Source organism: Vulpes vulpes, chromosome 12 (assembly GCF_048418805.1).
Source record: "Vulpes vulpes isolate BD-2025 chromosome 12, VulVul3, whole genome shotgun sequence".
Taxonomy (NCBI): Eukaryota; Metazoa; Chordata; class Mammalia; order Carnivora; family Canidae; genus Vulpes; species Vulpes vulpes.
In genome coordinates, this window is record NC_132791.1 from 73,088,529 (window position 1) to 73,160,218 (window position 71,690).

The 71,690-nt window shown below is 47.5% G+C and overlaps 2 protein-coding genes across 2 annotated transcripts; one reads left to right on the forward strand and one right to left on the reverse strand.

Moving 5' to 3' along the window:
* Nucleotides 1–2,215: 2,215 nt before the first annotated feature.
* On the forward strand, nt 2,216–8,694 carry LOC140594602 (uncharacterized). Its single transcript, XM_072728846.1, has 2 exons — nt 2,216–6,628; nt 7,312–8,694. The coding sequence occupies exon 1, from the start codon at nt 4,038–4,040 to the stop codon at nt 5,229–5,231; it is 1,194 nt and encodes a 397-aa protein (XP_072584947.1). The 5' UTR covers nt 2,216–4,037; the 3' UTR covers nt 5,232–6,628; nt 7,312–8,694.
* Nucleotides 8,695–19,119: 10,425 nt separating this feature from the next.
* LOC140594836 (uncharacterized) lies at nt 19,120–31,019 on the reverse strand. Its single transcript, XM_072731923.1, has 7 exons — nt 30,950–31,019; nt 29,211–29,345; nt 27,521–27,661; nt 25,058–25,171; nt 22,605–22,739; nt 21,370–21,483; nt 19,120–20,134 (listed from the first exon to the last, which is right to left on the reverse strand). Exons 1-7 carry the CDS (start codon nt 31,017–31,019, stop codon nt 19,818–19,820), a joined length of 1,026 nt encoding a protein of 341 aa, XP_072588024.1. The 3' UTR covers nt 19,120–19,817.
* Between the last annotated feature and the right edge of the window lie 40,671 nt (nt 31,020–71,690).

Below are 71,690 nucleotides of genomic sequence, written 5' to 3' on the forward strand. Positions count from 1 at the left end.
ATGTCTGCTGACATCATTCCTTGGCTTTGGCAATTGTCCCTTGTTATACTTTCTTAGTGTAATAATGTTCACAGCTAGCTACAATAGGATACGTATGATATTACACACACACATACACACAGAATAAAGCAAGATGTTAATATAGATACCTGTGAACTCAACTCCCAGATTAGGAACTGGAATGTTACTTATATCACTGGATATTCCCACAAGCTTCACCCCATATCCTGTCTCTACATCTCTTCTCAGATGTACATACAGATCCTTTGAATTTTGTGTTTAAAGTTTTTGTTTTGCTTTCTTTAGTTATTGTCATAGGTGTGTGTTTCCTCAGACATTATATCATTGAGTTTTGCTTCCTTGGGTGCTTTAGAAAAATGATACGATTTTCTGTCCCATCTTCTGTTAGCTGCTTTACATTTACAATCATATCTATCACGTGTGTTTTCCATTTTGCAAAGATAGCATATACAATCTATCTATTCCCTGCCAATGGAATTTGGGATTGGGGTTCTTCACAGTTGTTTCTTTCTCTTCAACACAGTTCTGCTAAAAACATCTTACACGTGTTTCTGGTACACCTGTGTAGAACCTTCTCTAGAAGTGTGTGGAATTTCTGGGTGATAGCATATGGATTCTTACACATTGCATGAAAGAAAGACAAGGCACTGCTTACCAAACAGCCTGGAATCTCTCATCATTCAGACATTTTCTGTATTTCTATTACTTCTCAATTGGTCAGTTGAGAAGGATCTGCCTACCCTTATATCTCAAATGTAGAGTCCACTTGTGACTTGGTGCCTGTGACCACCCATTTCTCTCTGGAGGAGGCTACATGGTATCAGATCACATCTGCATCTGTAGCAGCTTCCTGAGTCATGTCCTTTAAGCTCTGGAGGAGCTGCTGGCTATTCTTCTGGGTCTTCCTCTGAACAGACTTTGCCACAGGTGCTGGGATTGTCTGACACACCCACACGGTTCTCTAGTCCAGCTCTAACATCGCACAAGGAGTACTGCTACAAAATATAATATTTTAGACATAGGTTTCACGCTGAACTAAATAAACTAAATAAAGTCTAACCCACAAGTTTGTGTTTTTGGGCCCTAGCCCCCATTACAATTGTATTTATAGGACATTCTTGAAGGGGATAATGAACATTAGCTGAGGTCAGAGACACATACACAGAGAAAGTCCATATGAGGACACAGCAGAAGGTGGCCATCTCTGCAAGCCAAGGAAAGAGGCTTCAGGAGAAGCAAAACCTACTGGCGCCTTGATTTAAGACTTCCAGCCTCCAGAAGAGTGAGAAAATAAGTTTCTGTTGTTTAAGCCCCCCAGGCCATGGTATTTTGCTATAGCAGCCCTAGAAAACAAACCTCTTGAAAGTAGGAGCAGTTTCCTGGATACAGACTGATTCTCAGTAGGTTTTCCTTTTTTTTTTTTTTTTAAGATTTTTTAAATTTTATATATTCATGATAGACATGATTTATATATTCATGATAGACAAAGAGAGAGAGGGAGAGAGAGAGAGAGAGACAGAGACACAGGCATTGGGAGAAGCAGGCTCCATGCCAGGATCCCAAGAGAGAAGAGAGAGAGAGAGAGAGGCAGAGACACAGGCATTGGGAGAAGCAGGCTCCATGCCAGGATCCCGATGCCGGACTCGATTCTGGGACTCCAGGACCACGCCCTGGCCCAAAGGCAGGTGCTAAAGCGCTGAGCCACCCAGGGATCCCCTATTCTCAGTAGGTTTTTATTCCAATTCAGTACCTCAGCTTCTCTCCGTTTGATTGGCAGTGTTTTTTTTTTTAAGATTTTCTTTCTTTCTTCTTTCTTTTCTTTTCTTTTCTTTTCTTTCTTTCTTTCTTTCTTTCTTTCTTTCTTTTTCTTTCTTTCTTTCTTTCTTTCTTTCTTTCTTTCTTTCTTTCTTTCTATTTATGAGAGACACACACTAACACACAGGGAGAGGCAGAGACACAGGCAGAGGGAGAAGCAGGCCCCCCACAAGGCAATGGACGTGGGACTCGATCCCGGATCTCCAGGATCACGCCCTGGGATGAAGGTGGTGCTAAACCGCTGAGCCACCCGGGCTGCCCCTGATTGGCAGTGTTTGAGGAGGACTCCAAAGAGCCAGACCCCCATTCACTGAATTGTCAGTTTCATTCAGTTTCATTGTCATTGAAACTTTGAAAATTCTCCTTTTCTTCCTGCCAGCACCATGGCCCGTCCTGGGGAGCTGCTACCTGGATGCATGGGCCCAAGAGGCTCCTGGCCGGCCTCCACCCAATCTCCCACAGAGGCTCTACCATCATCCCTTCATCATCACCACACAACACTGGTTGGAGTCCAGTGTGTGACAGAGCCAGAGTGGCCCACTGAGACCCTCAGTGTGCTCTGAGTCCTGAGGCCCAAGGCTGGGTTCATGTCCCAGGCCTTCCCCTGGGAGCACAGCCAGGGCAGGAGAGCAGCAGGGCAGCAGGACTGCAGGCCTTGAAGGGCAGCAGGGCATCAGGCCTCGCAGGGCAGGAGGGCTGCAGGCTTCGCAGGGCAGGAGGGCAGCAGGGCAGCAGGACTGCAGGCCTCGCAGGGCAGCAGGGCAGCAGGGCAGCAGGCCTCGCAGGGCTGCAGGCTTCCCAGGGCAGTAGGGCAACAGGCCTCCCAGGGCTGCAGGGCTGGCAGGGCAGGAGGGCAGGCCCTCGGGGAAGCAGGCCACCCGCCCCCTCAGCCTTGGGAGGCTCCTGAGCTCGCCCCGCAGGGCTTCCCCAGGGAAGGGCTGGCCACGCACACCCTAGGGGCTGAGTGCCCCGGGCCCACGCCGCGCCCCTCCCCCTCGCCTGGGGCCTCCATGCTGGTGCCTCTGCAGCAGGAAGGTGGGCCCCCCCCCTTCCGCCCTCTCCCCACTGCTGGGCGGGGCTGCACGGGACCGCGTGGGCGGCTTTGTGATGCGTTAGCACGTGGGTGCACCGCTCAGAGGCTCCCTGTGTGCTTGACCTGGAGAGGAGTCAGACGCCTTGGAGACCCTCTCCAAGGTCTTACGCTCCCACCCCCGACCCTGCGCACAGCTAGCCCTACATGGGCCATTTATTTTCTAAGTTCCTTCGCCCTCCCCGCCGCCGGCCCCTGCCCCGCCCTCGCCCGCTGGTCACTCCTGCCTGTGACACCGCCCATCCGGGCCGCCACCACCCTGCCGCCCCTGCACCTGCCCCCTGCTCTGAGCGCAGGGCATCCCAGCGGATCGCAGGCCTGTACCAGCTCGCTGCCACGCGGAGCCCAGGAGGCGGTACCCGCTCCCCCAGGCCGGTGCCCCCTCTGGGCCTCCTCCCCGCGGTGAGCTGGGGGAACCCCCCCGGGTGGACGTGTGCTGTCTGCGCGCAGTTCCCTGATGTTCCGGCCCTCGGGGACTGTGAGGATCCCTCCTCCGTGCGCAGGTTCGCTCTCCTGCCTTCACTACCTGCACAGGTAGCCAGGGCTGCGAGTCAGGTACCATCCCCTCCCCTCCCCCTTTCGAGCCCACAGGGCACGGAGGAGGAGGTCCCAGAGCACCCCGGAGGAGAGACGGAGGCTCCTGTAGAGACCAAAGGGCCGGATGGTGGGAGTGGCCGCCCCCAGAGCCGAGGGGATACACAGTTGTCATCGGAGCCCCCGGAGACCAGTGGCATTCTCAGCCCCCACCAGCCAGCCCTGCAACTCTGCACCACGTCCTGTCCCCTCAGGAGAGCGCCCGTGGGACAGCACCCAGATGTCTCTGATGTCCTCCTCTGAAGGCCGCGTGGCCACCTCTTCATGCGGTCCCCTGGGAGATGTCCTCGGGAAGCCCGACAGGGACGCGGCGGTGCTCTCGGCCCCAACCCCACGCTGCCCCTTGCCGCAGGACACATCCGCGGAGGAGGCGGAGACTGAAAAGCATCAGCCCGTCCAGAGCGTGCGGGACGCCTGGAGGAAGGACGTATAGGCTGGGGAGCCCTCAGGCGTCTCATCCCGGGGCCGGCTCCCAGCAGCATCTGCCAGCAGCGGGCACCGCCAGAGGAAACTAGGCATGGCCCTAGCCTGCCGCTGCCGCCGCCGCTACCACTGCTGTGGGGTCGCGGGGACTTGCCCCCACCCCCTAAGCTTCCTTGCGTTGCCACCGACAAGGACCTGGGCCCCTTGCAGAACACCGAGTGTCCGGGGGACGACACCTGGAAGGACAGAGCACAGACCCTGGCCGACCGCGGGCCGCTCAGCCTGCCCCTTCCTCCCCACTGGCCTCGGGGACGCAGGCTCTCCGCCTCCGGCCGCTCACGCTTCCCACGTCCGGGTGCCTCCCACCGACGGGGCTGACCCTCCTGCCAGGCCCGGATCCTATCTGTGCCTCCGTGTTCCCCAACACAGCGTGGTGGTCGGGAACCAGGACGTGTCCTTCCTCAATCTCCTCCTCTTGCTGTTCCTGCTGATTCTCTTCCTCCCCTTAGTTCCAGAGCCATCGGGGAAACTCCGCTTCAGGGAGCTCCTCTTCCACCAGGCCGCCCAGGACAGCTCCCTCTGGCCGCCCCACACCTCCTACCACCTCGGCCTCCTTACACCCGCCTCCTGCACAAAAGCATCCCCAAGCCCTGTGTGTGTAGACTCTGCCCCGCTCTTCCTGACAACCCCTCTTCCAGGCCACTCCACAGAGGGCTCCGTCGTCGGAGTCCAGCCTGGCCCCTCTAAGCCGACTTCTACCATGGCAGCAAAGTCATCTACTCTGACCCCCAAGCCGATTTCACATCCTGCTGTCGTGGACGTGGACACTGCGCCTCCTTCCCGGGCTGTCCTCAGCGCGCCCCCACACCGCAGGATGAGCTGTCCTCCCTGTTCCCGGGGCCGCGGCAGTGTGACGCAGAGGTGCCCTGCGAAAGTCGCAGCATGCACCAGTGCACCGACATCGGTGGCCCCGGCCCCACCCCACGTCATCAAGTCTTCGGCCTCCACATCACCCCTCAGCCCACACAGGGGACTCTTGCTGGGAGGCAGCAAACAGCTTTTCTTCCCGGTGCTCCTATTGCCACTGGCTTGCCCAACCTCAGTTCTGGAGCCACCACCACCCCAGCAGGCAGCACCTGTGCAAACCCCAACGCTCACTGGGACCCCGATGCCGTGGATACCACATCTCCCTCCTGGGCTGTCATCTTCCAGACCCCCCCAGGTCCCGGAAGAACCATTTGTCATTTTACAAGGCACTTCCAGGTTCTGGCAACGCACCACCCAGTAGCAGCACTGCCTTGGCCCACGGCTCTACCAGTTTACCTCAAAAGTCAGCCAGCATCCAGGCCCCCGGTTCTAAGCACCCTAACGCAGGAATCGCCTCTCAGCCCACAATTGGACGTCACAGTGGGCAACAGCCTAACAATTCCTACGTGTTGGGAACAACAGTAGCCCCAACACAGGCTGTCGGCCTGGCCACTCCATTAACTCACCCCCCCGGAGGCAGCACAATGCAGGCAGCTTTCCCGGGCTCTGCTTTTGGCACCACTGGCAACAAGCAGACGGCCTTGGGTAGCCACCAGGTATTCTCCACACTCCTCATTCTACCACGAGTGGCTTTGGAGGTCTGACTGGGAACACCAGCTCATCACTCACAGCTGCTACTACGGGCCCACAGGCCTTGGTGGGGCTCACAGTCCCCAGTGACCCACCCCTCATGGCTACCACTACAGGCCCACAGACCTTTGTGGGGCCTGCGGTCCCCAGTGACCCACCCCTCATGGCTAACACTACAGGCCCACAGGCCTTTGTGGGGCCTTCGGTCCCCAGTGGCCCACCCTTCATGGCTAACACAACAGGCCCACAGGCCTTTGTGGGGCCTTCAGTCCCCAGTGGCCCACCCCTCACGGCTAACACTGCAGGCCCACAGACCGTTTTGGGGCCTCGGTCCCCCGTGGTCCACCACTCTCGTCTACCACTACATGCCACAGACCATTGTGAAACCTGCGGTTCCCAGTGGCCCACCCATCATGGCTAACACTACAGGCCTACGGGTCTTTGTGGGGCCTTCAGTCCACAGTGGCACACCACTCACGGCTAACACTGGAGGCCCACAGACCTTTGTAGGGTCTGCAGTCCCCAGTTTCCCACCACTCATGGCTAACACTACATGCCCACAGGCCTTTGTGGGGTCAGCGGTCCCCAGTGGCCCACCCTTCATGGCTAACACTACAGACCCACAGGCCTTTGTGTGGTATGCAGTACCCAGCGGCCCACCACTCATGGCTAACACTGGAGGCCCACAGACCTTTGTCGGTCCTGGGGTCCCCATTGGCCCACCACTCATGGATACCACTAAAGGCCCACAGACCTTTGTGGGGCCTGCAGTCCCTGCTACCACTACAACCCCACAGACCTTTGTGGGGTCTGCAGTCCCTGCTACCACTGCAGGTCCACAGACGTCTGTGGGGCCTGCTGTCCCCAGTGGCCCACCACTCCTGGCTACCGCTACAGGCCCACAAGCCTTTGTGGGGTCTGCCGTCCTTGCTACCACTACAGGCCCACAGACGGTTTGGGGGCCTGCAGTCCCCAGTTACCCACCACTCACGGCTAACACTCCTGGCCCACAGACCTTTGTCGGGCCTGGAGTCCCCAGTGGCCCACCCCTCATGGATACCACTACAGGCCCACAGACCTTTGTGGGGCCTGCAGTCCCTGCTACCACTATAGGCCCACAGACCTTTGTGGGGCCTGCAGTGCCTGCTACCACTTACAGTCCCACAGACTTTGTGGGGTCTGCAGTCCCTGCTACCACTACAGGCCCTCAGACGTCTATGGGGCCTGCAGTCCCCAGTGGCTCACCACTGACGGCTACCACTACATGCCCACAGATCTTTGTGGGGCCTGCAATCCCCATGGATAGGGTTAATGCATCCATACCAGGTTGCATTTGCTAACAGGCATCTGGAGCAGTCAACCCTGGGGCAGGACGGAAGGGGACATCCAGCACCAATTCTGCTCTTCCTCTTGGTCAAATAGCCTCTAATCCATCTCATGGCAGCAGGGCAGGAGGGCTGCAGGCCTCGCAGGGCAGCAGGGCTGAGGCCTCACAAGACACAGGGCAACAGGGCTGCAAGCCTCGCAGGGCACTAGGACACCAGGCGTTTCAGTACAGCAAGGCTGCAGGCCTCACAGGGCAGCCGGGCATCAGGCGTCTCAGGTCAGTCGGGGAGCAAGCCTTGTAGGGCAGCAGGACAGCAGGCCTCTCAGGGCAGCAAGGCTGCAGGCCTCGCAGGGCAGCAGGGCAACAGGGCCACAAGCCTTGCAGGACAGCAGGCAGCAGGCCTCACATGGCAGCAGGGCTGCAGGCCTCACAGGGTAGCAGGGCAGCAGGCGTCTCAGGGCAGCAGGCCTGCAAGCATCACATGGCAGCCCGGTAACAGGGCTGCAGGCCTTGTAGGACAACCAGGCAGAGTCTTCACATGGCAGCAGTGCTACAGGCATCGCAGGGAAGCAGGGCCGGAGGCGTCTCAGGTCAGCCAGGAAGCAGGCCTTGCAGGGCAGCACGGCAGCAGGGCTGCAGACGTCTCAGGGCAGCAGTGTAGCAGGCCTCACATGCCAGCAGGGCAGGAGGGCTGCAGGCCTCGCAGGGCATCAGGGCAGAGGCCTCACATAAAAGCAAGAGGCCTCACATAAAAACAAGGCAGCAGGCCTCACATGGTAGCAGGGCAGCATGGCTAAGGGCTCGCAGAGCTGCAGGGTATCATCGTCTCAGGGCAGCAAGGCTGCAGGCCTTGCAGGGCAGCAGGGCAGCAGGCCTCTCCGGGCAACAGGGCTGCAGGGCTTGTAGGACAGCCAAGCAGAGGCCTCACACGGCAGCAGTGCTGTAGCCATTGCAGGGCAGCAGGGCAGGAGGCATCTCAGGTTAATAATGCAGCAGGCCTTGCAAGGCACAGGGTTGCAGGCCTTGCATGGCAGCATGGCAGAGGCCTCACATGGCATCAGGTCAGCAGGTCTCTCAGGGCAGCAGGGCTGCAGGCTTTGTAGGATAGCAGTCCAGAGGCCTCACAGGGCAGCAGGGCAACATGGCTACAGGCTTCGCAGGGCTGTAGGGCTGCAGGTTTATCAGGTAAGGGGCTGCATGCCTCGCAGGGTAGTAGGACAGCAGGATCACATGGCAGCACGCAGAACGGCTACAAGCCTCGCAGGGCAGCAGGGCAGAGGCCCCATATGGCAGCAGGGCAGCAGGTCTCTCAGGGCAGCATGGCAACAGGCCTCACAGGGCAGCAGGGCAGCAGGCAAATCAGGTCAGCCACGTAGCAGGCCTTGCAGGGCAGCAGGGCAGCAGGCTTCGCAGGGCAGCAGGCTTGGAGGCTTTGCAGAGCAGTAGGCCAGCAGGCCTCCCAGGCCTGCAGGGTTAGCAGGGCAGCAGGTGCAGCTGGCGTCTCAGGTCAGCGGGGCTTCAGGCCTCGCAGGGCAACAGCGCAGCAGGGCTGAGGCCTAGCAGGGCAGCAAGGCATCAGGCTTCTCAGGTCAGCAGAGACTCCAGGCCTCGCAGGGCAGTAAAAACAAAAATTAGATACTATTTTACATGTACCACATTGGTAAAAGTTAGGTCAAACTATACACATGATTATAAGGATACGGGTTTAAAAAAAAAACGAATCTTCATGATCTAAAATGTCTTCTGCAACCATGCTGAAGAACAATTAGTCAACATATTATAAATTAAATAAGCATATAAGCCATGATCCTATAATCTCATTCTTTAAGGGGACCATTGCAAGACTGATACTTATACCATTATTTATACTAGCAGGGAGCTGTCATTTTCGTTTAGTTTCCACTTCAGAGGAATGGGGAAGCAAAGCGTGGTAGGAACATAGGACAGAATTCATTGCCAGGGATAGAAGTCAAGCCGCTTCCAATACACGCCTACAGAGCAGAGCACCAGGAAGGGACTGGCAATCAGAGATTAAAACAAAACAAAACAAAACAATCAATGAAATAACCACAAATATTTCCTTGACCAGACTAGTGACTAAGGAGATTCATGAAATTAAGAGTGAATACATTTAGGAAGAAAAAAAAAAAAGAAAGAAAGAATTCCACCCAAAAGTAAAATGGCTCAGATTATGTCCAGATCTAAGGAAGAATTGTTCTAAACATCCTTTACTTTGTTAATTCCCTATGTCTGCTACAGTAAAGTAGAAGAAATTAGTGGCTTAAAATCAAAATTTATTATCTCACATGCAGTTTCAGAGGCCAGAAGACTGATATGGTTCCATCGCACATCGCTATTCTATTTTTTTCTTAACTCCCCTCTGCTAAGGATTCTTTTTATTATATCAGCCCCACACAGGCAATCCAGAATAATATTTCTCTCTCAAAATCCTTAACTTACTCCCTTCTGTGAAGGCTCTTTTGACACTTAAAGTAACATATTCAGAGGCTCTAGGGATTGGGGGAGTGGACATCTTCTTCCAGAGGCAGGGAGAGTGAATATTTCACCTACCACAGCAAGACAAAAGCAAAGCATGTCAGAGTAAATTCACACCCAGAATGAAATATGGTGAGGTAAGAATACAAATTCCAAATTGAATAAGAGTAATGGGGCGGGGGAGGGGAGGGGTGAGGCCCATTAACTATATTAACACACGGAGTAAAACAAAACAGGACAGAATAAAGGAAAAACCCCCAGTTTGAAATTAAACGTAACCCAAGGAACAGAAGAACAATGGCATGAGAGTTCTTCATGCCATAGGTTTTAAGCAACTATATTCCCCAAAACAAGAGCTTGAGGACACGATGACAAGTCAATGCAAAGTTACGAAAATGGATAACTGAGAGCGGAGGGAAAAACAAAGACTCTAAATAAGGTCAAAATGGGACAAATATACAAGTTAGAACCCGAAAGGAGAAAGATTTCAAAGTGAAAAACTGGCATATTGATTTGAGGTAAATGTAAAGGGAAGAGATATATAATTAATTAGGAGACAATGAGTAAAAAAAGAAAAGCTACATGCTGATACATAACAAAGAGGTTAACAAATAAATCAATTATTCGAGATATAATATCCATAGAATACAGGAAGAACTGAAACCACAAAGAAAAGGGTACATATTTTTTCAGGAAACAAATGAGATTACAACTTACAGAAATTTATAAATCCCAGTTTTATATATTTCCGAAGAGAAACAAAATTCTTCAGGTACCCTAGGAGAAGGAGCAGGTCCCTTGTAAGGGCTTAACATTACGCTGGCCTCACCAATCCATAAAGCAAAATCTATTGCTTGAAATTAGTATAGTAGTATCTGCAGGTATTGAAAGAAAGAAGGTGTGAACCTGAGATATTCTTTGTAGCCAAGTTGTTTTCAAGTTCAAAAGCACCTGGCAGACATTGTCAAATGTGTGTCAAATGTTTTTTCAGGGAACACGTGTGTTCTAAAAGAGCCATTGCTGAGAAAGTCAACTTTGTGATAAAGCCAACTCAAAAATGCTATGAAGAAAAGACAAGTGTGATACTCCATGCCAAAAGACAGTGGGATTTCTTTTTTTAAGATTTATTCATTTATTCATGAGAGAGAGGGGGGGGGCAGAGACATAGGCAGGGGGAGACGCCCTGAGCCAAAGGGAGACACTAAACCGCCCAGCCACCCAGGCATCCCAAGACAGTGAGATTTTGAACCACACAGCAGAGTGTGATGGTAGGAGTGGAGTAGGAATTGACTGACATAGTTTTATTATAGTGTTCCCACAAGCAAAGTTTGGGTTTCAGGGCCTTCAAGGGCCAGGCCATGTCTCTTTCTCTGACTTTCTGTGATCCTGTTTTATCTTACCACGTGCTCCCACAATGTCAAAACTCTGATAGTACCTCTGCATGATTGTTTCCCATCTCTGTACTTTTGCCCAAACTCTTCCTCTTCTGAGAACTCATACAAAATCTGGGGCTTAACTGTCATTGTACGATAGATGGTTGGCTGGTCAACTTTCAAGTTTTCCAGGGCAGGAATTTCAGTATGTACATCTCTGTCTTACAGGGTAGTGAGTGCTCCGGGTATCCTCTCAGAAATAAAAAACAAGACAAAAAACAAACAAACAAACAAACAAACATAGGTAATTAGAAAATTTTAAAAGCAAACAGAATTCTCAGAAATACATCATCCATGAGCCTTAATTGAGAAGGCATACAAAAGGGGTACCTGGGTGGCTCAGTTGGTTAAGTCTGCCTTTGGCTCAGGTCATGATTCTCACTCATCCTGGCTTGGGTCCTGGAGTTGAACCACCCACCTGTACCTTGGCTCTCTGCTCAGCGGGGAGTCTGCTTCTTCCTCTTCCTCTGCCCATCCTCCCCACTTATATTCTCTACTCTCTCAAATAGACAAATAAAATCTTGAAAAGAAAATAAAAGGCATACAAAAAAAAAAAACCCAACAATATGACGATGAAATCCAGCCAACTCAGAGATGACTTTTTAAAAACTCCTTAAATACTATGAATATTGTAAAATGAATGGGGAAGAGCAGTGAATCCATCTAAATACAAAAAAAAATAAAATAAAATAGATTATGATTACAGAAGAGAATGCATGTTTACAAAATAGAAAAAGGTACAAAATCTGAAAGAGAAGAGGTGAGTACAAATGCTTTACTTTCATCTTAAATGGCAGGATTCAATTGATACTATCTAAGAATGAAATTTAAAATTTTAGCTATCTCAATATGTTTTAACCTTTATTCTTAATCACAGGAGTATTTTAAGTATTAGTAAATGTGTATTGATGAAACATTGAAAGTCCAACACTGTCAGCTTAATTCCTATTTCATTTTTTGATGAGTTCAGGTATAGTTACATTTAATATTTACTTAATTGTAGCGTAATTCAATTTGTTCCTCTTTCCATCCACCATTTATTTATGTATCTATCCATCCATTTATCCATCCAGGTGTATACAGGCATAAATGAAGGTATTCTACTAGCTTGACATTCACAGTTGTTGAAAATGATTACACTTCAGTAATTTGGAGTAATTTTTAAGAACTTTTGAATTCCCATTTTAACATGCAGTACTCATGCAAAAACACTGAATTCATCCTAAAAGTTAAAATAATGTAAATCTGGGGGAAATGGTTTGCAAACTTGGGAAAGTTAGTTTAAGATTCCTTTCTCTGAGTACTTCCTCTTTTTAAAGTACTTTTGCTTAGTAATATGTAGTCGCATTCTTCAAAGTTTCCAAGTTTTAAAGGAGTGTAACAGCCTTGATAAACCTTTTTCTGTGACTGTCCTCTTATAAACAAACATGGAATTTATGTGATAATGGATTAAATTGATATCTCACATATATCATCTAAAAATAATCAATGAAAGCAGAGCAACATCTTCAATAACATTACTAATCTAATTAATCTGGTACATGATCCAATGACAGTGAAATGCATATGAATATAATTATGTAACTAACTGCCTCATGGGGCACTCTGTCCCGAGGACGTTCTCACAGGTCAACACTACTTATTTACTTATTAATTTTTACGTAGGCCCTCTAACATTTAATAGTAATTTGCAAATCCGTCTAAATGGACAGCTACAGTTATACATAGAACTAGGTGAGTCGATAATAAATTGCCTCATACTGACTGTTTAAAAGGAAAAAAAATCCTCAAGAAATAAACGTCCATCAAAATGTAAACCCTAGAAGAAAGAGGTGGATCTATGAGCTACCTTGTTAAGTGCTGTAACTCTATTATCAGTGATAGTAGTAGACATTTGAACAAAAATATATCTAAATCAGGGATGCCTGGGTGGTTCAGCAGTTGAGCGTCTGCCTTCAGCTGAGGGCACGATCCCGGGATCCAGGATCGAGTCCCACATCGGGCTCCTTGCGGGGAGCCTGCTTCTCCCTCTGCCTATGTCTCAGCCTCTCTCTGGGCCTCTCATTAATAAGCAAATAAAATCATACACACACACACACACACACACACACACACACACAAGTTTGTTTCTAGTGACGTCTTTCTTAAAATTTTAAAGAAATTTTTAAAATTTTTTTTAGTTTAAATTCAATTAGCCAACATATAATAATACATCATTAGTTTCAGATATAGTGTTCAATAATTTACCAGTTGCATATAACAGTGCTCATCACATCATATGTCTTTATTAGTTTTAATTTCTTTAACTGATTAGGCTAGATAGGTTAAAATGGCTAAGAGCAAAATCTCAGGTCAATGGAATTTCCTGGAATCTGTCTTAATTTACAATTGAATGAGAGTGTAGGTATTTGGCAGGTGGCCCATTAATGTTAAAAGGCTCAACTGAAGTAGATAGTGTTATATTTTCTTCTCTTGGTTCCTCTTTTTGGTGTCACCTCGAATGGACAAGCATTTATCTCCACACCTCTTTCACGGCCAGAACTAGTATGAGGCACCTCAGACACACAAGTCAAGGAGAATTGGACTTGCCAAGATTCCCAAATGAAGCAGCTCTTTGGATTTTGTGGCCTGGGAGTCTCTTTCTCTCACCATCTTCTCGGCCCTCTCATTTCCTGCTGATCTCTTCTCTGACAGTGTATGGAGAGAAGGACTGGCAGTTTCTCTCTACAAGGCAGTTTTACTTCAGAGAAGAAACGTGACAGTGGTACCGTAGAGTATTAATAATACTTTAGTCGGGATATTTTGCAATTAAAACATTCAGATTGTGAGAATTAAGCAGATATAGATATAATGTATAGTTCAGATAATATTCCCCTGGCTATGTGACATAGGTTAGCAAACAATCAATGGTTTCCTCAGAAAGATCTCACCATAGGCGGAATCTCCTCATCTTACACATGTAATCACAGAGCTCTAGCCAGGCTTTCTATGATGCTCTCTATTCCCTGTTTTTATTCAAATGCCTCTTCAATTTCATATTCTTATTTCCTTCTCTTAACTTTTATTCTTCTTCCTATTTAATATACTGTATACACTGAAGAGAAAGGGCAGAAGGGAAAAAACATTTAGTGAACTTTCTGCTGGGTGAGCCCCGGGTTAGATATTGTCCATCTGATAATCTCATATATTTACTTATTATATTTATAAGATGTCATAATTTATTTTTTTCTATGAAAAGAATTCGTAAGAAGGTCCTAGAGTTCATGGCTCACAAAAAAAAAGGCTTAATTTCTCCCTCTTGCACAGATTTCAATAACAAAGGCTTTTTTAAAAATAGTTATATACGTATAGGTATAAAACCTACACGTCCCTGAGCAAATCTGGCGTTGATTTCATCTAGCTTTAGCTCAAGAATAATAAGACTCTCTCTTTTTGTCCTTAGGACATAAACACAGGTTTCTTACTGAAGTCAAAGATATAGGCATCTCTATAGATAGAAATAGGTAAATAGTCCATCGCTAGGGTAAATAAGGTGCAAACCACTTAAGTACAGCATCTATGTTACAGCCACAATTATTCATTTTGGCTGAAAATGATTGATCTGAGATGAACCAAAGCAAGAACAGACTGCATCATCGCTGAGTAGGTCACATGACAGTCAGTTTACTTTGTACACATTTACCCTGCAAGAGAAATCATTGAATGTTTTCTCATGTGTATGTCAGGATAACCCAGTAGTGAATGAATGAATGAATGAATGAATGAATGAATGAATGAATTCCCTTCCCATTGTAGGCCAGAGAGGCCAAGGGCATAGCAAGTAGTAAAACAGCTTTAAACTCAACCCTATTTGACTCCAAAGATCATTCTTAACTCCAGCTATACCATTCAGGAGGTTCACTACATGTGTTTATTTTCAGGGCTCCTCAACTGAAAAAAAAGTTCAATAAAATACATATCATATAAAATTTCCCATCTTAGGGGGCAGGGCAAGCTAGCCCAATGTACCTAGATAACTTTCAAATCGTCCTGAAAACCTGAGATTTAAAGAGAGAAGAGCTGGAACGCTGCAGAGAGAAGAGTTTGGGCTTCTAACAAGGTAGGAAGGTGGAAAAAATAAAAGAACAAAGAATCGAGTGGGGGAGGGGCCCCGCGCAGAGCTGGGCTAAGCGGGCAGCGAAAGCCTCCGGGACAGGGGAGCCCAGCCCCGGAGAAGCAGGAACTTGGACAATGTGCATCGGAGTGTTCTCCGAGGGAAAGGACCTCGGCAAGAAACTTGGGCAGAGCCGCAGGTGGGGCAGTGGAGCCCCCAGGTCCCCGGGTCACTGACAGAGGAGGGGGCCCTGGGGAGAGCACCCGCACACTGTGGGCCGGTCTTGGTGAAGGGCCGGGGCGCGTGCCCGGCGGGGCCTCGGGAGCAGCTCAGGTGGTGGCTCCAGGTGGAGGGGCTGCGCCCTGCTGCCTTCCGGAGCCACGGCCCTGGGGTGCGGTTCCAGTGGCGCAGGCCCCAGATCCCAGGGCTCTGAACAGACACAGCCCAGGATCCGCGCTCCCCCCGGGACAGGCGGAGGCGGAGAGGGCACAGGACAGCGAGGACGCTCCTGTCACCCGGCGCCCCCGAGCTGGGCAGGTCCGCGCCCCCCACCCCTGGAGCATCCAGGCCGGTGCGGACTGGGAGCCTGCGGTAGTTCCCGGGGGAGCTGACTCCAGAGCAGGACAGCTGGCAGTGGCCAGTGTTGTTGTCCCTCCTGGCGTTACCCTATGCCTGGGACAGGGCAGGGCCGCCAGGGAACAAAGGCCTCACAGGATAAATAGCTCCCACTGAGCCCCGCACCTGGCAGGAGGCGGAGTGTCTCCAGCAGGTGCACACACCTGACAATCAGCACAGTAGGCTCCTCCCCCAGAAGACCAGCTGGAAGGACAGAGGAAGAGTAAGTTCTTGGCCAAGCAGCTCTGGAAAGCTTCATGGGGAGTTGAGGGATTTGCAGTATATAGAACCAGAAGATACCCCTGCTTGTATTTTGTTTTGTTTTTTCTTCCTTTTTCCAGTACAACTCGTTTTTCGCCACTCTGCACTGAGCAAAAGGACTAGAAAGAAGAACTCACCACAAACGAAAGAATCAGAAACAGTACTCTCTGCCACAGAGTTACAGAATAAGGATTACAATTCTATGTCAGAAAACCAAATTTGAAGTTAGAAAAATATAAATTCAACCTGTAAAAAGAAAAAAATGCTAAAAGAACGAACAGAGTCTCTAACAATTGTGGCATAATATCAATAGCTCTAACATTCATGCCAATGACATCCCAGAAGGAGAGAAGAGGTTAGTGCAATATATATATATCTTAAGAAATAATGCCCAAAGATTTTTCAAATTTTGTGAAAGACAATTTTACAGATTCAAGAAGTTTGTGCATCCTATAAAACACGCATAGGATCTGTCTAATGAAAAGTACAAGTACTGATAGAAAGTAAGACCTAAACGCGATAAGCGTAAATGGAGAAACATACATAGTATTCATGGTCTGGAATGCCCAGCGTGTTAAAGATGTCAGTTCCTTGATCTACAGATTCAATGTAAGCCCGATTAAAATCCCAAGAAGATTTTGATGTACATGTTTACAAGTTTATGTTAAAATGTATGTGGAAACACAAAGGACTTAAAATGGTTAAAAAAAATGAGAAAAGATACATCGAATTGGATGAAAGATACTATCCATTTTTAAGGCTTATCGATACCTACAGCAATCAATACAATAGCAAGTCAATATCCAGACACACAGACCAATGGAACTTGAAATAGGGAACCTGGAAATAGACCCATACAAATGTGATTAGCTGATTTTGATCAAAGTTACAAAAGCAATTCAGTGGAAGAATAGCCCTTAAAAAAAAAAAAAAGATTTTGAGAGTGAGCATGCCTGCGTGGTCACATGGACAAGTGGGGGAAGGGAAGGCAGATGGGGACTTCATCCCAGGACCTCAAGATCATGACCTGATACTTATGTCTATACTGATAATACATTATACTCATACATACAGGAACAGTCAGGCATTTACACTAGGGGGAAGGAAAGTAATGTCCACACAAAACCTTGGCACTATTGCCACTGAAGCTTTGAAAGCACCAACGACTTGGGACGCCTGGGTGGCTCAGTGGTTGAGCATCTGCCTTCCACTCAGGGCATGATCCCAGGTCGGGGAATGAGTCCCACATTGGGCTCCCCGCAGAGAACCTGCTTCTCCCTCTACCTATGTCTCTGCCTCTCTGTATCTCTCATGAATAAAGAAAAGCTTCAAGAAAATCATCAAAAACTTGAAAGTTTCTAAAAATTATTTTAAATATCAGACATAGAAATCAAGACGTTCATTAAAATATATATAGACACACTCGTATGTATACATATATACGTATATATGTCCCAAAAGTCAGCCAGCAGTTTCAAGCTTTAATGACTTCAGAAGTGCTAAGCTAAAAATGACAGACCACCATTTGAAAGTTGAACTATTTCAATGTCCTTTCTCTTATATAGTTTTGTGAACTATAAAGAACATTTTAATTTTTTTGTTTCTGTCCCTCCAGTTGAAGACAAGCAAAGTGACAAAGAAAAATTAAAATTAATCTTTGAAAATACACAATTAAAGTGTAAGTTATAGGCAAATAATTCAACATGCAAATTTTATTTTTAAAAACTTTTTTATTTTTTATGTTTCTAAAATTATTAAGGTTAAAACTGGATTATGACTTTGGGGCACCCTTGTGGACACACACACATTTGATCATCCCTGATGAGGGTGTTCCATCCTCTCTCCTATGACTGTATATCAAGTGTTTGTAAACATACATGTGTCCAGAAAAGCCAAGCAGGGTATTTTCTTTGCTTTTGTTTCATTTGTGCAGTAGCTTTTCCTCTCTCAGTAATAAGAATGTCTGTCCCCCAGTCAAATAACCAGGCAGGTGAACGTATTAGAGAACGATACAGAGAAAGATATATGTGCATATAAAGAAAAGGATATAGAAAAATAAGTAAAACTGTTAACAAAGACTACACTGGCGGAAACTTGTGGGTGCGAGTACAGGGGAGGAAGGGTATGCATTACAATCTACCACAAACTCAGAGTCTTCAGGCACATATTCATGGATTTAAGATGTCGAGGAGGGAAATAAGTTAGATGGGGTGAAAAATCTATAGCCAGGCTGGAGAGTAAGACCATGAGCCAGGTGTTCACACCTGCAGTAAAAGCAAGGGATTTGAGAAGCCGCAAGCAGAACTCAAACTAGATTCTTTGTCAAGTTAGCAGTCTCCTCCCCTGAATCCTGCCAAGCTGTCATCAATCTTCTGCTCCACTGGTGAAAGCTCTAGGTAGGAGAAATGTGTTTTCCACAGGACTAACATCTCTACCAATACCGCCCTCTTCCCCACAAGGCAATAGTGCAGGGATTTTCAGCGGTGCCTGACTTCTGGCAGGGTGGGGGAGAGTCAGCAGGAGCAGGGACTCTTTCCTCTCAGGGCTCCTGAGGGCCTGGTATTCCCCGCATTCCTTGGGCTTCTCTCGACTCTCTGTGGATATTTTCTCCAGAGCTGGGCACCACATTTCACCAGGTAAGTGGGAGCAGCTGCAGAGGATCAGGTACATCCACCTTTAGCCAGTCCTCCCTTGATGCTATGGGACTCATGAAAACGTCTGTACTCCCATCAGACTGCAGGAATGTGCTGGATACTGTTGTTTGAAATCTTTGGGGTGATGGGTCTGTGTTGCTGTGAGAAAACCAAAGCAGAGAAGAGGATCCATTCAATGAGGAAGGCAGCTTTTCTTATTTTTATGATAAATGTTCATTCGCTCTACACGATTCAAAAGATTCAGGACAATTCCCAGGCTCCAATCTAACTGACTTTTGGACCCCAGAAGATGAGCCCTTCCTATATCCCATTGACTAAAAAGCCATACTCTCTCACTCATTTTGCAACGTCTTTGCAGCTTCGTCTACGTTTAACCCCTCTACTGACCTCTAAGAATAAGGCACTTGCTGCTGTAGCGAGAATAAAGAACAAGATATGGGAATTGTGAAACTTCATAAAAGAATATGGGGATCTTCCAGGAAGCAACACATTAAAAGTTGCCAGGAATCAGGGTGCCCGGGTGCCTCAATTAAGCATCCGACTTGATTTTGGCTCAGGTCATGATTTAGGGGTTATGAGTATAAGCCCCGTGTCAGGTTCCTTGCTGGGGGGAGCCTGCTTAAGATTTTCTCTCTCCCTTCACCTCCACCCCCTCCACCCCCACCAACCCCGGTTGCTCTAAAAAAAAAAAAAAAAAAAAAAAAAAAAAAGCAAGCCAGAAATGCCAGAAATGGTCCATAGCAGAAGAGTAGCTTCTTTTTCTCCAGTTGCATCTGACACTTTAAAGGAAGTGCACGGTGAGACCCACCTTCTCCCTCCTTCTTGGGAGAGCAGTGGGTAGAATGGAAAGGGGTCCTCTGCTCCTGTTGCTGGCTGGTGCACTGGTAGTGGCGGGGTGGTAGATGTGTATAAATAGAGGTGGTACTAGGGTTGTTTAGAGAAGATAAAGAAAGCCCCTTGGTAGAGTCTGGTTTACTCTACTTTCTCTCTCTCAGGGGCTGAAGAGAGTCTGTTTATTTGCATGAAGACATGTTCATGCCCGAATGATGTTCTTTCTGGCCTCGGTGTGTTCTCTTCCTGGTATTCTCCCCCCTTCTCTTCTTTGCCCTGTTCTTCTTGCTCTTCAGCCAAGCTAAGGCCAGATGGAACTTATGGCAGCTAAAGCCCTCAGTGACCCCATGCTGGACGTGCTCCTGTAGGGCTTCTAAGCTGGGGAAGACCCGGCAGCAGCCCATGCACCTGAAGCCACTATCCAGGGCCACAAGCCATTCGGGGGTCTTGGCCCTGGGACATTCCTCCACAGCTGGAGTCTCTGCTGGGCTGTCAGCCTCCTCCTTTTCCTCTTGAGCTTCACTGTTCCAGCTGGACTCACTGCCAGTTAGGAGTTCCTTCGTACACACATGAGACGGGGTGTATGGACCTTTTCAGGAACAGCCATTTCTTCTAGTCTTGCCTTCTTTGAGGGAGGCTCCTGCTCTTCCTCTGGATCACTTAAGACAGCCACCCCCCTTTTCATTTGGACATGCATGTAGTAAATTTTCATGAGCCTTTCCTTCTGTGGCTGTACTGAGGGCTCAGAGGGCTTAGTACTACTGACCAGATGGAATGGAAATGAGACATATGGAAAGGGCGAAGAAGTCTCATGTTGCTCAGATTGTCCAGGATGAGAAACATCTTGGTGTTTTTGATGGCTTCCTACGAAAGAAAATTTCAAACGTAAGACAAATAGAGTCTGTATGTGACGTCTGGAGGTGTCAAGGTGGCCATGAGAATATTCCCATGCAGATGTGTGGAGCAGAAGTTTGTACACATGTGGTATGTCGGCATTCTATGAGTGGTGTGTTTTATTTGAGGTGTGTACATGCTAGAACTCTGCGGGAATGTGGGTGTAGTGTGTCTTGTGGACTTGCATGTGTGTTTTGGGACACATCTGATTGAACGCTTCCTTTAAGATTTTATTTATTTATTTGAGAGAGAGAGACAGAGAGAGACAGAGAGAGAAGAAGCAGAGGGAAAGGGACAAGCAGACTTCTTGCTGAGCGTGGAGTCTGACATGGGGCTGGATCTCACTAATTTGAGATCACGACCCGAGCTGAAACCAAGAGTCGGATGCTCAAATGACTGAGCCACCCAGGCACCCCTGGTGACTGTTTCTGATGTTAGTAAATGGTGACAGTGAATGAGTGTGTGCATGTGTTACATAGTGTGACAGAGCATGTGAACAAGTGCAGGAATAATGCTGTTTCCTGTTGACACTGTAACTTAGAATGCCAGCAGAAGTGACCTGAGCTACTGAAATACGCCGCTCTGCGAAGTGCCCAAGTCTTCATGAGTGAAGTGGCATGTGGATGAGAAAGGCTGTACCTGAAAGTCCATCCTCCTCAGGGTATATCCATTTTCTGCCGTTTGGCTTAGTGTGAGGGATTTAAAACAGGTGATCTGTACAAGGGGTTGTAAAGGACTTAAGGTACTAGTGTGTAAGTGGATGAGTGTGACTGTGTGAAGGAATGAAGGGACAAGGGTGTACCTATGCCATGCCACCAGGGACTGGGAAAAGTTAATGAGGAAGGAAGGCAAGGAGAAATGGGACCAGAACTGGTAGGAAGGAATACAGATGCAGGAGTGTGGGTGAGGATGAGTTCATGCACCTCTGAGGGGGAAGGGCGTGATGAAATGTCCACACCACTGCGGCGCTCTACTTGACCTGAAGCTACAACGGTAACTGGGTCCTCCCCCTGAAGGTAGACTCCCTTTCTGTTCCTCTGCAGGGGCTGCAGTCCTAGTGCCTCTGCCCTGTGCCCTCTTCTGCTTTCAAGGGGAGAATAAGATAAGTCAGGCTTGGGCTGAGCAGCTCAGTTGTACCTGCTATCTCTGCTCAGACTCTACCTGTGTATTTCCCTTACCATCCTCTTTAGCAAGGGTAAACTTACCAGAAGGGGAGATGCAGACGTATTCTGAGGAAGAAGTCTTTGCTCCTGCAATCTCACTGCCAGAAGAGACCACAGACTCAGGCTGAGGCACATTCTCTTGGTTCTTCGAGAATTCTGTGTAAAGGAATAAAAACAAAACCAAACACTGAGATGTGGCATCTTCTCAAAAGAGCTACACTGAATGGATATTATAAGTTAGACACCATTACCACACATGAGACTTAACTCTCATAGAACCTAAGGTGACTTTCTCCATTGAAATGCTACGATTTTCAGGTGACTTTATCTTTTAACTTCACTTACTCCAAAATATAATTAAATAATAATTAGTAAAACTGTGTTTATACTGAATGATCGTACTATTATCTCGTGAGATTTCTGGACATGTGTAGAGAATATTGGACACTTAGAACCATGCCTGTAAAACAGTATGCAGTCACTAAAGTTGGATATTCTCAGCTTGAGTTTCCTTATAGGACACTGTGCAATGAGGGGGCATGGGGTACAATTTTATGAAGAATTCTGCATGTGTATCTATCTACGTATGTACTGATATCTGGTATCTATCTATACACCCATACAAACACACAGAGGATGGATGGATGGATGGATGGATGGATGGATAGATAGATAGATAGATAGATAGATAGATAGATAGATGGCAGCCCCGGGGCTCAGCGGTTTAGCGCCACCTTCAGCTGGGAGTGTGATCCTGGAGACCCGGGATCGAGTCCCACGACAGGCTCCCTAAATGGAGCCTGCTTCTCCCTCTGCCTGTCTCTCTCCCTCTCTCTCTCTCGCTCTCTCTCTTTCCCTCTGTGTGTGTCTCTCATAAATAAATAAATAAAATCTTTAAAAAAGATAGATAAATAATGTACAGATGCAGGTAAAATGAATTTTCAAGGTTCCTGGGGAACCCTGGTGCTGGAAATGTTCAAATTAAGACTTCACAGTCATGGCCCAAACTTCTGTTCTGAAAATATATTTCCACATTTCTCTTAGATATTTTATCTTCTCATTCAGATCTTTTAAGAGCTTCTTCCAAACAAGACAGGGATGCCTCCCTGGTACATTTCTGCGTATTAATTAGGAATGCAGACCTTGGACAGTCCTGGTGAGAAGGGGTCATTTATGGCATTGCTGGGCATAGGCACTAAATTCTAATTTTTGGCTAACATGCTGCCTCACCTCCCTGCCTGATTTCCCCCCAGCCCCTCCCACTCCCACCATATTACCTCTGTCAAAGAGCTTGTCTGCAGAAGCGATACAGGAAATATATTCTGAGTCTGAAACTTCTGCCCTCTGGCTGTGGCCTTGGGCCAACCCAGAGGGTCCAGGAAGTACAATGTCTTCATCTGTGTTTAAGACTTCTGGGAAAGAGAAGGACAATCAGATAGATGATATCTTTGCCCCCATTAAACATTCGAGATATACCATGTATAATGACACACACAGCACTTGTTCCCATGAAGATGATAGTCTGGCTTCTATCCAAAGTTCTAAAATCTAGGTACCTAAAAATATTTGCTGGAATGAAATGTCTGGTTACCTATGAGAGCATGAGAGCCCTAGGTTGTTTTCTGCAGTTGATCAGAGGCTCAAATTCTTGCCTGGCACATGGTAAGGTGCCCAAATTATTTGTTATTACTACTCCATTTCCCACAAGAATAAATTCAGAGCAGGTATGTCAGAACAGGTCTTCAGTCTGCCACCTGTGGTTTATGATACTGAGGTCCTGTTGCCTCCGGGCAGGGCTAGGATTTACAGGAGAGAAATGACAGACTGCTATCTGTTGGCCTCCTCTTCCACCTATCTGCTCCTGTGGGACCTCACCTGAGGGCTCTGCTGCACAGCTCTGCAGGACTGGAGACTCCAGGAGGATCCCCGAAGCTGACTCCAGACGACACTTCCCAGCAATGGGCACAGCCCCCCTGTTAGGAGCTACTGACTGGCGAAATGGCTCAGCTGTCACTTGGCCTAGTTAGTGGTGTCATCTTCCTCATGTTCCCCACACATTGTTCTGATCAGTTTTTGCCTCTATACTGACCATACTCATAAGCCTACCACTAAACTTTCCCAATTAACAGCTAAATTCTAACTTCAGAAGATGCACCTACTTTGTCTCTTAGGTCTTGGAGAGTATCTGGTTGGTCTTGTTATAGGCATGAGACAGGTCAGTGGGGGGTGGATTAATTTTTAGAGACGTAGTATGTGCACCTAGTTCGGTGAATACTGTCTCATGTGTGTACGTGTCTGTCATGTTTCTTCAACAATTTTATGTAGAAGGCGTATGGGTGCCATGGCCATTCCACGTAAAGGTAGCATGAGCATCATATATTAGAGGATGGTACAGCATATTCCTGTATATGTGAAGGTGGTATGAGTGATTTGGGTGTCATGTACTACAGTGGTTCAAGTTGTACATACTCTACTTGATTTATGAGAGTGATATGCACATGGGTAATTTTGTGAGATCTGTTGAGATTGTGAAAGTGCTAGGAGAGAGGCAAGGATAGAGGCAAGACTTCACGCGAGGTCCTAGATTGTGGAATTACATGAGGGGCCTAAGCGACTTGGGACAGAGGAGTTTTACACGATGTTATCTGATTGTGTTGGCTTTGTTCACTGTTAATGTGAAATATGAAGTTCCACAAGAGTGAGATTATTTGTGTGAGTTTGAGATGACAGTATCTAAGGAATGACATTAGAGAAGGCAAACTTGAGGAATACATATGCTGCAAAATGAGATGTGAAGGTTCAAGATATGAGGATCTGAATTTATGAGTCTGTCTGAGAGTATAAGGAAATGGGAGCAGAGGGATGCCTGGGTGGCTCAGTGGTTGAGCACCTGCCTTTGGCTCGGGGCATGAGCCGGGCTTCCTGGGATTGAGTCCAACGTTGGGCTCCCTGAGGGAGCCTGCTCCTCCCTCTGCCTATGTCTCTGCCTCTCTCTATATGTGTTTCTCGTGAATATATGATTAAGATCCTTAGAAAAAATAAAGAAAGAAAGAAAGAAACGAAATGCATGGGAACAGAGAATGGGACATGAAGAGACAAGTGTCAATAGGGGTAACTGTGAGAGGACTTTGTGCTAAGCCTAGTAGAGTATGTGATGGAATAAATATTCCTGTGTGCTCATGAGGGTTAGGAGGTTGTTGGAGAAAAACCTAAGGGTCTCTTTCAAATCTCTGCCCCTTCTTCCCCCATGAAAGGACATATGCTAAGGAGTTCAGTCCTCTCTTAGAGAAAAAAGCCAAATCTACTGGTTCCTCCTGGGATGCCCTATCTGTTCTTTGCTGGCCCATTTCACACCAGCTGTCAGAGATTTGCCCACATTATGACCAACAGAATTCATCTTCTCAGGTTCAGACTGAGTTGATATTTCCATTTCTCAGAGAGATCTGACATTTCTTTAGACTCCATCTTTGCAAACATGGCCCTGCACTTATGGATATTTGTCCTTTCTGAGATTCCCCTTGAATCTCCAGGCTTTGTTTTATATACATGCAATGAACGTCTCCTGGAGAGAAAAAAGACCTTGTGTTATCCCTCTAATCTGGACATGGGCTTGGATCACTTTACATCTCTCATCTATGAGTCTGTAAATAGAAATGCTCAGCTGGACCCTCAGCCACGCTTACATCTCCCTTTGCCACTCCCCACCTCCAGTTCAGACATCTCTACTTACCAGTATTCTGATTGTCAGAGGCACAGGGGAGGTCACTTGAGACGACGGCATTGTTTTCTTCCTGTGAGGTACTCTCACCAGGCTGTGTAGTATCCTTTTGCTTCTTTAAGATTTCTGTGAATTGAATTAAAATTAAAAAGATACATCTAGTGTTTCATATATTCAGGGCACTTGGATTGCTTACTCTGTGTCAGACACTCATGGATATGATAGTCTCTTTTCTGGCCAAAGCTCCAAAATAGAAGTATTCGACCATGTTTACTTTTTCCCAAGTGCTCCTGGCTAGCTGGATATAATATATGTCCATTGTCTTTATTGAGACCCCTGCGGTGTGTCTCGAAATTGTGTCATCACAGTGTACAGTCAATATATTTTAGTCTTTGTTTACCTGACTATACATACGTCACTGTGTCTCACGCATTTCATCAAAAGATGCCCATATCCTACCTCCAGAGTCCATAATGTTACCTTTAAGGCCCAAGGGACTTTGTAGATATTATTAGATTAAGGACCCCGAGATGGGAACATTATTTGGGATTAGATGAGGGGTCCACATGCCATATTATAGACTTCTGACCTCTAGAAACATAAGAGAATACATTTTTGTTGTCTTTAATCCACTGTTTGTGGCAAATTGTTAAAGCCTTCGGTAGATGATAACAAATGCTCCACATACTCTGGACTGACTAGGGGCTTTACAAATGGGCAGGCTCTATTTACCTGATTTCCTTTCCTTTCTGAGAGTAGAGTTGTTTATTTGAGTCAATGGTGCCACCCATTCTTTGTGCAAAATGAGGAGCTTAGAATACTTGAGCTCCCAGTCATGTTGTATGTGACTGTCATCCAGTCCTTCAGTTACATCTGTTTGGTTCATTATCTGTGAATCAGTGATTACTGGTTTGGGTGTGGAAATCATCAAAACCTACTTGCATTAAGTCACAGACTTCTCAGCTCACCTTCCGTTCCTGGGTTCCATTTCATCTTTCCAAATACGTTCTGTGTTTTCAAATTTTTTATCTTTATTTTTTCTACCTTTTTATCTGACACATGTCCTTTTTTCACCCTTCTTTTCTTTATGATGGGACTGTTCTTTTCATCCAGCACATTATCTTATATTGTTATTAGATAATTGCTGTGGATACGGTCACTGTCTGACAGATCACCATTCTTTTGAAAGACTGTGTGCCTCTCCCCACTTGCTTTAACATCTTTGTTACTGAGGTTGTGAATATTGGCTTTGGTGTATTTAGTTTAGTGTAGATTTATTTTTGCCATTTCTGTAACGAGCTTCCTAATAATGTTTCCTGATTCTAAGGGTATGTGTCTTCCAGACTTCTGACAAAAATCCTTGGCAGTTACTTCTTTATCTGTCTTACGTTCTCTGTTACATTCTAAACAATCATTAGTTTGATATGTCATACTTTCACAATTTATCCTCATTATCTTAATCCTTTTTTTATATTTCCAATGTATTGATCCCTCTGATTTATATCTGTAAGTAATTCCCTGGCTCTATCCTTCAGGTCACAGATGTTCTTTTCCTCTGACAAATGTGATGTTTAACTCATCCACATTTTTATGATTTCTAGAACATTATTTCTCATTTCTAAAACTTGGTTCTTTAAATCTTTTTATTGATAGTGTTATATGTTTTACATATAAACATTCTTATTTACCATTCCTATTGTTCAATTAAATGATTTTCTTTGAAGCTAAATGTTAGTGTTCATTGTGTTTGCAGAATCTACTTTAGACTATGTGTTTTGTAGTTTTACATGGGAGCTCATGTTCAGTAAGTCATTACCTATAAGACTCTTTTACATGGATGACTAATGTTTCAGAGCTCTCTTACATTTCTTCACTCAGAAATTACTAGAGTACTGCAATCTTTGGTTTAATTTTACATTAATTCTTTGCTTGTTGGTTTAACTGACATCACAGCAGTTTTGAATACATCCCTCAATAAATGATATTTTCCCCAAAATGAATGCACAGTTTCCCTCTATCGTCTGATAGTGAAAACTGTTTGGTTTTTTTGTTTTTGTTTTTGTTTTTTTAGATTATTTACTTATTTATTCATGACAGACATAGAGAGAGAGAGAGAGAGAGGGCAGAGAGAGTAGCAGGCTCCATGCAGGAAGCCCAACATGGCACTGGATCCCAGGTCTCCTGGATCAGGCCCCAGGCTGAAGGCGGCGCTAAATCGCTGAGCCACCTGCGCTGCCCCATGAAAACTGTGTGTATTCAGTTCCAAGTTCCAAGTGAGGATACAAGAAGAAGAGACTCGGATTCCCAAATAAAAGAGGAGGATAAAATTATAACTGGGTCTGATGTGTACCTTTCTCCCACTCGCTGAGAGATGCTGAGCTGGATGTCTCCCAGTCTGTTCAGGCTCCTAATCTGCCCAGACTTTCCCCTTACCAGCAGAAGACAGGCCCTAATCTGCCCAGACTTTCCCCTTACCAGCAGAAGACAGATGACTCAAGGAGGAATAACAGGAGAAGTTTTTTGATTCAGAGGATTCACCTTTTGCCTCTGGGACCGGAGTATTGTCTTCCAAAGAGGGGCCAGGTGGTGAATCACATTTGCTTGATTTTGAGATTCCTAAAAAATTGAATATTAGACAGAAAAACAGCTGGTTCCATTCTGTTCCCCCTCCTATACTCTTCTCCCTAACCTACTCTTCCCATTGACTTCTATGGAAATACTTACTTTGTTCTGAACAGTAATCTTTAGTTTGGGCGGAGAATTGGTATCTTTCAGCATCCTATTCTTCTCTTTGGATCCTGCTACTATGGGTCCTCATATTCATTCATCTTGGTTAGAATTTTCAGTACCATTTGCCTTCCTTTATATTTGTTACATTTTTATCCTCTGCATTCTACCTCCTAGAGATTTACAGCCTCAAACGAGACAAAATCTTAACTTTTGAAGAACACATTCTTTATTTTTATGTCAATGTCTCTCTTTCCATGCTAACCAAGCTCGTTGCTCATTAGTTAATTGCTAAATATCATCATCACCTCCTATGGATATGTCTGATATGTGCATTACATACCTACTGTGGCAAAACGGTGTGATGGGTGCAACGTGCTTTGTGTCTATATGTTCCTAACATGTTGGTTTAAGCAGAGCTAGGGCTTAAAGTGTAATTGATTTGGTGCTTGTGAATGTGAATATGAGATGAATTTTGTGTAAGTGATAATGGTATGTGCGCTTTCTGTGTTTCAGTTTAGCACATATCCTGTGTACAGATCCTGAGTCCTATGTCTACGGATTTCAATGTTTATATTTTGTTATAGGAGTTAATATCCTCTTTGAGACTAGAATTGGCGTATTTGTGAAAAATAAGAGAAGAATGAAATGACATTAGAGGATGTGAAAATCAAAGGTTTTAAGAGAAAGAATAAATGAACTTCGAGACTATATTTATATTAATACATATGCATAGATATAATCTATATTTATATATAAATTAGTTATATTAGATAAATTTCACAAATGTAATGGTGAGTGAAAGAAACCAGACAAAAACTATACATTGTATGCTTGTATGACATTTAAAAACAGGGATAACTCAGCCTGGGTCTTAGAAGTCAGAAAAATTATCTGTGTTGTGTAGCAGGGACAAAAACATGGCATCGAGAATTGAGATGCATATGGAACTTATAAAGAAAGGAATGATGAGAATAAGGAGTGCAGGGAGTCTGCACCGGGATAAGGCCACAACACTGGCTATCAAAATACATGAAAGAGATGGGTCTTGGACTGGATGACTTGAGGATCTGACCACTTCTGGCCTGTTTCAAGCTCTTAGTACTTTCACACCTTCCTGATAACATATGTGCTTTTGCTGGTTGATACTGACCTACCCTTCCATGTTTCTCTGGTAATATTCTCATACCCAGACCCTCTCCCACCATTTCCTCAAATAAAACACTGCTCTCTGCTGATCTTTTTGGGATTACTCCACTCCTTTTAAGTATTTTTCCCTTGCAATTGATGATTTCTACCACTGGTCAGAGAAGAAGACAGAGATACAGTTGGAGTTCCTTTCTGTTTTGGTCAGCCTTTTATCACCTGATGATCAGAATCACTCAGTTCATCGCTCGCTTCTGCCTAGATTCCATTTTATTCAATAAATTCTCCTTACCAGCACCAGTGAGCTTTTCTTGGGAGGAGGTGCAGAAGCTTTCTGAAGAGGAAGAAGAGTCCTCTGCTGTCTGGCCTGAAGTTGAGGCCGCTGCGCTTTGTTCTTGCTGTAGAACTTCTTGCAAATTAGTACTTGCTGAGAAATCACACAAAAATAATAAAGATGTGGCCCATGTTTGGAGTTTGCGAATTTATCCATCCATTAAACAAACAAGAAGAGTATAAACAAGACACGTTTAGTGAACACACATAGCCTCCATTTTCATGGAGAGCATAATATGGTTCATTTATTGTGTTTATATCAGGCGGAGTTGGGTTTGTACAATGTTCCTTGTAACTGGAGCAGAAAGTGCAAGCTACCTCCTTTCTACCTGGACATACTACTAGATTGGATTTATCAGCATCTCTTGCGGCAGTTCTGACAATGGGATTAAGTTTTTGAAAATGGAAAATGAGTGGAAATGACATGTGACCCTTCCAAACAGAACCAAAAATACCTCTTCTGGGTCCCTCCACGCTCTTCACTTTTCCAACTACTTGGGATGTTGATAATCCAGGGTCTATTTTAAAGCTCAGGTTGATGATAGCAAAGATTCTATCAGCCCTGGAGACTTGCCATATTCCTTTTTTATATACTCTGAATTGTTATAAAGCGAGAAACCGATTCATTTGTGTACTAGTTACAACAGCCAAATCTACTCTCACTAATGACGTAAGGACGTAATGTGTTTTTGAGAGGCAAATAATTGGATCTGGTACAGAGTAAGTGGGCAATTATATTTGATATTAATTACCTTTTCCTGGCATATTTATATTCTATATGTGTGTATATGTGAAACGCAGTTATGAGTACATGTTTTACATGCCTCATACTTTACACTCAATAACAACTCTCAACACGGACTAATTTTTTTGAAGGTAAAATACAGATAACCTCACTTTCCAGGCTTCTCTTCCCAGAAAGCACAAACATTGTTGGAAATATCAAGTCCTCTTCCCAAGTAGGAGACAACACTTGTAACTTCAGGGTTAGCCTTAATCTGCCCTCCCCCAACTCCCCACCACTGAACAATGGTTTCTCCTCATAGATGTTACTGGTTTGCTTTTAATTTCCATAGTAACCAGAACTACTTCAGTTTTCCATTGTTTCGGGAAACAATGTCCTCAATTTAACCATTATCATTAAACAGTGGTATATGTACATATTCTGCCCTTTTCTTGCATTTTAGATAGGAACCCCACATTTACATTCTCCTAGTCTGAAACAAAATTCTTTTTTGCTTCTGAGTAAGTAAATTCTGACTTTATACTCTCATCCCTGTACAACCAGTTTCAAGTGCTCTTTTAAAAATTTCTCCTTACTTCTATGAGCCACATTTTATTCTTCATTAACAGGAGAAAGTACTACTAGAAAACTTATAGTAACATCATATACTTCATCAATGCCCTTAGACAGAAATAAAATATAGGAAAATACAATTTCCACAAAAACAGTACTAATCAGCCACTCACTAAGTCTGTAGTGCAGTAACCCAGAGTGACATAGAGATGGCACAGGTCTTAAGCTGCAGAGACAAGGTTTTGGTCACTTGAATTTTCTCTTGACTCTCAGAGACTACCTGAGCCCTCAGAAAGACTAGCATATGTACACATCCCTCCCCCGCTTTCCTTCTTCTCTCCTCCTTTCTTTACAGGCAGTTCCTTGTCACCCTATGCTCAGAGAAGATGCTTAACACATACCTTTTGACCTCTTGACAGTTTGGGGGGAACCTGTACTTTCTAGATGCTTCCTTTTTCGTTTCTGCTTCATGGTTCACCTCTCCAGAGAGTGACTCCAATCAGTAACTTTCTCCCTGAAACTCAGAGAGCCGGCTACCAATAATGAAGAATCACGTGTACACTCAGGAACAAATCACTTGACAAACTACTTCCTCACGAAATAACTGTCAGTGCTCAGTATACCAACAGGGCTATTATGATGTAAGCCAGCATCAGTGTTCTGTGACCTAGGGATTACGTCATCACACACCAGGAACCCTGCTGCTACTCACAGGATTGAAGGACTGCCACAACTCAGACTAGAGCCATTGCTCTCATCCATGGGAACTATCATCAACTTGATTTTGTGTATCTTGCACTTGACATCAAAACAAGAGCAAAGAGGACTTGGATTAACTAAAGCACATTCTTTCTTGCATCTACAGTAACCACATCATTGAATCTCCCCACAGAGAAGGCAATACCTGAGAGAACTAGGGTTACAACCATGCCTGAATGATAGAAAACAATTCACATTAGATCTTATTAGTAATATGATTTAACTTATGTGAAACACTTATAGCTGAGGTATATGGGAGTGTATAGGTGTGGATTTGAGGGCATTTCATAATTCCATACACCCTAAAATATTTTGAATTTTCCCCCACCACTGGGAAGAGTCTCGTGTATTTTACAACAAGCCACTGTCTCTTTTGCTATTCTTTTCCTAATTATTTCCCAAGAGGTTTGGAGAAAGAGAAAACCCCTAGATTTACATTCCCTGGCCCTCATAATGAATCCTATTCTGGTCAAGCCTAGAAGTCTCATTCTCCAGGCATCTGTTCCAGGCCTCACTGTATGTCCTCTGGAAACTGCTGGGCTCTGTACAGAGTCCAAACTCTGTGGTTAGCTCCATCCCACCTCCCATCCACCACTACATACAACCCCCTCCCTCAGGGACAATCTGTATTTACCTTTATTTATCAGTTACACTAGAACCAGGCCATGGTCTTGAGCCTCCTTCAGTCTTCTCTGGCCCCAGTGGGTGCTGCCTCTGTACATTCCCTTCACTTACTAGGGGCGACCTTTCTGGGGACTGCAGTCCCCAGCGGCCCACCCGTCATGCCTAACACTACAGGCCCACAGACCTTTGTGGGGCCTGGAGTCCCCAGTGGCACACCACCCATGGATACCACTGCAGGCCCGCAGACCTTTGTGGGGTCTGTAATCCCTGCTACCACTACAGGCCCACAGACCTTTGTGTGGTCTGCAGTCCCCAGTTTCCCACCACTCATGGCTAACACTACCGGCCCACAGACTTTTGTGGGGCCTGGAGTCCCCAGTGGCCCACCACTCATGGATACCACTACAGGCCCACAGACGTTTGTGGGGCCTGCAGTCCCTGCTACCACTGCAGGCCCACAGACCTTTGTGGGGTCTGTAATCCCTGCTACCACTACAGGCCCACAGACCTTTGTGGGGCCTGCAGTCCCCAGTTTCCCACCACTCATGGCTAACACTACTGGCCCACAGACCTTGTCGGGCCTGGAGTCCGCAGTGGCCCACCACTCATGGATACCACTACCGGCCCACATTCCTTTGTGGGGCCTGCAGTCCATGGTACCACTACAGTCCCACAGACCTTTGTGGGGTCTGCAGTCCCTGCTACCACTACAGGCCCATAGACCTTTGTGGGGCCTTCAGTCCCTGCTACCACTACAGGCCCTCAGACGTCTGTGGGGCCAGCAATCCCCAGTGGCTCACCACTGATGGCTACCACTACATGCCCACAGACCTTTGAGGGGCCTGCAATCCCCATGGATGGGGTTAATGCATCCACACCAGGTTGCATTTGCTCACAGGCATCTGGAGCATCAACGCTGGGCAGGACTGAAGGGGACATCCAGCACCACTTCTGCTCTTCCTCTTGGTCAAATAGCCTCTAATCCATCTCATGGCAGCATGGCTGCTGCTATAGGAAGGGCAGGTACTATCCCAGTGTTTGGACATGCTTCTAGTGCCACTTTAAACCCAGGCACCTGGGGCTCACCTGCCCACATCACAGGTGGCACTGTGATGGGAAACACCACCATTCGCACTGTTGGAGGTGCTAGTGCGCCCACTAGCAATACGTGTCCCCGAGGATCATCTGGACAAACAAAATCTGGGGACAGAACCCCCCCAAGCCACAGCACTTCTCCGTGTGGAAAAGTCACCACCACAAATATCTGCGTGTCAAGAGTCGTGCGTGTTTCCATCTTAAAGGGCACCAGGGCCTTGCCTGGCCACACGACCTCAGCTGTAGTTGCAAGCACCAGCACCGAGATCTCAGTGCTTCGATGCACTCCTAGTTCTACCTTCCTGCCAGGCACCCGGGGCCCACCTGCCCAGCGTGTAAGTGGTGTGAAGGAAGGGAACAACATCACTCCCAAGACTGGAAGACCTGGAATTCCCGCTTTATGTCAGCATAAGGGGGGCCCACCTGATGCAAACACAGATGAAAACCTCATCGTGTCTATGATGGCAGCCCTCTGTATCAGCAACCGCCCTCAGAACCCTGGGGGCCTGCCTGTCTCTAAGGCCACTGGTGCTACGGGGAACGGCACCATACCTGCTGTGACTGGACAAAATAGTGGTCCCCCATTCCTACAGAGCACACAGAACCCCCCCCAAGCCACAGCACTGATGGTGCCATGGGGGATACCACCATGCACCTTAGAACTCTCTACTCTTGGAACACGTGGATCTGCCCCTAGTCAGGGAACCCTTCTGACTTTGGTGAGCCAGCACCGTGTGTGCAAGTTCTTGGTCCACTGTTCTGTGCTCAGGGCATGGCTAGGGTCCCTTCATAACCTCTCAAGAAACCGCCACCCACTGGTTCCTTCCTTTTGTCATGAATCTCAACATCTACGGAACAGATATTCCTCCACATGTCATATGTAATAGTAAATGGATTTTGCTGTATCAGAGCCTCAACGGGCTCTTATCTTTCCCAGGTTATGTAGATACACTTCTATATCTATAAAACTTTGTTCTTACTAATCTGCCTTTGCTCGTGTGTCTTTTTGTCTCGGCAATAGAGAAAGAATTAACCGATGTGAGTGTGGTGGGTTGAACCAGACTTTATGCCAAATTTTCTGTGTCTCAGTGATTGGAATGTGGAAGTAGCCACAGGTTCTGGCTGCACGCACAGACCTCTGAAATCTGCATTTGGAGTGTAAGGGATGGGAATCCAGGAGGAAGGAAGGTCCAAAGGAGGGAGAGATGAGGTGACTCGTCCTTGCCTCTACCCTCTGTGCTTCGCTCTCCTCTCCCCCGACTCTGACCTCAATACAGGTTGAATAACCCTTGATGAGTGCAAGGAAACCACCCTGTGATTTTAGTTGTTAAGAACATTTAAATGTTTTCTTGGGTGCCTTCTTAGTTTAGACTTAGGCCAATCATTCTTACACATTCCCACGTCACGCAGAGGAGACAGTTTTGATCCTGGAGAAACAAGTGGAAAAAGAGTAAAAAGTGGAAAAAGGTCTATTAGGGTAGGGGGCTGCATGGCTCGCAGGGTAGCAGGACAGCAGGATCACATGGCAGCACGCAGAACGGCTACAGGCCTCGCAGGGCAGCAGGGCAGAGGCCCCATATGGCAGCAGGGCAGCAGGTCTCTCAGGGCAGCATGGCTACAGGCCTCACAGGGCAGCAGGGCAGCAGGCGAATCAGGTCAGCCACGCAGCAGGCCTTGCAGGGCAGCAGGGCAGCACGCGTCTCATGTCAGCGGGGCTGCAGGCCTCGCAGGGCAACAGGGCAGCAGGGCTGAGGCCTTGCAGGTGCAGCAAGGCATCAGGCTTCTCAGGTCAGCAGGGCCTCCAGGCCTCACAGGGCAGGATGGCAGCAGGCGTCTCAGGGCAGCAGGGCACCTGGCCTCACATGGCAGCAGGGGAGGAAGGCTGCAAGCCTCGCAGGGCATTAGGACACCAGACGTTTCAGTAGAGCAAGGCTGCAGGCCTCACAGAGCAGCCGGGCATCAGGCGTCTCAGGTCAGTCAGGCAGCAAGCCTTGTAGGGCAGCTGGACAGCAGGCCTCTCAGGGCAGCAGGGCTGCAGGCCTTGTAGGGCAGCAGGGTAACAGGCATCACATGGGAGCAGGGCAGCTGGGCTGCAAGCATCGAAGGGCAGCAGAGCAACAGGTGTCTCAGGGCAGCTGGGTTGCAGGCCTTGCATGGCAGCAGGGCAGAGGCCTCACATGGCAACAGGGCTATAGCTCTCACAGGGCAGCAGGGCAGCAGGGCTGCAGGGGTCTCATGTCAGCAGGGCTGCAGGCCTCGCAGGGCAGCAGGGCACCAGGCCTCTCAGGGCAGCAGGGCAGCAGGTGTCACATGACATCAGGGCAGGAAGGCTGCAGGCCTCGCAGGGCATCAGGACAGCAGGCCTCCCGTGGCAGCAGGGCAGGAGTCGTCTCAGGACAGCAGGGCTACAGGTCTCGTTGGGCAGCAGGGCAGGTGGGCTCCAGGCCTCGCAGGGCAGCAGGGCAGAGGCAGCTCATGGCAGCAGGGCAGCTGGGCAGCAGGCCTCCCAGGGCTGCAGTGCTCGCAGTGCAGCAGGGCAGCATGACTATAGGCCTCGCAGGGCAGCAGGGCAGCAGGCGACTCAGGGCAGCAGCGCTGCAGGACTCTCAGGGCAACAGGGCTGCAGGGCTCGCTGGGCAGCAGGACAGCAGGCCTCACATGGCAGTAGGGCAACAGGGCAGCAGGCATCAAAGGGCAGCAGAGCAGCTGGTGTCTCAAGGCAGCAGGGATGCAGGCCTGCAGGGCAGCCAGGCGGAAGACTCACATGGCAGCAGGGCTCCAGGCCTGCAGGGCAGCAGGGCAGAGGCCTCACATGTCAGCAAGGCCGTAGGGCTGCAAGCCTCGCAGGGCAGCAGGGCAGCAGACCTCTTAGGGCAACGGGTCTGCAGGCCTCGTGGGGCAGCAAGGCAGGAGGGCTTCAGGCCTCATAGGGCAGCTGGGCAGCAGGGCAGCAGGGTCACAATCTTTGCGGGACAGCAGACAGCAGGCCTCACATGGCAGCAGGGCAGCAAGGGTGCAGTCCTGGCAGGGAAGCAGGGCAGATGCCTCACATGGCAGCTGGGCAACAAAACTCTCAAGGCAGCGGGGCTTCAGGGCTCGCAGGGCAGCAGGACAGTAGGCCTCACAGGGCAACAGGGCTGCATGTCTACAGGCCTTGCAGGGCAGCAGGGCAACAGAGGACACAAGGCAACAGTGCTGTAGGCCTCACAAGGCAGCAGGGCAGCAGGCCTCTCAGCCAGCAGGCCTGCAGGGCTCACAGGGCAGCAGGGCTGTAGGGCAGCAAGGGTGCAGTCCTTGCAGGGAAGCAGGACAGCAGGCGTCTCAGTGCAGCTGGGCGGCAGGCCTTACATGGCAGCAGTGCAGCAGGGCTGCAGGCCTCTTAGCGCAGCAGGGCAGAGGCCTCATATGGCAGCAGGGTTGCAAGCCTGGAAGGGCAGCAGGCCAGCAGGCATCTCAGGGCAGCAGGGCTATAGGCCTCACAGGGCAGCAGGGCAGCAGGCGTCTCAGGGCAGCAGCGCTGCAGGCCTCGCAGGGTTGCAGGACAGCCGGCGTCTCATGGCAGCAGGGCAGCAGAGAAGCAGGCCTCACAGGGCAGCAGGGCAGCAGGTCTCTCAGGATAGAGGGTTTCAAGCCTCACAATGCAGTAGGGCAGTGGCCTGCGGGCCTTGCAGGGCAGCAGGGAAGCAGGCCACCCAGGGCAGCAGGTCTACAGGCCTCACATGGCAGCAGGCCAGCAGGCATCTCAGGTCAGCTGGGTTGCAGGCCTTGGATGGCAGCAGGGCAGAGGCCTCACATGGCAACAGGGCAAGAGCCCTCACATGACAGCAGGGCACCAGGGCTGAGGCCTCGCAGGGCAGCAAGGTATCCGGCTTCTCAGGTCAGCAGGGCCTCCAGGCCTCTCAGGGCAGGAGGGCAGCAGGCGTCTCAGGGCAGCAGGGCCCCTGGCCTCACATGTCAGCAGGGCAACAGGGCTTCAAGCCTCACAGGGCACTAGGACACCAGGCGTTTCAGTGCAGCAAGCCTGCAGGCCTCACAGGGCAGCGGGGCATCAGGCGTCTCAGGTCAGTCGGGGAGCAAGCCTTGTAGGGCAGCAGTACAGCAGGCCTGTCAGGGCAGCAGGGCAGCAGGCCTCTCAGGGCAGCAGGGCTGCAGGGCTCGCAGGGCAGCAGGGCAGCAGGCCTCTCATGGCAGCAGGTCAGCAGGTCTCCCAGGGCAGCAGGGCTGCAGTGCTGCCGTCCTTGCACAGCAGCAGTGCAGCAGGCATCTCAGCGCAGCAGGGTGGAAGGCCTCGCATGGCAGCAGTACAGCAGGCCTGTCAGGGCAGCAGGGCTGTAGGGCAAGCAGGGTAGCAGGGCAGCAGGCATCTCAGGGCAGCAGGGCTGCAAGCCTTGCAGGGCAGCAGGGCAGCAGGACTCACATGGCAGCAGTGCTGCAGGCATCGCAGGGAAGCAGGGCAGGAGGCGTCTCAGGTCAGCCGGGCAGCAGGGCTCACAGGGCAGCAGGAGAGCAGGGCTGCAGGCCTCGCAGGGCAGTAGTGCACCAGGTGTCTCAGTGCAGCAAGGCAACCAGGCAGCAGGGCTCACTTGGCAGCAGGGCAGCAGAGCCACAAGCCTTGTAGGACAGGAGGGCAGCAGGCCAGCACGGCTGCAGGCCACTCAGGGCAACAGGGCTGCTGGCGTCTCAGGTGAGCAGAGAACCAGGCCTCACAGGGCAGCAGGGCAGCAGGCTTCTCAGGGCAGCAGGGCAGCAGGCTTCTCAGGGCAGCAGGGCTGCAGGACTCACAGGGCAGCAGCGCTACAGGCCTCACAGGGCAGCAGGGCAGCAGGAGTCTCAGGGCGACAGGGCTGCTGGCCTTGCAGGGCAGCAGGGCAGAGGTGCCACATGGCAGCAAACCTGCAGGCCTCTCAGGGCAACCGGTCAGCAGGTCTCACATGGCAGCAGGCCAGGAGGCCCCCTTGGCTGTAGGGCTTGCAGGGCAGCAGGGCAGCAAGCCTCTCAGGTCAGCAGGGCCTGCATGCCTACCAGGGAATCAGGGCTGGAGTCCTTGCAGGGCAGCAGGGCAGCCGGCCTTACATGGCAGCAGGGCAGCAGGGCTGCAGGCCTCACAGGGTAGCAGGGCAGCAGGCATCACATGGCAGCAGGGCAGCAGGGCTGCAGGCGTCGAACGGCAGCAGAGCAGCAGGTGTTCAGGGCAGCTGGGTGGCAGGCCTTGCATGGCAGCAGGGCAGAGGCCTCACATGGCAACAGGGCTGTAGCCCTCACAGGGCAGCAGGGCTGCAAGGCTCACAGGGCAGCAGGGCTACAGGCCTCGCAGGGCAGCAGGGCTGCAGGTGTCTCAGGGCAGCAGGGCTGTAGGGCTCTAGGCCTTGCAGTGCAGCAGGGCAGCAGGCCTCACATGGCAGCAGGGCAGCAGGGCTGTAGGCCTTGCAAGGCAGCAGGGCAGTGGGCCTCTCAGGGCGCAGGGTAGCAGTGCAGCAGGCCTCACGTGCTAGCAGGGCAGCAGGGCTACACGCCACTCAGAGCAAGAGGGCTGCAGGTCTTGTAGCACAGCAGTGCAGAGGCCTCACATAGCAGCAGGGCAGCAGGGCTGCAGGCACCAAAGGGCAGCAGGGGAGTAGGAGTCGCAAGGCAGCAGGGCAGCAGGCGAATCAGGTCAGCTGGGTTGCAGGCCTGGCAGCAAACAGCAGGGCAGAGGCCTCATATGGCAGCAGGTCAGCAGGTCTCCCAGGGCAGCAGGGGTGCAGGGTATAGCCCTCACATGGCAGCAGTGCAACAGTCGTCTCAGGGCAACAGTGCTGCGGGGCTGCAGGTTTCGCAAGGCAGGAGGGCAGCAGGCATCTCAGGTCAGCTGGGTTGCAGGCCTTGCATGGCAGCAGGGCAGAGGCCTCACATGGCAACAGGGCAAGAGCCCTCATAGGGCAGCAGGCCTCACATGAGAGCAGGGCACCAGGGCTGAGGCCTCACAGGGTTGCAAGGTATCCGGCTTCTCAGGTCAGCAGGGCCTCCAGGCCTCGCAGGGCACTAGGACACCAGGCGTTTCAGTGCAGCAAGGCTGCAGGCCTCACAGGGCAGCCGGGCATCAAGTGTCTCAGGTCAGTCGGGGAGCAAGCCTTGTAGGGCAGCAGGAGAGCAGGCCTGTCAGGGCAGCAAGGCTGCAGGCCTCGCATGGCAGCACGGCAACAGAACTGCAGACGTCTCAGGGCAGCAGGGCAGCAGGCCTCTCAGGGCAGCAGTGTAGCAGGCCTCACATGCCAGCAGGGCAGGAGGGCTGTAGGCCTCGCAAGGCATCAGGGAAGAGGCCTCACATAAAAGCAAGAGGCCTCACATAAAAACAAGGCAGCAGGCCTCACATGGTAGCAGGGCAGCATGGCTAAGGGCTCGGAGAGCTGCAAGGTAGCATCGTCTCAGGGCAGCAAGGCTGCAGACCTTGCAGGGCAACAGGGCTGCAGGCCTTGTAGGACAGCCGGGCAGAGGCCTCACATGGCAGCAGTGCTGTAGCCATTGCAGGGCAGCAGGGCAGGAGGCGTCTCAGGTTAATAATGCAGCAGGCCTTGCAAGGCACAGGGTTGCAGGCCTTGCATGGCAGCATGGCAGAGGCCTCACATGGCATCAGGTCAGCAGGTCTCTCAGGGCAGCAGGCTGCAGGCTTTGTAGGATAGCAGTGCAGAGGCCTCACAGGGCAGCAGGGCAGCAGGTGTCCTGGGCAGCAGGGTTGCAGGCCTCACATGGCAGCAGGGCACCATGGCTACAGGCTTCGCAGGGCAGCAGCGCTGCAGGTCTCTCAGGGTAGGGGGCTGCATGCCTCGCAGGGTAGCAGGGCAGCAGGATCACATGGCAGCATGCAGAACGGCTACAGGCCTCGCAGGGCAGCAGGGCAGAGGCCCCATATGGCAGCAGGGCAGCAGGTCTCTTAGGGCAGCAGGGCTGCAAGCCTCGCATGGCAGCAGGGCAGCAGGTGAATCAGGTCAGCCGCGCAGCAGGCCTTACAGGGCAGCAGGGCAGCAGGCCTCTCAGGGCAGCAGGGTACAGGCCTCAAAGGGCAGCAGGGCAGCAGGCGAATCAGGTTAGCCGTGCAGCAAGCCTTGCAGGGCAGCAGGGCAGCAGGCCTCTCAGGGCAGCAGGGCTGCAGGCATCGCAGGGCAGCAGGGTTGCAGGCTTTGCAGGGCAGCAGGCCAGCAGGCCTCCCAGGGCTGCAGGGTTAGCAGGGCAGCAGAGGCAGCAGGCGTCTCAGGGCAGCAGGGTTGCACGCCTTGCAGGGCAGCAGGGCAGAGGCCTCACATGGCAGCACGTGAACAGGCCTCCCGGGCAGCAGGGCAGCAGGTGTCTCAGGTTAGTAATGCAGTAGGCCTCTCAGGTCAGCAGGGCTGCAGGCCTCTCAGGGCAGCTGGGCATCAGGCGTCTCAGGTCAGTTGGGCATCAAGCCTTGTAGGGCAGCAGGACAGCAGACCTCTCAGGGCAGCAGGGCTGCAGGCCTCCCAGGGCAGCAGGGCAGCAGGAGAATCAGGTCAGCCACACAGCAGGCCTTCCAGGGCAGCAGGGCAGCAGGCCTCTCAGGGCAGCAGGGCTGCAGGGCCCACAGTGCAGCAGGGCAGCAGGCATCTCAGGGCAGCAGGGTTGCAGGCCTTGCAGGGCAGCAGGGCAGAGGCCTCACATGGCAGCAGGTGAACAGGTCTCCCAGGGCAGCAGAGCAGCGGGTATTTCAGGTGAGCAGTGCTGCAGGCCTCGCAGGGCAGCTGGGCATCAGGCGTCTCAGGTCAGTCGGGCAGCAAGCCTTGTAGGGCAGCAGGGCAGCAGGGCAGCAGACCTCTCAGGGTAACAGGGCTGCAGGCCATGTAGGACAGCCGGGCAGAGGCTTCACATGGCAGCAGTGCTGCAGGCATCGCAGGGAAGCAGGGCAGGAGGCGTCTCAGGTCAGCCGGGCAGCAGGCCTCTCAGGGCAGCAGGCCTCCAAGGCTCGCAGAGCAGCAGGGCTATAGGCCTCACAGGGCAGCAGGGCAGAGGCCTCACAAGGCAGGAAGGAAGCAGAGCCACAAACCTTGTAGAACAGGAGGGCAGCAGGACTCACAGGGCAGCAGGGCTGCAGGCATCTCAGGTCAGCCGGGCAGCAGGCCTTGTCGGGCAGCAAGGCAGAGGCCTCATATGGCAGCAAGGTTGCAAGCCTGGCAGGGCATCAGGGCAGCATTACTGCAGGCCACTCTGGGCAACAGGGCTCAGGCGTCTCAGGGCAGCAGGGCAGCAGGCCTCTCAGGGTAACAGGGCTCAGGCCTTGTAGGGCAGCCGGGCAGAGACTTCACATGGCAGCAGGACTGCAGGCATCGCTGAGAAGCAGGGCGGGAGGCGTTTCAGGTCAGCCAGGAAGCAGGCCTCACAGGGCAGCAGTGCTGTAGGCCTCGCAGGGCAGCAGGGCAGCAGGCGTCTCAGGGCAGCAGGGCTGCAGCCTTCACTGGGCAGCAGGGCAGCAGGCGTCTCAGGGCAGCAGCGCTACAAGCCTCGCAGGGCAGCAGGGCAGCAGGAGTCTCAGGTCAGCGGGGCTGCAGGCCTCGCAGGGCAACAGGGCAGCAGGCCTCACATGGCAGCAGGGCACCAGGGCTGAGGCCTCGCAGGGCAGGAGGGCAACAGGCGTCTTAGTGCAGCAGGGCACCTGGCCTCACAAGGCAGCAGGGCAGGAAGGCTGTAGGCCTCGCAGGGCAGCAGGGCTGAGGCCTCACAAGACAGCAGGGCAACAGGGCTGCAAGCCTCTCCGTTCAGCCGGGCAACAGGCCTCACAGGGCAGAAGGGCAGCAAGGCTCTCAGGGCAGCAATCCTGCAAGCCTTTCCAGGCAGCAGGGCAGAGGTCTCACTTGGCAGCAGCGCAGCAGGGGTCTCAGGTCAGCAGGGCAGCAGGGCTCGGGGCAGCGGGGCTGTAAGCCTTGCAGGGCAGCAGGCCTCAAAGGGCAGCAGGACAGCAGGTCTCTCAGGGTAGGTGGGCTTCAGGCCTCGCACAGCAGCAGGGCAGCATGGCTATAGCCCTCCCATGGCAGTAGGGCAGCAGGGCTCGCAGGACAGTAGGGCTTCAGGACTCGCAGGGCAGCAGGGCAGCACGGCTATAGCCCTCCCATGGCAGCAGGGCAGCAGGGCTCGCAGGATAGTAGGGCTTCAGGACTCGCAGGGCAGCAGGCGACTCAGGGCAGCAGGGCAGCAGGCCAGCAGGGCTTAGATGGCAGCAGGGCAGTGTGGCAAAGGCTCGCAGGGCAGCAAAGGTGCAGGCCACTCAGGGCATCAGGGCTGCAAGCCTCGCAGGGCACCAGGGCCTCAGGCATCTACGGTCAGCCAGGCAGAAGGCCTCGCAGGGCAGCACGGCAGCAGGGCTGCAGGCAACTCAGGAGCAGCAGCGCTGCAGGCCTCGCAGGGCAGCATGGCTGTAGGCCTCACAGGGCAGCAGGGCAGCAGGCCTCTCAGGGCAGCAGCGCTGCAGGCCTCGCAGGGCAGCATGGCTGTAGGCCTCGCAGGGCAGCAGGGCAGCAGGCCTCAGATAGCAACAGGGCCACAGGCTTTTTAGGTCAGCAGGGCAGAGGCCTCACATGGCAGCTGGGCAACAGACCTCTCAGGGCAGCAGGGCTCCAGGGCTTGCAGGGCAGCAGGGCAGTTGGCCTCACATGGCAACAGGGCTGCATGTCTATAGGCCTTGCAGGGCAGCAGGGCAGCAGAGGACACAAGGCAACAGCGCTGTAGGCCTCACAAGGCAGCAGGGCAGCAGGCCTCTCAGCCAGCAGGGCTGCAGGGCTCGCAGGGAAGTACGACAGCAGGCGTCTCAGCGCAGCAGGGCGGCAGGCCTCACAAGGCAGCAGCACAGCAGGCCTGTCAGGGCAGCAGGGCTGTAGGGCAAGCAGGGCAGCAGGGCTATAGGCCTCACATGGCAGCAGGGCAGCATGGCTAAGGGCTCACAGAGCCCCAGGGCAGCAAGCATCTCAGGACAGCAGGGCAGCAGGACTGCAGGTCTCGAGTGCAGCAGGGCTGCAGGCCTTGCAAGGCAGCAGAGCAGCAGGCCTCACAGGTCAGCAGGGTAGCAGGTCTCTTAGGATAGGGGGTTTCAAGCCTCACATGACAGCAGGGCAGCAGGGGTCTCAGGTCAGCAGGGCAGCAGGGCTCTCGGGGCAGCGGGGCTGCAGGCCTTGCAGGGCAGCAGGGCAACAGGCCTCGCAGGGCAGCAGGGCAGCAGGGCCACAACCTTGCAGGACAGCAGACAGCAGGCCTCACATGGCAGCAGGGCTGCAGGCCTCACAGGGCAGCAGAGCAGCAGGCGTCTCAGGTTCACAGCGCTGTACGCCTCCCAGGGCAACAGGGGAGCAGGGCAGCAGGGCAGCAGGCCTCACAGGAAAGCATGGCAACAGGGCCACAATCTTTGCAGGACAGCAGACAGCAGGCCTCACATGGCAGCAGGGCAGCAAGGGTGCAGTCCTGGCAGGGAAGCAGGCCAGAGGCGTCTCAGGGCAGCAGGGCTGTAGGTGTCGCAGGCCAAAAGGGCAGCAGGTCTCTCAGGGCAGCAGGGCTGCAGGCCTCACAGGGCAGCAGGGCAGATGCCTCACATGGCAGCAGGGTAGAGGCCTCACATGGCAGCAGGTCAACAGGTCTCCCAGGGCAGCAGGGCTACAGGGCTCGCAGGGCAGCAGGGCAGCAGGGCAGAGGCCTCACAGGGCTGCAGGGCAGCAGGCCTCTCAAGGCAGCAGGGCTGCAGGGCTCGCAGGGCAGCATGTTTTCAGGCTTCTCAGGGCAGCAGGGCTGCTGGCTTTGTAGGACAGTAGGGCAGAGGCCTCACATGGCAGCAGGGCACCAGGGCTGAGACCTCACAGGGCAGCAGGGCGGCAGGCCTCTCAGGGAAGCAGGTCTGCAGGCCTCACCTGGCAGCAGGGCAGCATGGCTATAGGCCTCCCATGCCAGTAGGGCAGCAGGTGTCTCAGGTAGCAGGGCAGCAGGCCCGCAGGGCAGCAGGGCCACAACCTTGCAGGACAGCAAGCAGCATGCCTCACATGGCAGCAGGGCTGCAGGCCTCACAGGGCAGCAGCGCAGCAGGTGTCTCAGGTTAACAGCGCCGTAGGCCTCCCAGGGCAACAGGGGAGCAGGGCAGCAAGGCAGCAGGCCTCGCAGGACAGCATGGCAACAGGGCCACAATCTTTGCAGGACAGCAGACAGCAGGCCTCACATTGCAGCAGGGCAGCAAGGGTGCAGTCCTGGCAGGGAAGCAGGGCAGAGGCGTCTCAGGGCAGCAGGGCTGTAGGTGTCGCAGGCCAGAAGGGCAGCAGGTCTGTCAGGGCAGCAGGGCTGCAGGCCTCACAGGGCAGCAGGGCAGAGGCCTCACATGGCAGCAGGTCAGCAGGTCTCCCAGGGCTGCAGTGCTGCAGTCCTTGCACGGCAGCAGTGCAGCTGCGTCTCAGGGCAGCAGGGCAGCAGGTCTCTTAGGGTAGGAGGGCTTCAGGCCTCGCAGGGCAGCAGGGCAGCAGGGTCACAATCCTTGCAGGACAGCAGACAGCAGGCCTCACATGGCAGAAGGGCAGCAAGGGTGCACTCCTGGCAGGAAAGCAGGGCCGAGGCCTCACATGGCACCAGGGCAGCAAGGGTGCAGTCCTGGCAGGGAAGCAGGGCAGAGGCGTCTCAGGGCAGCAGGGCTGTAGGCGTCGCAGGCCAGAAGGGCAGCAGGCCTCTCAGGGCAGCAGGGCTGCAGGGCTCGCAGGGCAGTAGGGCACCAGGCGTCTCAGTGCAGCAAGGCAGCCGGGCAGCAGGCCTCACTTGGCAGCAGGGCAGCAGAGCCACAACCTTGCAGGACAGTAGGGCAGAGGCCTCACATGGCAACAGGCCAGCACGGCCGCAGGCCACTCACGGCAACAGGGCTGCTGGCGTCTCAGGTCAGCAGAGAAGCAGACCTCACAGGACAGCGGGGCTGCAGGCCTCGCAGGGCAACAGGTCAGCAGGCATCTCAGGTCCGCCGGGCAGCAGGCCTTGCAGGGCAGCAGGGCCGAGGCCTCACGTGGCCGCAGGGCACCAGGTCTCACATGGCATCAGGGCTGTAGGCCTCCCAGTGCAGCAGGCCAGCAGGTCTCCCAGGGCTGCAGGCCTGGCAGGGCAGCAGTGGCCTTCTGCCCCCGGAGCCCCCGGAGACCAGTGGCATTCTCAGCCCCCACCAGCCAGCCCTGCAACTCTGCACCGACGTCCCGTCCCCTCAGGAGAGCGCCCGTGGGACAGCACCCAGATGTCTCTGATGTCCTCCTCTGAAGGCCGCGTGGCCACCTCTTCATGCGGTCCCCTGGGAGATGTCCTCGGGAAGCCCGACAGGGACGCGGCGGTGCTCTCGGGCCCAACCCCACGCTGCCCCTTGCCGCAGGACACATCCGCGGAGGAGGCAGAGACTGAAAAGCATCAGCCCGTCCAGAGCGTGCGGGACGCCTGGAGGAAGGACGTACAGGCTGGGGAGCCCTCAGGCGTCTCATCCCGGGGCCGGCTCCCAGCAGCATCTGCCAGCAGCGGGCACCGCCAGAGGAAACTAGGCATGGCCCTAGCCTGCCGCTGCCGCCGCCGCTACCACTGCTGTGGGGTCGCGGGGACTTGCCCCCACCCCCTAAGCTTCCTTGCGTTGCCACCGACAAGGACCTGGGCCCCTTGCAGAACACCGAGTGTCCGGGGGACGACACCTGGAAGGACAGAGCACAGACCCTGGCCGACCGCGGGCCGCTCAGCCTGCCCCTTCCTCCCCACTGGCCTCGGGGACGCAGGCTCTCCGCCTCCGGCCGCTCACGCTTCCCACGTCCGGGTGCCTCCCACCGACGGGGCTGACCCTCCTGCCAGGCCCGGATCCTATCTGTGCCTCCGTGTTCCCCAACACAGCGTGGTGGTCGGGAACCAGGACGTGTCCTTCCTCAATCTCCTCCTCTTGCTGTTCCTGCTGATTCTCTTCCTCCCCTTAGTTCCAGAGCCATCGGGGAAACTCCGCTTCAGGGAGCTCCTCTTCCACCAGGCCGCCCAGGACAGCTCCCTCTGGCCGCCCCACACCTCCTACCACCTCGGCCTCCTTACACCCGCCTCCTGCACAAAAGCATCCCCAAGCCCTGTGTGTGTAGACTCTGCCCCGCTCTTCCTGACAACCCCTCTTCCAGGCCACTCCACAGAGGGCTCCGTCGTCGGAGTCCAGCCTGGCCCCTCTAAGCCGACTTCTACCATGGCAGCAAAGTCATCTACTCTGACCCCCAAGCCGATTTCACATCCTGCTGTCGTGGACGTGGACACTGCGCCTCCTTCCCGGGCTGTCCTCAGCGCGCCCCCACACCGCAGGATGAGCTGTCCTCCGTGTGCCCGGGGCCGCGGCAGTGTGAGGCAGAGGTGCCCTGCGAAAGTCGCAGCATGCACCAGTGCACCGACATCGGTGGCCCCGGCCCCACCCCACGTCATCAAGTCTTCGGCCTCCACATCACCCCTCAGCCCACACAGGGGACTCTTGCTGGGAGGCAGCAAACAGCTTTTCTTCCCGGTGCTCCTATTGCCACTGGCTTGCCCAACCTCAGTTCTGGAGCCACCACCACCCCAGCAGGCAGCACCTGTGCAAACCCCAACGCTCACTGGGACCCCGATGCCGTGGATACCACATCTCCCTCCTGGGCTGTCATCTTCCAGACCCCCCCAGGTCCCGGAAGAACCATTTGTCATTTTACAAGGCACTTCCAGGTTCTGGCAACGCACCACCCAGTAGCAGCACTGCCTTGGCCCACGGCTCTACCAGTTTACCTCAAAAGTCAGCCAGCATCCAGGCCCCCGGTTCTAAGCACCCTAACGCAGGAATCGCCTCTCAGCCCACAATTGGACGTCACAGTGGGCAACAGCCTAACAATTCCTACGTGTTGGGAACAACAGTAGCCCCAACACAGGCTGTCGGCCTGGCCACTCCATTAACTCACCCCCCCGGAGGCAGCACAATGCAGGCAGCTTTCCCGGGCTCTGCTTTTGGCACCACTGGCAACAAGCAGACGGCCTTGGGTAGCCACCAGGTATTCTCCACACTCCTCATTCTACCACGAGTGGCTTTGGAGGTCCGACTGGGAACACCAGCTCATCACTCACAGCTGCTACTACGGGCCCACAGGCCTTTGTAGGGCCTGCAGTCCCCAGTGGACCACCCCTCACGGCTAACACTACAGGCCCACAGACATTTGTGGGGCCTGTGGTCCCCATGGGCCACTCCTCACGGCTACCACTACAGGCCCACATGCCTTTGTGGGGCCTGCAGTCCCCAGTGGCCCACCCCTCATGGCTAACACTACAAGCCCACAGGCCTTTGTGGGGTCTGCAGTCCCCAATGGCCCACCCCTCATGGCTAACACTACAGGCCCACAGACCTTTGTGGGGTCTGCAGTCCCCAGTGGCCCACCCCTCACGGCTAACACTACTGGCCCACAGACCTTTGTGGGGTCTGCAGTCCCCAGTGGCCCACCCCTCATGGCTACCACTACAGGCCCACAGACCTTTGTGTGGCCTTCAGTCCCCAGTGGCCCACCCTTCGTGGCTAACACTACTGGCCCATAGACCTTTGTGGGGCCTGCAGTCCCCAGTGGCCCACCCCTCATCACTAACACTACTGGCCCACACACCTTTGTGGGGTCTGCAGTCCCCAGTGGCCCACCCCTCACGGCTACCACTACAGGCCCACAGACCTTTGTGGGGCCTGCAGTCCCCAGTGGCCCACCACTCATGGCTAACACTACAGGCCCACAGATGTCTGTGGGGTCTGCGGTCCCTGCTACCACTACAGGCCCACAGACCTTCGTGGCGCCTGCAGTCCCCAGTGGCTCACCACTCAAGGCTACCACTACAGGCCCACAGACCTTTGTGGGGCCTGCGGTCCCCATGGATGGGGTTAATGCATCCACACCAGGTTCCATTCGCTCACAGGCGTCTGGAGCATTCGACGTTGGGGCAGGACTGAAGGGGACATCCAGCACCACTTCGGCTCTTCCACTTGGTCAAATAGCCTCTAATCCATCTCATGGCAGCATGGCTGCTTCTATAGGAAGGGCAGGTAGTGTCCCAGTATTTAGACTTGCATCTAGTGCTACTTTAAATCCAGGCACCTGGGGCCCAGCTGCCCAGCGTGTAAGTGGTGTGAAGGAAGGGAACAACATCACTCCCAAGACTGGAAGACCTGGAGTTCCCGCTTTATGTCAGCATAAGGGGGGCCCACCTGATGCAAACACAGATGAAAACCTCATCGTGTCTATGATGGCAGCCCTCTGTATCAGCAACCGCCCTCAGAACCCTGGGGGCCTGCCTGTCTCTAAGGCCACTGGTGCTATGGGGAACGGCACCATACCTGCTGTGACTGGACAAAATAGTGGTCCCCCATTCCTACAGAGCACACAGAACCCCCCCAAGTCACAGCACTGATGGTGCCATGGGGGATACCACCATGCACCTTAGAACTCTCTACTCTTGGAACACGGGGACCTGGCCCTAGGCAGGGCACCCCTCTGACTTTGGTGAGCCAGCACCGTGTGTGCAAGTTCTTGGTCCACTGTTCTGTGCTCAGGGCATGGCTAGGGTCCCTTCATAACCTGTCTAGAAACCGCCACCAACTGGTTCCTTTCTTTTGTCATGAATCTCAACATCTACGGAACAGATACTCCTCCACATGTCATATGTAATAGTAAATGGATTTTGCTGTATCAGAGCCTCAACGGGCTCTTATCTTTCCCAGATTATGTAGATATACTTCTATATCTATAAAACTTTGTTCTTACTAATCTGCCTTTGCTCGTGTGTCTTTTTGTCTCGGCACTAGAGAAAGAATTAACCGATGTGAGTGTGGTGGGTTGAACCAGACTTTATGCCAAATTTTCTGCGTCTCAGTGACTGGAATGTGGAAGTAGCCACAGGTTCTGGCTGCACGCACAGACCCCTGAAATCTGCATTTGGAGTGTAAGGGATGGGAATCCAGGAGGAAGGAAGGTCCAAAGGAGGGAGAGATGAGGTGACTCGTCCTTGCCTCCACCCTCTGTGCTTCGCTCTCTTCTCCCCCGACTCTGACCTCAATACAGGTTGAATAACCCGTGATGAGTGCAAGGAAACCACCCTATGATTTTAGTTTTTAAGAATGTTTAAATGTTTTCTTCGGTGCCTTCTTAGTTTAGATTTAGGCCAATCATTCTTACACATTCCCACTTCACCCAGAGAAGACAGATTTGAGCCCAGAGAAACAAATGGAAAAAGAGCACATACATGCCTGCTCTGTAAGTGTTAGAAATGTCAGTTTATTTAGAATTTATTGTGCTGCTTAAGCACAATAGAACAGATCCTTTTCAATAATCAGCCCAGCTCTGATCTAAATCACTAAAATAGCAAATCACCTGTGTTATTATTCCCGGTTCTGGCTGACCCTAAACTTTTCTGGATCTCCACTAGACTTAATAAAGGCAAAATTCCTGACTTTGTGGGGCTTCCATTCTAGTTGGAGGGGAGAAAAATACATACGTGTAAACTATCTGGTAGGTTAGTCACAACTCCTATGGAAAACAAAGTAGCATATGGAGCATTGAGGCAGTAGGGAAGAGAGAAGCACAGCTTTCGATTTTAACAGTGGACAGGATAAGCCTCACTAGAAAGTGGGATTTGAACAGGCTAGAGGGAGGGAACGAATCAAATATCTGAGGGAAAAGCGTGGTAAATAACTGTAATAATCGCTGCAAAGACCCATAAGAAGGGTACCGGATACCTTCAGGGAGCAGTTATAAACTAATGTGGGTGGCTGGCATAGAGTCAGCAAAGGGAGGAAAGAGAAGATGTGGGTTGAATACTCTGCACCTTTTACTGGCTGTGCGATGACAAATGGTAGACCAACCTTCAAGAGTCTCCGTGGACTCAGTGCTTTTTCTGTGGCCTATTTAATGTTGCAAGATTTTGGAAGGCTAAAATAAGGAAGTAACTTATAAACCATGTTGTTATTCTATAAATAAGGATAGATGATAGGTAGGTAGGTAGATAAGTAAGTAGATATACAGATAGAGATAGGATGGAGATAGGGCATGTACATACATATGTATGCTAATGAGCTCCTTAGGCCAATAGTGCTTTCATTGCTTTCAGCAGGCAATTCAAATAGGAGATCCCATTTTACAGGGCTGATCTAGCCCGGTAAAAACAAAGAACACCAGCGCACAGAGGCTGCTGGACCCCTCCGGGCACCCTGCTGCCCGATCCATTTACTCTAAGTTGTTTCTTACAGTTCCAGAGGATCAAAGCTCCTGCTCCCTGGCTGCAAAGAATTGCCTACCCTTTATTGTCAGAACTGCCTCTCAGAAGCAGGGTTGAAATCCAGTTTGCTTCTAATAGTCCTGCACCCTCTCTCAGCCCTGTCTGCTAATGTTACCAGGGACAACTTTTTAAAAATGTGTACTTCTTGACTTTTTTTTTTTAAGCCTTCAAGCTAAAAGCAATACCCTGAATAAGGCAAATATTTAACAAATATGTGGTAGAGGTAAAGATGATTTTGAATATCATATTTTGATGCACTTACACAGTAGAAGCAATTTCTAAATAGACATTTTGAGGGGGAGGGGCAAGATGGCGGCAGAGCAGGGTCTCCAAGTCACCTGTCCTCAACAAATTACCTAGAAAACCATCCAATCATCCTGAAAATCTACGAATTCGGCCTGAGATTTAAAGAGAGACCAGCTGGAAAGCTCCAGTGAGAAGAGTTCGCGCTTCTATCAAGGTAGGAAGACGGGGAAAAAGAAATAAAGAGACAAAAGGCCCCCAAGGGGGAGGGGCCCGCGAGGAGCCGGGCTGAGGCCGGGGCGAGTGTCCCCAGGACAGGAGAGCCCCGTCCCGGAGGAGCAGGAGCTGCACCGACCTTCCCCGCGGAAAGGGGCCCGCAGGGAGTTAGAGCAGGACCCAGGAGGGCGGGGATGCCCTCGGGCTCCCGGGGACAGTAACAGAGGAACCGCGCCCCGGGAGATGCGCCGAGCTCCCTAAGGGCTGCAGCGCTCGGCGGGACCCGGAGCAGCTCGGAGGGGCTCGGGCGGCGGCTCCGCGGAGGGGGCTGCGCGGCTCCGGGAACAGCTTGGAGGGGCTCGGGCTGCGGCTCCGCGGAGGGGGCTGCGGGGCGGGAGCGCGAATCCAACAGCGCAGGCCCCGGAGCACAGGGCCCGGGACACAGCCCAGGATCCGGCCTCCCGCCGGGAACAGGCAGAGGCTGGGAGGGCCCAGGTCAGCAAGGACGCTCCTGCCCCAGCTGAGCAGATCAGCGGCCCCGCCCCGGAGCCTCCAGGCCCTGCAGACGGAGAGCCCCGGAGCTACTGCGGGGGCTGACTCCAGGGTCCCAGAGCTGCCCCCGCCACTGTGGCTTCCTGACGGGGTAAACAACCCCCACTGAGCCCTGCACCAGGCAGGGGCAGAGCAGCTCCCCCAAGTGCTAACACCTGAGAATCAGCACAGCAGGCCCCTCCCCCAGAAGACCAGCGACACGAACCAGTTCCAAGGGAAGTCAAGGGACTTCAAGTATACAGAATCGGAAGATACTCGCCCGTGTTTTTTTGTTTTGTTTTGTTTTTTTGTTTTTTTGTTTTTGTTTTTGTTTTGTTTTGTGCTTTTTTTTCTTTCTTTCTTCTTGATTTCTGATTGCTTCCCCCACCCCAACCCCCCCTTTTTTTTTCTTTTTTCTCCTTTCTTTCTTTTTCTTTCTTTTTCTTCTCTTTTTCCCCTTTTTTTTCTTCTTTCTCTTTTTTCTTTTTCTCTTTTCTTTCCTTCTCTCTCTTTTTCTCTTTTTCCCAATACAACTTGTTTTTGGCCACTCTGCACTGAGCAAAATGACTAGAAGGAAAACCTCACCTCAAAAAAAAAGAATCAGAAACAGTTCTCTCTCCCACAGAGTTACAAAATCTGGATTACAATTCAATGTCAGAAAGCCAATTCAGAAGCACTATTTTACAGCTACTGGTGGCTCTAGAAAAAACCATAAAGGACTCAAGAGACTTCATGACTGCAGAATTTAGATCCAATCAGGCAGAAATTAAAAATCAATTAAATGAGATGCAATCCAAGCTAGAAGTCCTAATGACAAGGCTTAACGAGGTGGAAGAACGAGTGAGTGACATAGAAGACAAGTTGATGGCAAAGAGGGAAACTGAGGAAAAAAGAGACAAGCAATTAAAAGATCATGAGGATAGATTAAGGGAAATAAATGACAGCCTGAGGAAGAAAAACCTACGTTTAATTGGGGTTCCTGAGGGCACCGAAAGGGACAGAGGGCCAGAATATGTATTTGAACAAATCCTAGCTGAAAACGTTCCTAATCTGGGAAGGGAAACAAGCATTCAGATCCAGGAAATAGAGAGATCCCCCCCCTAAAATCAATAAAAACCGTTCAACACCTCGACATTTAATAGTGAAGCTTGCAAATTCCAAAGATAAGGAGAAGATCCTTAAAGCAGCAAGAGAAAAAAGTCCCTGACTTTTATGGGGAGGAATATTAGGGTAACAGCAGACCTCTCCACAGAGACCTGGCAGGCCAGAAAGGGCTGGCAGGATATATTCAGGGTCCTAAATGAAAAGAACATGCAACCAAGAATACTTTATGCAGCAAGGCTCTCATTCAAAATGGAAGGAGAGATCAAGAGCTTCCAAGACAGGCAGGAACTGAAAGAATATGTAACCTCCAAACCAGCTCTGCAAGAAATTTTAAGGGGGACTCTTAAAATTCCCCTTTAAGAAGAAGTTCAGTGGAACAATCCACAAAAACAAGGACTGAATAGATATGATGACACTAAACTCATATCTGTCAATAGTAACTCTGAACGTGAACGGGCTTAATGACCCCATCAAAAGGCGCAGGGTTTCAGACTGGATAAAAAAGCAGGACCCATCTATTTGCTGTCTACAAGAGACTCATTTTAGACAGAAGGACACCTACAACCTGAAAATAAAAGGTTGGAGAACCATTTACCATTCAAATGGTCCTCAAAAGAAAGCAGGGGGTGCCATCCTTATATCAGATAAATTAAAATTTACCCCAAAGACTATAGTGAGAGATGAAGAGGGACACTATCTCATACTCAAAGGATCTATCCAACAAGAGGACTTAACAATCCTCAATATATATGCCCCGAATGTGGGAGCTGCCAAATATTTAAACCAATTAATAACCAAACTGAAGAAATACTTTGATAATAATACACTTATACTTGGTGACTTCAATCTAGCTCTCTCTATACTAGATAGGTCTTCTAAGCACAACATCTCCAAAGAAACGAGAGCTTTAAATGATACACTGGACCAGATGGATCTCACAGATATCTACAGAACTTTACATCCAAACTCAACTGAATACACATTCTTCTCAAGTGCACATGGAACTTTCTCCAGAGTAGACCACATACTGGGTCACAAATCGGGTCTGAACCGATACCAAAAGATCGAGATAGTCCCCTGTATATTCTCAGACCATAATGCCTTGAAATTAGAACTTAATCACAAGAAGAAGTTTGGAAGGACCACAAACACGTGGAGGTTAAGGACCATCCTGCTAAAAGATGAAAAGGTCAACCAGGAAATTAAGGAAGAATTAAAAAGATTCATGGAAACTAATGAGAATGAAGATACAACCGTTCAAAATCTTTGGGATGCAGCAAAAGCAGTCCTGAGGGGGAAATACATCGCAATACAAGCATCCATTCAAAAACTGGAAAGATCTCAAATTCCAAAGCTCACCTTACACATAAAGGAACTAGAGAAAAAGCAACAAATAGACCCCACCCCCAGCAGAAGAAGACAGTTAATTAAAATTCGAGCAGAACTCAATGATATCGAGACCAAAAGAACTGTGGAACAGATCAACAGAACCAGGAGTTGGTTCTTTGAAAGAATTAATAAGATAGATAAACCATTAGCCAACCTTATTAAAAAGAAGAGAGAGAAGACTCAAATTAATAAAATCATGAATGAGAAAGGAGAGATCACTACCAACACCAAGGAAATACAAACGATTTTAAAAACATATTATGAACAGCTGTACGCCAATAAATTAGGAAATCTAGAAGAAATGGACGCATTCCTGGAAAGCCACAAACTACCAAAACTGGAACAGGAAGAAATAGAAAACCTGAACAGGCCAATAACCAGGGAGGAAATTGAAGCAGTCATCAAAAACCTCCCAAGACACAAGAGTCCAGGGCCAGATGGCTTCCCAGGGGAATTCTATCAAACGTTTAAAGAAGAAATCATACCCATTCTACTAAAGCTGTTTGGAAAGATAGAAAGAGATGGAGTACTTCCAAATTCGTTCTATGAGGCCAGCATCAGCTTAATTCCGAAACCAGACAAAGAACCCACCAAAAAGGAGAATTACAGACCAATATCCCTGATGAACAAGGATGCAAAAATTCGCAACAAGATACTAGCCAATAGGATCCAACAACACATTAAGAAAATTATTCACCATGACCAAGTAGGATTTATCCCCGGGACACAAGGCTGGTTCAACACTCGTAAAACCATCAATGTGATTCATCATATCAGCAAGAGAAAAACCAAGAACCATATGATACTCTCATTAGATGCAGAGAAAGCATTTGACAAAATACAGCATCCATTCCTGATCAAAACCCTTCAGAGTGTTGGGATAGAGGGAACTTTCCTCGCATCTTAAAAGCCATTTACAAAATGCCCACAGCAAATATCATTCTCAATGGGGAAGCACTGGGAGCCTTTCCCCTAAGATCAGGAACAAGACAGGGATGTCCACTCTCACCACTGCTGTTCAACATAGTTCTGGAAGTCCTTGCCTCAGCAATCAGACAACAAAAAGACATTAAACGCATTCAAATTGGCAAAGAAGAAGTCAAACTCTCCCTCTTCGCCGATGACATGATACTCTACATAGAAAACCCAAAAGCCTCCACCCCAAGATTGCTAGAACTCATACAGCAATTTGGTAGCGTGGCAGGATACAAAATCAATGCCCAGAAATCAATGGCATTTCTATACACTAACAATGAGACTGAAGAAAGAGAAATGAAGGAGTCAATCCCATTTACAATTGCACCCAAAAGCATTAGATACCTAGGAATAAATCTAACCAAAGAGGTAAAATATCTATACCCTAAAAACTATAGAACACTTCTGAAAGAAATTGAGGAAGACACAAAGAGATGGAAAAATATTCCATGCTCATGGATTGGCAGAATTAATATTGTAAAAATGTCAATGTTACCCAGGGCAATTTACACGTTTAATGCAATCCCTATCAAAATACCGTGGACTTTCTTCAGAGAGTTAGAACAAATTATTTTAAGATTTGTGTGGAATCAGAAAAGACCCCGAATAGCCAGGGGAATTTTAAAAAAGAAAACCATAGCTGGGGGCATCACAATGCCAGATTTCAGGTTGTACTACAAAGCTGTGGTCATCAAGACAGTGTGGTACTGGCACAAAAACAGACACATAGATCAATGGAACAGAATAGAGAACCCAGAAGTGGACCCTGAAATGTATGGTCAACTAATATTCGATAAAGGAGGAAAGACTATCCATTGGAAGAAAGACAGTCTCTTCAATAAATGGTGCTGGGAAAATTGGACATCCACATGCAGAAGAATGAAACTGGACCACTCTCTTTCACCATACACAAAGATAAACTCAAAATGGATGAGAGATCTAAATGTGAGACAAGAGTCCATCAAAATCATAGAAGAGAACACAGGCAACACCCTCTTTGAACTCGGTCACAGTAACTTCTTGCAAGATACATCCACAAAGGCAAAGGAAACAAAAGCAAAAATGAACTATTGGGACTTCATCAAGATCAGAAGCTTTTGCACAGCAAAGGATACAGTCAACAAAACTCAAAGACAACCTACAGAATGGGAGAAGATATTTGCAAATGACATATCAGATAAAGGGCTAGTTTCCAAAATCTATAAAGAACTTATTAAACTCAACACCAAAGAAACAAACAATCCAATCATGAAATGGGCAAAAGACATGAAGAGAAATCTCACAGAGGAAGACATGGACATGGCCAACATGGACATGAGAAAATGCTCTGCATCACTTGCCATCAGGGAAATACAAATCAAAACCACAATGAGATACCACCTCACACCAGTGGGAATGGGGAAAATTAACAAGGCAGGAAACAACAAATGTTGGAGAGGATGCGGAGAAAAGGGAACCCTCTTACACTGTTGGTGGGAATGTGAACTGGTGCAGCCACTCTGGAAAACTGTGTGGAGGTTCCTCAAAGAGTTAAAAATAGACCTGCCCTACGACCCAGCAATTGCACTGTTGGGGATTTACCCCAAAGATTCAGATGCAATGAAACGTCCTCACCCCTGCACCCCGATGTTTCTAGCAGCAAGGTCCACAATAGCCAAACTGTGGAAGGAGCCTCGGTGTTCATCGAAAGATGAATGGATAAAGATGTGGTTTATGTATACAATGGAATATTACTCAGCAATTAGAAACGACGAATACCCACCATTTGCTTCAACGTGGATGGAACTGGAGGGTATTATGCTGAGTGAAGTAAGTCATCGGAGAAGGACAAACAGTGTATGTTCTCATTCATTTGGGGAATATGAATAATAGTGAAAGGGAATATAAAGGAAGGGAAAAGAAATGTTGGGAAATATCAGGAAGGGAGACAGAACATAAAGACTCCTAACTCGGGGAAACGAACTAGGGGTGGTGGAAGGGGAGGAGGGCGGGTGTTGGAGGGGAATGGGTGACGGGCACTGAGGTGGACACTTGACGGGATGAGTACTGGGTGTTTTTCTGTATGTTGGTAAATTGAACACCAATAAAAATTAATTAAAAAAATAATAAAATAAAAAAAGTATAAAAAAATAAATAAATAGACATTTTATTTTTATGGAAATAATACATGAACCTAATAGCACCTTGAATGATAGGGAAATGCAGCCCTTCTCCCTCAAGGTCCCCTCTCCAGAGTCAGTTTCTTGGTACTTTGATATCACCCCCATAATTCTAAACGTTATGCTTATCCTGCTGCATCATGACAACGTTTTTAGTCAACGTTTTACCACTCTAACATGATGGAGGAAGATAAATTCCACTCCCACTGTTTTCCCTCCCTCTTCCTTTCCAAACATCATATTCAATTAATTTTGCTGCTTCCCTGTTCTACCTTTGTGTAACTGCACTGGGTTTATTGGTGAAGGAAGGGGTAGCAAAGGGCTAAAAGCTGTGGTTCTGATGATGCACCACTTGAATTAGAATCACAACCTTCCTTATGGGGTTGCTTATGATAATGCAAATAGTAACGTATTTGCAGCCTTTCCTGTCTAACACACAGGACAGCTCAAGAAATATTAACAATTTTTTCTTGTGTTACCTACTTTCACCCTAATCTCATGATTTTTCTCTATGCATGAGCCTGTGTGCAATGGCTCCTTTGCCTTGCCTTTCCCCCTGCATAAGTAGCTCACTTAACTCACTTTCTATCAATAACATGTTTGCTTTTGTTTGTGCTGTTAGTATTTACATGTTTCCATACAATTGTAGCAAAGTGTTCTGTTTTATCCACAGCTTGGCTCTAAGGGCTGAAAACCAACAGCCTGTATTGACTAAGTATTGCTTAGTTCAAAATGAAGAGAAAACTAAGCCAAAAGCAAGCAGAAGGGAGATTAATACCAGAACAGAAATAAAGGAATTAAAGACAAAAAAGGTAATAGAAAATATTGATGAAACCAAGAGCTAGTTTTTGAAAATGGTAAACAAAATAGACAAATCTTATCTAGCTAGAGGGAGAAAAATACACCCAAAAGTAAAATTGGAAACAACTGATTAAAAAAAAACAGATTTTATATGCCAACAGATTAGATTACCTAGAAGAAGTGGACAAATTCCTGAAAACATGCAACTACCCTGACTTAGAGAAGAACAAAGTTTAAATAGATAATGATGAAGGAGATTGAATCAGTAATCAAGTATCTCAAAAAAAAAAAAAAAAAAAATCCCAGGACTAGATTGCTTCGCTGATAAATTCTACCAAACATTGAAAGAAGAATTAATACCATTTCTTCTTAAACTCTTCCAAAGAATTCAATAGCATAAAACCAGTAGAAGTGTGTTCAATTTTCATCCCCATCCTCCATGTCCTGCAGAGACAATTTTCAAAAGAGGAAAAATCTCTCTCAAACAAATATAAAATAAATATGTTAAGGATTTTATTTAGCTTATTATTAATGAAGGAACCAGGTAGATGATATTACTAGTTGAATGGAGAATCCCAAAGAAGAGACATTTTTAGTTCAATAATACTAAAAACATTAAAATGAGGCAAGAGTACTGCATTCTAAGATAAGGGTAGTATGTCAATTGATGTTATCTATATAGATAGATTATTATCTATATGTCTGCTATGGACTGATTGCTTGTGTCCTCCACAGATATTCATAGATGAAGTACAGCTCAAAATTCTGATATTAGTAGGTGGATTTTTATATGATGCCTTAGTCATGAGGGCAAAGACATCATGAAAGGATTAGTACCCTGGAGACCCCAGAGAGCTAGCTTGCCCTTTCTGTCCTTTGAGGTGACAGGAAGAAGATGTCCAATTGGAAGTGAGCTCTCACCAAACACTGAAACAAAGTAGCCTTGATCTGGTCTTCCTATCTTCCAGAAGTATGAGTATAAATTCATGTTTATAAGCCATGAAAGAAAAGGACTTTCTTCTCCAGAGAGAAAAGAGGTTTTGGATGTCAGAAATCAGGAATGTTTCCACTAATACAGCAGAAAATGCTGAGTCTAACAAAAAGCTCCTTTGAGCCCCTGGAACACTCTGCACAGCTGTCTACCCCGGGAAATGCAGGCATTGGGTGCTCCCAAGGTCACTACCCTAAGCATGGGGCTGGAGAGCCTTTGTTCTGCCTGGGTAAAGCGTGAAAACAATAGGAAGGATGACAGCGTCTAACTTGAGCCCCTCCCTCGGGAAGACTTGGCTGATAGCTGCAGGCCCATATTTACTGAACATGAAAGTGAAACCATTGTTTCATCACATAACAAGCAGTTCCAGGAAAAGAGACATGGAAGAGTTTTGACTTCAGGTGACTCAGAGAGTGAAAAGGAGGGCAGAGAGACACCAGAAGCCATGGGAGGCAAGTCTCTGATGACCATGGAGGTCATCTAGCCAAGATTCCTGTGGGAGCCCTGGGGAAAGGGAGGAAGGCTGTGAGCAAGTTTTCAAAGCTTCCAGTGAGTGAGAGAAGCATTTCCCATCAGAAAGAAGAAGGACTATAATATTTTTCTATCTTTTTGTTTCTTTCATTTTAGGCACCCTGTTGCTGGCTGCTACATTTTCAGCCTTGGCATGAATGACCCTGGTGAGTCCTGGGGTCATATATCATGAACAACTTATACTACAAGGAGGGGCTTTGAGGAATTTGGCAAGATAGCAGGGAGGGAGACACAGTAAGGGAGGAAGGAGCCTGGATTTTAAGATTTATATGGAAGATCAAGAGGAAAATACCAAAGCTCCTTAGAAGAAGAACATAGGAGGATTTGCTGTATCAAATAGGATTTATTTCAATGTTATAGTATCTAAGACAGTTGGATGCTGGCATAGGGGTAGACCAACAGACCCACAAAAAGGGACACAGACTCCTGTATAGGATTCAGGCATGTGTGGACTTCTGAGGCATGGGAGAAGCACATGGGATGTCAGTGGGTATAGAAGGCACCATCTAGTAAATGGAGCTGACAAAATGGTTCTCTCTATGGACAAAGGTTACTGAATCTCTACTTACATCACTTCTGATCATCAACTCCAGATGGATTTAAGACCTAAATCTCAAATAGAAACAGTAGAAGAAAATATAACTCTTCTTATAGAAATATTTATGAAATAGAATGATACCTGTATAAAGATGCCAAGATTACAGCTGTATAAAACTGACCAATATGATACCTTTGACTATATTAAAGTGAAAAGCTTCTCTCCTTAAAAATAAATCCAAAGATAAAGTTTAAAAATCTCTGTAAATCTGGAGAAGATATTTGTACAAATGTAGTTTCTAAGGATCAATGTAATGAAGGTATTTTAATCCCAGAAATCATTAAGAAAAACTGGTACAATCTAGCATGGACATGGATAAAATGCATGAACAGAACTTTATTAAAAAAAAAAAGAAATGTATTTGGGCAAAAAAATAGAGAAAAATACTGCAGATTAACTAGAAATGAGACAAATGCACATCTGTGCCCTATAAGATGATATCATTAATTAGTTTCATTGCAAAATTTAAACAATTGGTCGGGGGCACCTGGGTGACTCGGTCAGTTAAGCATCTGTCTTCGGCTCCAGTCATAATCCTGAAGTCCTAGGATAAATAAAGCCTCATATCAGGCTCCCTGCTCAGCAGGGAGTCTGCTTCTCCCTCTTCTCCTGCCCCTTCCACCCCACTTGAGTTCTCTCTATCTTTCTTTCTCTCTCTCTCTCTCAAATAAATACATAGAAATCTTAAAGAAAATAAACAGTTGGACAAAACTGGGTATTGGTGACAATGTATATTGATAGAATCCCTGAAACTTGGCTGCTAGGAATGTAAATCAATACAACCACGTTGAAGCAACAATATGTCTGATTCTATAAAATTGCACATTCATGCACCTCAGGACTCAACATTTCTACTTCTAAAAGTATAACTACAAAGATGTATGTATATATACAATGGGATATTATTCAGCTATCAAAAGAAGACGAAATCTTATATTTGCAACAATGTGGATGAAACTAGAGGATGTTATGCGAAGTGAAAGAAGTCAATCAAAGAAAAACAATTATATGATTTCACTTATATGTAGATTTGAAGAAACAGAACAGATGAACATAGATAGACGAAGGGAGGGGAAAATTAAAAGTTGAAATCAGAGAGGAAGACAAACCACAAGAGACTCTTGAAAGAAACAGACTGAAGGTTGCTGGAGGGCAGCTGGGTGTCAAGAAGTGGTAACTCAGTGATGGGCATTAAGGAGGGCACTTGATGTAATGAGCACTGAGTGTTATATGCAACTGATGAATCACTAAACTCTACCTCTGAAACTAATAATACACTATGTTAATTAATTGAATTTAAATAAAATAAAAATTTTAAAAGAAAGTTCTGTTGTCTACAAATCAATATAGATTCTAATAAAAATATTAATATTAAAATTTTATCAAATTTATTGATCATTTCAAGTAGGTGACTTTTCATTTCATTGCTTTTCTTCAATGTTTTTGTTTTTTACTTCATTAATTTCTGTTTTAATCTTTATTATGTCCTTCCATAGCTCGTTTGCATTTTCACTTTTTTCTCTCCAGACAAAGGTGAATACATAGGTTTCTGATTTTATCTTTATTCTTTTCTAATATTGACACAACACTATAAACTTTCCTTTAAGTACTGCTCTGGCCTCATTATGAATTTTGATATGCGACATATTTATTTTCAATTAGTCAAAAAATGTTTTAATTTCCTTTGTGAATTCCCCCCTTTGATCCTTGCATATTTAGAACTCTTTTAATTCAAATATTTGCAGATATATTTGTTTTAGTTTTTTAAAACTGAGGTATAATTGACATAACTTTATATTAGCTCCAGGGATACAGCATAATAATTTGATATTTGTATTTTATCAAATATTGCAAAATAATCACCATGACAAGTCTAGTTGTTTTCCCTCCTCCAAAATAGTTACAAGTTTTTTTTTTCTTTGATGAGGACTTTATGATCTTAGCAACATTCAAATATGCAATACAATATTATTAACTATAGTTCCTGTACTGTACATTATATCTCCAACTTATTTATTTTATAAATGTTGTTTGTACCTTCTGCCTCCTTAACAAATTTTGCCCCTCACTCAGCAGTAACCACAGCTCTGTTCTCTGTAGCTAGGAAGTTGGTTCCATGTTTTGTTTTGGTTTCTTTTTTTTTTAATTTTTATTTATTTATGATAGTCACACGGGCGGGGGGGCGAGAGAGAGAGAGAGGCAGAGACATAGGCAGAGGGAGAAGCAGGCTCCATGACCGGGAGCCTGACGTGGGATTCGATCCCGGGTCTCCAGGATCATGCCCTGGGCCAAAGGCAGGCGCTAAACCGCTGCACCACCCAGGGATCCTTTGGTTTCTTGTTTAGATTTCACATATAGAGAGATAATGTGGCATTTGTCTTCTCAATCTGACTTATTTCACTTATCTAAGGACCTCAAGATCTATCCATATTCTTGCAAAGACCAATATTTTAGTCTTTTCCATAAGTGAAAAAGATTCCATTATACATATGCATATTATATCACAATTATATCTATACACACACTTATTATATACCACAAATATACTTATTTTTCTTGTCCATTAATCCATTGATGAACACTTAGATTGTTTTCATATCTTAGCTATTATAAATAATGAAGCAATGGACATGAGGGTGCATATATCTCTTAAGATTAGTGTTCTTCATTATTATTGGTTAAATACACAGAAGGAGACTTACTAGATCATCTGGTAATTCTATTTGTAGTTTTTTGAGAAAGCTGAATGTTTTCCATAGTGACTGCATCAATTCACATTCTCACCAACAGTGCACAAGAGTTCTGTTTTCTCTGCATCTATGCCAATGCTTATTATTTCTAATTGTTTTTAATAATAGCCCTTCTAACAGATGTGAGGTACTATTTTATTGTGCTTTTGATTCACATATTTACATATCCCTGATGAATAGTGATGCTGAGGATTTTTTTGTGTACCTGTAGGCCATATGTATAAGTCTTCTTTGGAAAAATATCTCTTCAGATCCTCTGTGCATCTTACATATATATATATATTATATATTTGTTATTGCTTGAGCTGTATGAGATTTTTAAAAATATATTTTGGGTGTTAACTTTATCACATATGATTTATGAATATTTTCACCCATACAGTAAGTTGCTTTTTCATTTTGTTTTTTTGTTTGTTTGTTTGTTTGTTTGTTTGTTTGTTTGTTTTTGCTGTGCAGGTGCTTTTTAACTTGATATAATCCTATTTATTTATTGTTCCTTTTGTTGCCTTGTTTTTGGATTCAAATACAAAAAAAATCATGGTCAAGATTGACATCAAAGGGCTTATCACACATTTTCTTCTAGAGATTTTATGGTGTGAAGTCTTTGTGTGTGTGTGTGTGTGTGTGTTAAGTCTTGAAGTCAAGTCCATTTGGAGTTAGTTTTGTGAATGGTAAAAGATAATAGTCTACTTCCATTCATTTGCATGTGGCTGTCCTGTTTAGCCAACACCATCTATTAAAGAGATCATCCTTACCCCATTGTATATTCTTGAATCCTCTATCATAAATCAATTGACCATATGTTCTTGGGTTATTTCTGAATAATGTATTATGTTCCATAGGTCTACATGTCTGTCATTATGCCAGCACCATACTGTGTTGATTACTATAGCTTTGTAATACAGTTTGAAATATGAAAGTGTAATGCCTCTAGTTTGTTCTTTGTCAAGATTGTTTTGACTATTCAGGTTCTTTTTTGGTTCCATACAAATCTTAGAATCATTTGTTTTGGTTCTGTGAAAAATGCAGGGATTGAATCGAACCTGTACATTGCTTTAGGTAGTATGGACATTTTAACATTATCAATTCATTTTAACAATATCAATTCTTCCACTCCATGAACACAGATTATCTTATGTTAGTGTCTTCTTCTTCTTCTTACATCGTCGTCTTAGAGTTTTCAGCGCACGTGTCTTCTACCTTTTTGGTTAAATGTATTGCTAGGTAATTTATTATTTTCTTTTTCCTTCAAATGCAACTAAATACCTTTTTCTATTGTTACAGATGTATATTTTTATTGAGGTATTACTAACATAGAGTGTTATATTAGTTTCAGGTGAACTATATAATGAGGCAACAATTCTATACATTACTTAGCACAGTTCACCATAAGTGGCCTTCTATCCTCTTTATCTATTTTACAATCACTATACTAACCTTCCCTCTGGTAACCAAAAGTTTTCTTTTTTCTGTGTTTAAGAGTCTCCCTTTCTGGACTCTTAACCACAGAGACAAATGGGTTTATGGAGGGCAGTGGGGGGGATGGGCTAGATATGTGATGGGTATTAAGAAGGCCACTTGTTATGATAAGCCTTGGGTGTTGTATGTAAGTTATGAATCACTTAATTCTATTCCAGAAACCAATAATACATTGTATGTTAACTACCCAAAATTTAAAACAAAAAGAGATCTTTTTTAATCTTCTTTTTTTGTTTGTTTAATTCTACATATGAGTAAAAATGTATGATATTTGTCTTTCTCTGACTTCTTTTATTTAGCCTTTTACCCTTTAGATCTATCCATGTTGATTCAAATGTCAAGACTGTATCCTTGTTAGTGGCTGAGTAATATTGCAGTGTGCGTGTGTATGTATTTTCTTTCTCACTTCATTCCTCTAAGGATGGTATTTTATTTTTTTGATACAGTTTAATTGGGATTATGTTCTTAATTTGTATTTCAGCTAATTCATTTTTGTATACTAAAATGCAGCAGATTCTTGTATAATCATTTTATCTCCTGAAACTCTTAAATCTGTTATTAGTTCTACTCATTTTGCTGGAATCCTTAGGGTTTACTTCTTTCTTTGTGATTTGGTTGCCATATATAGCTTCTTCTAGCCTGATTGCTATGGCCAGAACTGCCAGTACTATTTTGAATAAAACTGGTATGAGTAAGCATACTTATCTTGTCCCTGATTTTAGAGGAAAAGATTTCTGATTTTCATTGTTGAGTATAATGTAAGCTGTGGCTTGTGCTATACGGCTTTTACTGTATTGAGTTCCCCTCATTCTATACACAATGTGTTGAGCATTTTTATCCTGAGAAGACATTACACTCTGTCAAATACTTTTTTTGCTTAAACTGAGATGACCACAAGTTTATAAAACTCTATACTGTTTATGTGGCATATTATACACATTAATTTGTTTGTTTGAAATTATGCTTGCATCCAGGGATAAATCCCACTTGATCCTAATGTATGGAACCTTTTGATATGCTGGGGTTTTTTTTTGAAAACTTATATATTTATTTTAAAAAAACTGATTTCTTTTTGTATATTCTTTTATTGGAGTTCAATTTGCCAACATAGTATAACACTCAGTGCTGATCCCATCAAGTGCTCCCCTTCTTGCCTGTCACCCAGTCACCCCATTCCTCTGCCCACTTCCCCTTCCACTACCCCTTGCTCATTTCCCAGAGTTAGGAGTCTCTCATGTTTTGTCACCCTCTCTGATTTTTCCCAAATTTTCTCTCCTTTACCCTACGATCCTGTTCATTGTTTTTGATATTCACTGTATGAGTGAAACCATATGCTGATTCTCATTCTCTGATTGACTTACTTCACTCAGCATAATACCCTCCAGTTCCATCCATGCTGAAGCAAATGGTGGGTATCTGTCATTTCTAATGGCTGAGTAATATTCCATTGTGTGTATATATATATGACATCTTCTTTAATCATTCATCTTTGGCAATTTTTTAAAAATTTTTTATTCATTTATGATAGTCACACAGAGAGAGAGAGGCAGAGACATAGGCAGAGGGAGAAGCAGGCTCCATGCACCGGGAGCCCGACGTGGGATTTGATCCCGGGTCTCCACGATCGCGCCCTGGGCCAAAGGCAGGCGCTAAACCGCTGCGCCACCCAGGGATCCCAATCATTCATCTTTGGATGGACACCGACGCTCCTTCCACAGTTTGGTTATTGTGCACATTGATACTATAAATAATGGGGTGCAGGTGTCTCAGGTTTTCACTCATCTGTATCTTTGGAGACAATCCCCAGCAGTGCAATTGCTGGGTCGTAGGGCAGTTCTATTTTTAACTTTTTGAGGAACCTCCACACAGTTTTCCAGTGTGGCTGCACCAGTTCACATTCCCACCAACAGTGCAGGAGGGTTCCCCTTTCTCCACATCCTCTCCAACATTTGTTGTTTCCTGTCTTGTTAATTTTCCCCATTCTTACTGGTGTGAGGTGGTATCTCATTGTGGTTTTGATTTGTATTTCCCTGATGGCCAGTGATGCGGAGCATTTTCTCATGTGCTTGTTGGCCGTGTCTATATCTTCCTCTGTGAGATTTCTGTTCATGTCTTTTGCCCATTTCATGATTGGATTGTTTGGTTCTTTGCTGTTGAGTTTCATAAGTTCTTTATAGATCTTGGACACCAGCCCTTTATCTGATATGTCATTTGCAAATATCTTCTCCCATTCTGTAGTTAGTCTTTTAGTTCTGTTGACTATTTATTTTGCTGTGCAGACTTTTTATTTTGATTTTTATTTTGATGAAGTAATATTCCATTGTATACATAAACCACATCTTCTTTATCCATTCATCTTTCGGAGGCATTGTGATGCCCCCAGATATGGTTTTCTTTTTCAATATTCCCCTGGCTATTCGGGGTCTTTTCTGATTCCACACAAATCTTAAAATAATTTGTTCTAACTCTCTGAAGAAAGTCCATGGTGTTTTGATAGGGATTGCATTAAACGTGTAAATTGCCCTGGGTAACATTGACATTTTCACAATATTAATTCTGCCAATCCATAAGCATGGAATATTTTTCCATCTCCTTGTGTCTTCCTCAATTTCTTTCAGAAGTGTTCTATAGTTTTTAGGGTATAGATCCTTTACCTCTTTGGTTAGGTTTATTCCTAGGTATCTTCTGCTTTTGGGTGCAATTGTAAATGGGATTGACTCCTTCATTTCTCTTTCTTCAGTATCATTGTTAGTGTATAGAAATGCCACTGATTTCTGGGCATTGATTTTGTATCCTACCACACTGCCAAATTGCTGTATGAGTTCTAGCAATCTTGGGGTGGAGGCTTTTGGGTTTTCTATGTACAGTATCATGTCACCAGCGAAGAGGGAGAATGTGACTTCTTCTTTGCCAATTTGAATGCCTTTAATGTCTTTTTGTTGTCTGATTGCTGAGGCTAGGACTTCCAGTACTATGTTGAACAGCAGTGGTGAGAGTGGACATCCCTGTCGTGTTCCTGATCTTAGGGGAAAGACTCCAAGTGTTTCCCCATTGAGAATGATATTTAATGAAGGCTTTTCGTAGATGGCTTTTAAGATGTCGAGGAATGTTCCCTCTATCCCTACGCTCTGAAGAGTTTTGATCAGGAATGGATGCTGTATTTTGTCAAATCCTTTCTCTGCATCTATTGAGAGCATCATATGGTTCATGTTTTTTTTCTTGTTGATATGATCTATCACATTGATTGCTTTATAAGTGTTGAACGAGCCTTGCATCCCAGGGATAAATCCCACTTGGTCATGGTGAATAATCTTTTTTTTTTTTTCAAGCCAAAATCCTAGTTTATTTCAGCATCAGCAACATCTTAGTCATCATAAAAATAAACTCTCCCAAGGGTGACAGAAGTCTCTACAGCTAGGCTAAGGGCTCAGCCACTAAGTGGCGAACATCAGCGGGGTGCATGGCGGGCACTGCCCAGGGAATAAGTTAGGAAGCAGTGGGGTTGGTGTTGGTGGCAGATGCGGGCTGGGGCCTCACTTCTGGGCAGGCATGAGGTCATCAATGGCCTGGCCCTGCTCCAGCCGCTGCTCCATCTTGATAAGCAGCTTCAAACCATCCACCACCATCTGTACCAGCTTCACCTCTGAGAAGCCCAGGTGGTCTGCATTGGAGACATCAAAGATGCCACCCACAGCAGCTGTGTCCACACCGCCTGTGCCTCGTTTCTTTTCTTTTTTTTTTTTAATTTTTTTATTTATTTATGATAGTCATACAGAGAGAGAGAGAGAGAGAGGCAGAGACACAGGCAGATGGAGAAGCAGGCTCCATGCACCGGGAGCCCGACGTGGGATTCGATCCCGGGTCTCCAGGATCGCGCCCTGGGCCAAAGGCAGGTGCCAAACCGCTGCACCACCCAGGGATCCCTGTATCTTCATTTTCATTAGCTTCCATGAATATTTTTAATTTTTCTGTAGTTTCCTGATTGATCCACTCATCTTTTAGTAAGATGCTCTTTAACCTCCACAGGTTTGAGTTTCTTCCAAATTTCTTCCTGTGATTGAGTTCTAGTTTCAAAGCATTGTGGCCTGAAAATACACAGAAGAGAATCCCAATCTTTTGGTATCAGATGAGACCTGATTTGTGACCCAGTATGTCATTTATTCTGAACAAAGTTCCATGTGCACTTGAGAAGAAGGTGTATTCAGTTGTGTTTGGATGCAAAGTTCTGTATTTTTATCTGTGAAATCCATCTGGTCCAGTGTATCATTTAAAGCCCTTGTTTCTTTGTTGATGTTGTGCTTAGAATATCTGTCATTTGCAGAAACTGTCGTGTTGAAGTCTCCTACTATTAGTGTATTATTATCTAAGTATGTCTTTACTTTGCTTATTAATTGATTGATATACTTGTCATCCCCCACATAAATATTCATGATTGTTACGTGTTCTTGTTGGATAGTTCCCTTAAGTATGATATAGTTTCCCTCTTCATCTCTTACTACAGTCTTGGGGATAAGCCTTAATTTATATGATATGAGGATTGCTACTCCAACTTTCCCTTGAGGACTGTTTGAAAGGTAAATGATTTTCCAACCTTTCATTTTGAGGCTGTAGGTGTCCTTCTGTCTAAAATGAGTCTCTTGTAGACAGCAAATAGATGGGTCTTGCTTTTTTATCCAGTCTGAAACACTCTGTCTTTTGATGGGATCATTTAGCCCATTCACGTTCAGAGTAATTATTGTAAGATACGAATTTAGTGTCATTGTAATATCTATTCAGTCCCTGTTTTTGTGGATTATTTCTTTGGGATTCCTCTTTCTTTTACAGGGTCCCCCTCCCCTTTTTAATGTTTGCCCCAGTTTTATTGAGGTAATTGACATAGAACACTGTGTATGTTGAAGATAAACAGCATAATGATTTTACATTCCTACATTGTGACATGATTACCAGAAGAAGTTTGATTAATCACCATCATCTCTTATAGATACAAAAACAAAGTAAACAAAAAAGAAAGCAAATTATTTTCCTTGTGATGAGAACGCTCAAGATTTACTCTTTTGACACCTCTCAGATACACAATAAGGCAGTAGTAACAGTATTCACCATATTGTACTGTAAATCACTATTACTTCTTTCTCTTAAACTGAAAGTTTGTACCTTTACACTATTCCCTCAACCCTCATTCTGGTTACTTCAATCTGATCTCTTTCTTTGAATTAGTTTTATCTTCTTCGGTTCTGTTTTGTTTTGTTTTATTTGTTTTTTTAAATTTCTTTTTATTGGAGTTCAATTTGCCAACATATAGTATAATACCCAGTTCATTCCATAAAGTGTCCTCCTTAGTGCCCATCATTCAGTTATCCCATCCCCTGACCCACCTCCCCTTTCACAACTCTGTGTTTGTTTCCAAGAACTAGGAGTCTCTCATGGTTTGTCTCCCTCTCTAATTTTTCCCACTCAGTTCCCCTCCTTTCCTTTATAATATATGGTATGAGAGAATCCATAAAACAGACTTTAAGATAAAGACTGTAAGAAGAAACAAAGAAGAACATTATATAATCATAAACAAAAGAATTCAACAAGGAGATATAACAATTATTAATATTTATGTACTTAACATGGCAGCATCCAAATACATAGAGGAGCTGGAAACAAACATAAAGGAAGTAATCAATAGTAATAAAATAATAGTAGGGACTTTAACACCCCATTTACATCAATAGACATATCATCAAAACATAATATCAACAAGGAAACCATGGCTTTGAATGACACATTGGAATGGATAATTTAACCAATATATTCAAAACATTCCATCTTAAAACATCACAATATACATTGTTTTCAAATGCACATGGAATATTCTCCAGAATAGATTACATGTTAGACCACAAATCAAACCTCCACAAATTTGAAAAGATTGAAATCATACCATGCACCTTTTTGGACCACATTGCTAAGAAACTAGAAATCAACAAGAAAAAATGTGGAAAGAGCACACATACAGAGAGGACAAATAACATGAAGTGGTCAGCTAAGAAATCAAAGATACATGAAGACAAATGAAAGTGAATACATAATGGTTTAAAGTCTTTGGAATGCAGCAAAAACAGTTCTAAGACTTAAATTTATATAAGAACTGGTCTACCTCAAGAAGGAAGAAAAATCTCAAAAAATGACACAAATGGAAAGATATTTCATGCTCATGCATTAGAAGAACAAGCACTATTAAAAATGTTCACACAATGCATAATATTAATAAAATATCTATTAAAATAACAACATTTTTCACAAAGGGAACAAGCAATCAAAACTATGTATGGAGCCACAAAAGACCCCAGATAGACAAGCAATGCTAGAAAAACAAAGCTGGAGGTATCACAATTCCAGATTTCAAGTTATATTACAAAGGGTTAGTAATTAAAACTGTGGTCTTGGGGGCACCTAAATGGCTCAGTTGGTTAAGTGTCCCACTCTTGATTCAGGTACAGGTCATGATCTCATGGTTATTAGATTGAGCCCTGCATTAGACTCTGTGCTTAATGTGGAGCCTGCTTGAGATTCTCTCTCTCCCTCTCCCTCTGCCCCTCCCCTTACTCACGTGTGCACTATAAATAAATAAATAAAACCATATGGTACTGGCACAAAAATCTACAAAAGATCAATGTAACAGAATTGAAAGCCCAGAAATAAACCCATGCTTATATGATCCATTAGTGTACAACAAAGGAAGCAAGAATATGCAAAGGAATAAAAGCAGTTTATTCAACAAGTGTTTCTAGGAAAGCTGGACAGCTACATGTAAAAGAATGAATCTGGATCACTTTTTACAATATATATGAAAATAAACTCAAAATGAGTTTTAAAAACCTAAACATGAGACTTGAAAGCATAAAAATACTAAAAAGAATGCAGTAATCTCTTGGATATCTCCCTCAGCAACATACTTGTGAATATGTCTCTACAAGCAGAACCAACAAAAGCAAAAACTACTGTGACTACAACAAAATTAAAAGGTTTAGCACAAGAAAGGAAACTATAAATAAAATGTAAGGAAACCTAGTAAATGGGAGAATATATTTGCCAATAATATATTTGATAAGGGATTAATGTAGACAATATATAAAGAACTTATGCGACTCAACACCAAAGAAAAAAATCTGATTTAAAAATTGGCAGAGGACCTGATTAGACATTACTCCTGTCCAAAAGCAACAACAAAACAACAAACCAAAAGCATACAAATGATTAGCAGGTATGAAAAGATGATCAACATCACTAATTATCAGGGAAATGCAAATCAAAACCACAGTGAGATATTTCACACCAGTCAGAATGGCTAGCATTAAAAAGATAAAAAAATAACAAGGTTTTGGTGAGGATGTGGAAGGAAGGAAACAATTGTGCAACCATTGTGGAGATTCCTCAAAAGATTAAGAATAGATAAACCATATAATCTAGTAATTCCCCTACTCAGCATTTACCCAAAGAAAAAACATTAATTCAAAATGATATCTGTGCTTCTATGTTTATTGCAGCATTATTTACAACAGTCAAGATACGGAAGCAATGCAAGTGTGCATTGATAGATTAATAGATACAGAAGGTATGGTATATAAATATGTACAAAAGAAT

Bases quoted from the DNA above. Each gene is read 5' to 3' on its own strand.
- LOC140594602 (XM_072728846.1), top strand. From the start codon at position 4,038: ATGGCCCTAGCCTGCCGCTGCCGCCGCCGCTACCACTGCTGTGGGGTC.
- LOC140594836 (XM_072731923.1), bottom strand. From the start codon at position 31,019: ATGAAGCAGAAACGAAAAAGGAAGCATCTAGAAAGTACAGGTTCCCCC. The intron at 27,662-29,210 runs GTAAGGAGAATT...TCAATTTTTTAG, and splicing joins AGAAAAGCTCACTGGTGCTG to GAATCTCAAAATCAAGCAAA. The intron at 21,484-22,604 runs GTAATATGGTGG...TCCTTTACACAG, and splicing joins AGACAAGCTCTTTGACAGAG to AATTCTCGAAGAACCAAGAG.